The following is a 72,089-nucleotide window of genomic DNA, read 5'->3' as shown; positions in this document are numbered from 1 at the left end:
ACTTTGAAAATAACTCCATCAAGTTTTTTTGTGTGGATCTCATGGAGCGTTTCATGAAGGACCACAACCCCTTCAAGGATGTTCCTGTCCGGCATGAAAGCAGTTTGAGTAGGCTGCACCACAGCATGCGCAATCTGTGTGAGCCTAATCGTCCCGACCTTGGTAAAATTTTTGAAACTAACATTGAGCAGACAGATGGGCCTGAATTGCTCGATTCTCACAGCCTCTGTTTTCTTAGGAAGCAGGGTTATGGTGCCAAAATTTAGCTGAAATAGCTGAAGCTGTCCCGAGAACAAATCATGGAACATCGGCAACAGGTCCCCTTTAATAATATGCCAGCACTTCTTATAAAACTCAGCCGGGAATCCATCCGGGCCGGGAGCCTTATTATTTTTCATCTGCCAAATGGCCTCGAACACCTCCTTTTCAGTAAAAGGAGCGGCTAAAATATCATTCTCGACAGCAGTAAGTTGAGGCACATCCTCAACACTAGACTCATCCAAGGACACACAGTTATCCTCTGGGGGTCCAAACAACTGCTTGTAATACTCAGTAATGTATAATTTTAGGTTCTCCTGACCCGTAATCGTTCCTTCATCTTGTTCAAGCTGAAAGATCCTCTTCTTCCTGTGTTTGCCATTTGCGATCATGTGGAAGAATTGAGTGTTCGCGTCCCCCTGGACAACTCTTCGGACCTTGGCCCGTAGAGCCCACTTTAATTCTTCTTCACGAAGAAGTTCTTTCAGCCTCATCTCTGCGTCAAGCTTGGCATGAAGCTCTACGGCTGGCAGAACCGTGGTTTCTGCTTTTACATCTAAGGACTGAATAAGGGTAAGGAGCCGTTCCTTTTCAACCTTATAAATCCCGCTAAGATGCTTAGCCCACCCACGTAGGAAACTTCTCAAGTGCCTAATTTTATTCTGCCAGCACTCAAGCGCAGTCCTACCTCCTGCATCCTTAGCCCACTCTCTGGCTACGAGATCATGGAAGCCTTCTCTTTCAAACCAAGCAAGCTCGAACAAGAAAACATTTTTGTTACCCAGGTGGGAGGCCTCACCAGAGTCAAGAAATAAAGGCGTGTGGTCAGAAATACCGCGAGAAAGTGCCTGATTGGTCGGGGCTGTTAACGGGTTATCGGATCCAAAACCCGACCCGATAGCTTAATGGCGTTCCGTTACAGTGGATGCCACGTGTCGGTCACCCTTGACGAAAGCACTTCTGTGACGCGCGATTTATAGTCATGGAAGTGGACACTTCCGTGATGATAATTTTGGTAATGTCATGGAACACTTCTATGACAGCACATGTATGACTATCTTGATTATGTCATAAAATCGTCATGGATGTACATGCATGACAAAAAACGCGACCTACTGTGACAAACAGGTATCATCACAGAAGTGTATTTTTTTGTAGTGATGGTGGACTCATCTGGAATAACTTTGGGTTCAAGATTTTTGATGTACAAGCAGAATTCCCACTTAGTACAGGAGAAGGCTAGCAAATAGATTGAGAAGCGACCAGCTAGAGAGCAATAATGATCATGAACATGCATTATGCATAAGTAACATTGGACACTAGCATGATTAGGATATGAGCACCATGAACATAAATATCATACAGGCTATGTTGGTTTTGATTCAACTACATGCATGAACATGTGCCAAGTCAAGCCACTCGAACATTCAAAGGAGGATACCATATAATCATACTACATCACAATCATTTTAACGCAATGTTGATATCCAAGATAAATCATTATCCACTCCTAGCTACTTATGCATGGCATGAGAAACTATAATATCTAATTGCCATTGAAAATATGTTTAATCATAATGGGCTGAATCATGGATATACTAGGTTAAACATATTTACAGAAACAGAACAAGTCGAGTTCATACCAGTTTCTCTCTGCCATGGCCAATTCATCGAATATCGTCATTATTGCCTTTCACTTGCACGACCGAACGATATGAAAATAATAATTATGCAAGAGTGCCATGGACTAAGCTGTAATCTGCAAACATTTTATTCAACAGGAGAAGACAAGGTAAAATGTGCTCTTTATTAGATCAACAGTTATTCATATGAGAGCCACTCAACATTTTCATCGTGGTCTTCTCCTCGGTAAGACTCGAATAAAAAGAAAAAGAAATTCAGAGAAACACACTGAAATATTTTTGGAGTTTTTGGTTTTCTCGAACAAGCAAATAAAAGGGAAAAGCAAAAACGAGAAAAACTCTTTACACGGGAAAGCTCCCAACAAGCAAAAGAAGAACACAGAAATCTTTTTGGGTTTTCTTTTTAGTATTACAACTAAGCATGCATAGAAAGTAAACTAACTACAACTTTTTTTTGGGTTTTTCTCAAGTTTTTCAAACACACAAGAAGAAAGCGAGAAAATAAATCTAAGCATGGATGATACAAAGAAAAAGTGTGAACACCGACAACTGGAATGAAATGTGTGAATCATGAATGTAATGTTGGTGAGAAACACATACTCCCCCAAGCTTAGGCTTTTGGCCTAACTTGGTAAACAGGTAGTAGCCTGGATGGTAGTTGGGGTACTGAGGAGCGGGCATCCACTCATCCCACTGCTGAGGCTCCTCCACTGCTGCAGCTTGGTTGTTCCGGTAGGCGATGATATCTGCACGCATAATCCTATATCCGCCTCTGGCAACATGATCAAGCAAAGCAGGAGCAGACAATGGAATAATATCATGAGTTTCAATGCTAAAGACCAGGTTATAAGGAATAGGGATGCCAGGAGAATTGTTATTAGTGAAATGGTGGTGATCCATGGCTGTGCGGTCTAGGTAAACCTTGGTCAGGGGGTAGTCATGAGGGTATATCTCAACATTAAAGTGAGCCGCCAAACGAGTAGCGAAAATCCCACCATGTATTTTACCCTTGGACTTATCAATGTGGAGGCGACGAGCCACAATAGCTCCCAAGCTATAAGTGTTGTCGCCCTCTAGTGCACGACGCAAAACAACAAGGTCTGGTGAACTGAGTGCACCCACCTTCTCTCTAGCAAGCAAGCATTTTGCAATGAAAAGAGCAAAGTAATGAACAATAGGAAAATGCAAGCCAGAGGCAGTGATAGCTGACACCCCTCTCTCATCTCCAACTGTCAAGGTGCTATAAAAGGCCTCAAACTCAGCCGGCCTAGGCTCAGCTAGGCTCCCGTCAGAAGGGATCATGCATATGTTGCAAAATTCAGTAAGTGGTATCTGATGGGTTTCAGCATATAAATCAAACCGCATTTCAGGAGGATTATTCCTAGAAAGGAAAGTAAAACTTTGAACAAAGATGTTTGTGAGGATTTGATGCTGTTCACACTCATCTGTGATGAAGTCGATGAGGCCAGCATTAGCGGCATATTGTGTGAACTCCTGAAGGATTCCAGCCTCTTCCATGAACAGGGTATGCGGCCATTCGCACGGCCGCACCTCTGCCAACCTCAGAGGATGGAGATCACTGTCAGACGACTCCCTAATAACACCCTTGGAGTTCTTCTCAGAAGCAAACTTCCTAAAGATATTCATCCTTTTCCTATGAACAAAAAATCTGAAATTTTTAGTCCACAATTTTTTCTCAACAAAACTTCACAAAATTGATAGCAACTCCTCATAGGGATACATAGAGGCCGTAGCAAGCATTAAAACTACTTAGAACTCTAAGAATTCAACATGCAAGCTCATCTACAACATCACCAAGAGTAGCTAATTATTCAAAATATAAACCACTAAAACAAAAACTAATTGGACAAACGGTGGAGTCACATACCAAGCAACAATCCCCCAAAATAGTTTCGGAAACGGAGCTTTGAGCAAAGAGATCGAAATCCGTGTGTTTGAGAGCAAGAACATGGGAGAGAGAGCAATGGAATTTTTTTCTGGAGGTAAGTGATGATGTGGTGTGAAGGGATAAGTGAGGGGCCCACGTGGGGACCCCAACCCACCAGGGCGCGCCTGGGGGTCCTGGCGCGCCCAGGTGGGTTGTGCCCACCTGGTGCACCTCTCTCTGATATTATTTGCACCCAAAATTCTTAAATATTCAGAAAAAAAATCGTATTAAACTTTCAGAGCATTCTGAGAACTTTTATTTTTGGGTCATTTTTTATTGCACGGGAAATTCAGAAAACAGACAAAACATGGCATTTTATTTTATTTAACTAATAAAAACAGAAAACAAAAGGTAGGGACAAAAGGTAGTGCTTACTAAATTCATCAACTTCATACCTCTAAAAAATGATTCATTAATAAGGTTGATCAAGTCTTATTAACAACCACTTTCGATTAGCATGAAACTGAAGAACTATCGTAAATCACTAAGTTACCTCAATGGGGATATGAATGTCCCCAACAATAAGCATTTCATATTCCTTTTTTATAGTAGGTAGAGGTATTTGAAAACTTCCAATAGTGATTGTCAGAGATTTTTCAATAACATTAATACCATTCACTTGGAATTGTTTCTTCGGAAACTGCACTATATGCTCATCACCATTGATATGAAAAGTGACATTGCTTTTATTACAATCAGTAACAGCCCCTGCAGTATTCAAGAAGGGTCTACCAAGGATAATCGACAAGTTTTCGTCCTCAGGCATCTCAAGTATAACAAAGTCAGTCAAAATAGTAACATTAGCAACAACAACGGACACATCCTCATAGATTCCAATAGGTATGGCAGTTGATTTATCAGCCATTTTCAAAGATATTTCAGTAGGTGTGATTTTATTCAAATCAAGTCATTTATATGAAGAGAAAGGCATAACACTAACACCAGCTCCTAAATCACACAAAGTAGTTTTCACATAATTCTTTTTGATAGAGCAAGGTATAGTTGGTATTCCCAGATCTCCAAGCTTTTTAGGTACTCCCTCCTTAAAAGTATAATTAGCAAGCATGGTGGAGATTTCAACTTTCAGTATTTTTGCCTTATTAGTGATGATGTCTTTCATATACTTTGCATAAGGAGGCATTTTCAAGATATCAGTCAAGCGAGTACGCAAAAAGGCTGGCCTCAGCATTTCAGCAAAGCGTTCAAATTCTTCATCATCTTTCTTTTTAGTTGACTTGGGTGGAAAAGACATAGGTTTTTGAACCCACGGTTCTCTTTCTTTACCCTGTTTTCTAGCAATGAAGTCTCTTTTATCATATCCTTTATTCTTAGGTTGTGGGTTATCAAGATCAGCTGGTGGTTCAATCTTTTTCATTATTTGGTTGAGTATCTTCATGAACCTCATCATTATCTTTTTCATTATTAGAAGGTGAGTGTTCATTACCGGATTGAATTTCAGCATCAGAGATAGAAGTTTCATTATCATTATCAGGAGGTTTTTCTATTTCAGGTTCACTAGGAGCATGCAAAGTCCTATCATTTTTATTCTTCTTTTTCTTTCTAGAAGGACTACGTGCATTGGCATTAACTCTTTGTGAATCTTGTTCTATTCTTTCTGGGTGTCCCTCAGGATAAAGTGTTTCCTGAGTCATTTTATCTCCTCTAGTTGCAACTCTAACAACAAAGTCATGTATATTATTATTCATTTCATCAAGCAATTCTCTTTGTGATTTAGCAAATTGTTCTAACTGGGTTTGTACCATAGAAGCCTGCTTTCCAACACCTCTAACATCATTTAAGATTCTAAATAACAAGTCAGTCAAGCGAGAAATCATATGAGAATTATATTTCAATTGTTTCATAACATTTGCATTGAAGTGATCTTGTTTTCTAATATAGTTTTGAAAATCATAAAGACATTGGCTAGGGTGCATATTGTGAGGATTCTCATTATCATTGAAATTCATTAAAGAAATTACCTCTACCACCTTAGGAAGTGGTGGTGTATTAAGCCCATGTATTTCTTCAATAGGAGGTAATTTTTAACATCCTCAGCTTTAATACCTTTTTCCTTCATAGATTTGTTTGCCTCTTGCATATCTTCAGGACTGAGATATAATATACCCCTCTTCTTTGGAGTGGGTTTAGGCGGTTGTTCAGGAAGAGTCCAATCATCAAAAAAATTCAATATGTTTTTCAATAATTCTTTAGCTTGTCCAACAGTTCGTTCCCTGAAACACAACTAGCACAACTACCTAGGAAGTCCATAGAAGCATCGGTTAGTCCATTATGGAAAATATCAAGTATTTCATTTTTCTTAAGAGGATGATCAGGCAAAGCATTAAGTAACTGGTAAAGCCTCCCCCAAGCTTGTGGGAGACTCTCTTCTTTAGTTTGCACAAACTTAAATATTTCCTGTAAAGCAGCTTGTTTCTTATGAGCAGGGAAATATCTTTCAAAGAAGTAGTAAATCATATCCTGGGGACTACGCCCACAACCAGGAGTAAGAGTACTGTACCAAGCTTTAGCATCACCCTTTAATGAGAATGGAAATAATTTGAGAATAAAATAATAGCAAGTCTTCTCATCATGAGTAAAAAGGGTGGCTATTTCATTCAACTTAGTAAGATGTGCCACAACAGTTTCAGTTTCATAACCATGGAAAGGATCAGATTCAACCAAAGTAATTAACTCTGGGTCAACAGAGAATTCATAATCCTTATCATGAATAAAGATCGGTGAAGTACCAAACTTAGGATCATATTTCATTATAGAATTCAGAGATTTTTCTTTATACTTGCATAATAATTTCTCTAGATCATCTCTATCCTTACAAGCAAGAATATCTCTAGTTGTCTCCTCATTCATAACATAACCTTCTGGTACCTTAGACAATTCATATCTAGGAAGGCTAGTTCTAGCAGGTGTTTCAGGAGTTTCAGTTTCAAGCTCATCATCAGATTCAACAACATCATGTTGTATTACTCTAGCAATTTGTTCATCAACAAAGTCACCAAGTGGCACATCATCATTATCAAGCAAGGTACTAGCATCATCATAAGAATTATCCATAGCATAAGTAGCATCGTCAATAACTTGCGGCATATCAGAATTGATAGCATGTGGTGGTGTTGTAAGTTTACTTATAACAGAAGGTGAATCTAAAGCAGAACTGGATGGCAGTTCCTTACCTCCCCTCATTTTAGAGGGAAAAATCTTAGTCTTAGCATCCTTCAGATTCTTCATAGTGATAAATTGATAATAATCCCAAGTGAATCAACAAATATAGCTATGCTCCCCGGCAACGGCACCAGAAAAAGGTCTTGATAACCCACAAGTATAGGGGATCGCAACCGTTTTCGAGGGTAGAGTATTCAACCCAAATTTATAGATTCGACACAAGGGGAGCCAAAGAATATTTGAAGGTGTTAGCAGCTGAGTTGTCAATTCAACCACACCTGGAGATTAATTATTTGCAGCAACGTGATAAGTTGCAAAATAATATGATAGTTTTGATAGTAGTGACAGCAGCAATAGTAACGGTAACAGTGATAGTAGTAATTATGTAGCAAGTGCAACGGTGTCAACAGCAGTAGTAACTTAGCAAGAACAATATAAGATAAATTCGAAGGCATTGGATCGGTGACTTGTTGGATGATATTCATCATGAGACAGTTATAATCTAGGGCGATATGGCACTAGCTCCAGTTCATCAATATAATGTAGGCATGTATTCGTAAATAGTCATATGTGCTTATGGAAAGAACTTGCATGACATCTTTTGTCCTACTCTCCCGTGGCAGCAGGGTCCATATTGGAAACTAACACTACTGGAATCTGCTACTTTGCCATCTGCCAGCTCTTTGCCGTCTGCTAGCTGATGGCAAAGAGGCTCTTTGCCGTCTGCCTTGGGATAGCGGACGGCAAAGAGCTGGCAGATGGCAAAGAGACTGTTTGCCATCAGCTGGCTCTTTGCCGTCTGCTGGCTGACGACAAAGAGGGAAAAGGCAGACGGCAAAGAGCCTAGTGGGCCCCATGGGGCACGGTGTGGCTAGGTCAACTTCTTTGCCGTCTGCCAGTAGACGGCAAAGAGGTTAACTTTTTTAACGTCTGCTAGCGGACGGCAATGTCCAACCTTTGTCGTCTGCTAGCGGACGGCAAAGATCAAATAGCAGACGGCAAAGCCGGGGCGGACGGCAAAGAAGAAGCACAACACCTGGATCGATCATGCGGATCGATGACATGGCATCCCCACCCACACCCCATCGGACGCACACCCACGCACGCACCCATGACGCACACCCACGCACGCACCCACCACGTCCCACCTCACCCCACCACGTCTCTCTCTCTCTCTGTCCCTTATCCCCACCTCACCCCACCACATCTCTCTCTCCTTTCTCTCCCTCTCGATCCAAATCGGCACACCGGCCGGCCGGCGCCCGCCACCGCCTTGACCCCCGGCCTTGCCGGCCAACACCTCGCCCGCCGGATCCAGCCTCGCCGGCCACCACCTCTTCCGCCGGCCGCGTCCACTTCCCCCTTCACCGCCGGCCCCGGGCACTTCACCCGTCGCCCCCGCCGGCCTCCATCGGCCCGCCGGCGCCCTCCACCACCTCGTTGGCCGCCATCTCGCCTGCCGGCCCCGACCTCACTGGCCGCCTTCTCGTCCGCCGGCCCCGGCCCCGTCGCCAGTCGCCCCCGCGTGCCTCCGCGTCTCGTCGCTCGTCGACCGCGGCGGCCTCCGCGCCCCGTCTCCCCTGCCGGCCTCCATTGGCCCCGGCTCCGTCGGCCCTGGCTCCGTCAGCCCCGCCGGCCTCCGCCGGCCTCGAGGAGAAGTGAGAGGGCGCGGCTGCTATTTTCTCCGGCGACCACGGGCACAGAGGAGTCCGTTCGTTCTTGGAACAAAGTGTGGATGGATAATGTCGTGTTCGTATTGTGAAATTTGTCCGTTCGTGGATGATGTATTCTTGGAACAAAGTGTGGATGATGTATTCTATGTAAATATTGTAATTTTGTATTGTGAAATTTGTCCGTTCGTCTTCGATTCCTGGAACAAAGTGCGGATGGATAATGTTGTGTTTATTTATAGCCTCTGCACTTGGACTTTTTATTTATTTTAATAAACAGACAAACTTCTTTGCCGTCTATGATTGTAGGAGGCTGACGGCAAAGCCTCCCGTTAGCGGCTAACGGAGCTAACCCTATCCAGTTGCTTTGCCGTCTGCTGCTGATGGCAAAGGTCCCTTTGCCGCCAGCCGCCGAAAGCAGACGGCAAAGTAGCTCTTTACCGTAGCCTACTTTGCCGGAGCCTTTTGCCGTCCGCGGCTGACGGCAAAGGCCTTTGCCGTCCACTGTTCATGCCTTTGCCGTCCGCCGTGGCAGACGGCAAAATAGCTGATTCCTGTAGTGTAAGGGATATTAAGGCCTCCTTTTAATAGAGAACCGGAACAAAGCATTAACACATAGTGAATACATGAATTCCTCAAACTACGGTCATCACCGAGAGTGGTCCCGTCTATTGTCACTCCGGGGTTGCCGGATCATAACACGTAGTAGGTGGTTATAACTTGCAAGATCGGATCTAAAACATGGATATAATGATGATAACATAAACGGTAAAGATCTGAGTTCATGGCACTCGGGCCCAAAGTGACAAGCATTAAGCATAGCAAAGTCATAGCAACATCAATCTTAGAACATAGTGGATGCTAGGGATCAAGCCCTAACAAAACTAACTCAATTACATGGTGAATCTCATCCAACTCCTCACCGACCAGCGAGCCTACGAAGGAATTACTCACTCCTGGTGGGGAGCATCATGGAATTGACGATGGAGAAGGGTTGCTGATGATGAAGAACGAAGATCCCCCTCTCCGGAGCCCCAAACGGACTCCAGATCTGGCCTCCCGATGAAGAACAGGAGGTGACGGCGGCTCCGTCTCGTGGATCGTGATAATTCTTTCTCCCTGATTTTTTTCTGGAAAAAATAGGATTTTATAGCGTAGGTTTCAGGATCTGCGGGGCCACCAGGTGGGGGCAACCCACCTGGGCGCGCCAGGAGGGGGAGGGCGCCGTGGTGGGTTGTGCCCACCCAGGTGCCCCCCTCTGGTGGGTCTTGGCTCTAGACATTCTTGTTTATTGTATATAAATTCCTCGCAAAGTTTCGTTCCATTCCGAGAACTTTTATTTCTGCACAAAAACAACACTATGGTAGTTCTGCTGAAAACAGCGTCATTCCGGGGTTAGTTTCATTCAAATCATGGAAATTAGAGTCCAAAACAAGAGGAAAAGCGTTAGGAAAAGTAGATACGTTGGAGACGTATCATAGCTCATGGAGGCTCTCGGTGCGGATCCCTCAACCTGCCATGCGGCCACAACCGCCACGTTATGAGCTCGGGCCTCGCTCTCGAGAACAAAATATCTTCCCCTACATATAATCGTTGCATGGCCATAAGCATGTTTTGGTGGTGGCATCTCGTATGGAACTTTCACTTGGTTTAACATAAGACCGACGAGCGGAGCTGCTGCTAGAAGATGCCTTCGAGAATCTCCTCCTCGAAGAACTCCTTCCAAAGAGGTCCATCATATCCACGTACAATTTCCTACAAAAAATTGGGTCACAAAAATTTATCAACAAAACTTTACAATATTGATAGCGACTACTCATAGGTATGCATAGAGGCCATAGCAAGCATTCAAACTACTTAAAAATCTAAGAATTCAACATGCAAGCTCATCTACAGTAGCCCCAAGAGCAACTAATTGTGCGAAATATAAACCACTAAAGCAAAAACTAATTGGACAAATAGAGGAGTCACATACCAATCAACAATCCCCTGAAACAGTTTTGGAAACGGAGCTTCGAGCAAAGAGATCGAAATCCGCAGGTTTGAGAGCAAGAACACGAGAGAGAGAGAGAGAGAGCAATGGTGATTTTTTCTGGAGGTAGGTGGTGATGTGGGGTGAAGAGATAAGTGAGGGGGGCCACGTGGAAACGACAACCCACCAGGGCACGCCTAGGGATCCTGGCGCGTCCACGTGGGTTGTGCCCACCTGGTGCACCCCATTCGATGTTAGTTGCACCAAAAATTCTTAAACATTCCGAAAAAAACCGTGTTAAACTTTTAGAGCATTCGTAGAACTTTTATTTTTGGGTCATTTTCTTATTCCACGGGAAATTCAGAAAACAGACAAAACATGGCATTTTATTTTATAGCTAATAAAAACAGAAAACAAAAGGTAGGGACAGAAGGTAGTGCCCACTAAATTCATCAACTTCATACCTCTAAAAAATGATCCATTAATAAGGTTGATCAAGTCTTATTAACAACCACTTTCGATTAGCATGAAATCAAAGAACTTTCGTAAATCACTACGTTAACTCAACGGGGATATGAATGTCCCCAACAATAAGCATTTCATATTTCTTTTTGACAGTAGGTAGAGGTAGTTGAAAACTTCCAATAGTGATTGCGGAGATTTTTCAATAACATTAATACCATTCACTTGGAATTGTTTCTTCGGAAAGTGCACCATATGCTCATTAGCATTGATATGAAAAGTGGCCTTGCTTTTATTGCAATCAATAACAGCCCATGCAGTATTCAAGAAGGGTCTACCAAGGATAATCGACATGTTGTCGTCCTCGGGCATCTCAAGTATAAGAAAGTCAGTCAAAAATAGTAACATTAGCAACAACAACGGGCACATCCTCACAAATACCGATAGGTATGGCAGTTGATTTGTTAGCCATTTGCAAAGATATTTCAGTAGGTGTGAGTTTATTCAAATCAAGTCTTTTATATAAAGATAAAGGCATAACACTAACACCAGCTCCCAAATCACATAAAGCAGTTTGCACATAGTTTATTTTGATGGAGCAAGGTATAGTTGGTATTCCCGGATCTTCAAGTTTTTAGGTACTCCATCTTTAAAAGTATAATTAGCAAGCATAGTGGAGATTTCAGCTTCCGGTATTTTTCTATTATTGGTGATGATGTCTTTCATGTACTTTGCATAAGGAGGCATTTTCAAGATGTCAGTCAAGCGAGTACGCAAAAAGGCTGGCCTCAGTATTTCAGCAAAGCGTTCAAATTCTTCATCATCTTTATTTTTAGTTGACTTAGGTGGAAAGGGCATAGGTTTTTTAACCCACGGTTCTCTTTCTTTACCATGTTTTCCACCAATGAAGTCTCTTTTATCATATCTTTTATTCTTAGGTTGTGGGTTATCAAGATCAACTGCAGGTTCTATCTCAACATCATTGTCTGGTTCTTTATTATTTGTTTGAGTACCTTCATGAACCTCATCATTATCTTTTTCATTATCAGAAGTTGAGTGTTCATTACCAGATTAAGTTTCAGCATCAGAGATAGAAACTTCATTATCATTATCAGGAGGTTTTTCTACTTCAGATTCACTAGAGGCATGCAAAGTCCTATCATTTCTCTTATTCTTTTTCTTTTTAGAAGGAAAACGTGCATCAGGGTTAACTCAGGATAAAGTGGTTCCTCGCCCTACCTCCTCTAGTCATTACTCTAACAGCATGATCATTGATATTATTATTCATTTCATCTAACAACTCTCTTTGAGATTTAGCAACTTGTTCTAACTGAGTTTGAACCATATAAGCATGCTTCCCCACACCTCTAACATCATTTGAGATTCTAAATAACAAGTCACTCAAGTGAGTCATCATATCATAATTGTATTTCAATTGTTTCATAATATTTGCATTGAAGTGATCTTGCTTTCTAATATAATTCCCAAACTCATAAAGGCATTGGCTAGGGTGCATATTGTGAGGATTATCATTATCATTGAATTTCATTAGAGAATTTACCTCTACCACCTTAGGTGGTGGTGGTGTATTAAGCCCATGTATTCTTCAATAGGAGGTAAATTTTTAACATCCTCACGTTTAATACCTTTTTCCTTCATAGATTTCTTTGCCTCTTGCATATCTTCAGGACTGAGAAATAAGATACCCTTCTTCTTCGAAGTGGGTTTAAACGGTGGTTCAGGAAGAGTCTAATCATCATAATTTTTCAATATGTGATTCAACAATTCTTCAGCTTGCCCAATAGTTCGTTCCCTGAAAACACAACCAGCACAACTATCTAGGAAATCCCTAGAAGCATCGGTTAGTCCATTATAGAAGATATCAAGTATATCATTTTTCTTAAGAGGATGATCAGGCAAAGCATTAAGCAATTGGAGAAGCCTCCCCAAAGCTTGTGGGAGACTCTCTTCTTCAATTTTCACAAAGTTAAATATTTTCTGTGAAGCAGCTTGTTTCTTATGAGCAGGAAAATATTTTTCAGAGAAGTAATAAATCATATCCTGGGGACTACTCACACAACCAGGAGCAAGAGTATTTTACCAAGCTTTAGCATCACCCTTTAATGAGAACGAAAATAATTTGTGAATATAGTAATAGCAAATCTTCTCATCTTGAGCAAAAAGGGTCGCTATGTCATTCAACTTAGTAAGATGTGCCACAACAGTTTCTGTATCATAACCATGGAAAGGATGAGATTCAACCAAAGTAATTAACTCTGGGTCGACAGAGAATTCATAATCCTTATCATCAACAAAGATTGGCGAAGTAGAAAACTTAGGATCACACTTCATTCTAGCATTCAAAAAAATTTCTTTATACTTGCATAATAATTTCTCTAGATCATCTCTATCCTTACAAGCAAGAATGTCTTTAGTTGCCTCCTCACCCATAACCTAACCTTCCGGTACCTTTGGAAATTAATATCTAGGAGGGCTAGTTCTAATAGGTGTTTCAAGATTTTGAGTTTCAAGCTCATCATCAGTTTCAACAATATCATGTTGTCTTACTCTAGCAATTTGTTCATCAAGAAATTCACCCTAGTGGCACATTATCATCAAGCAAGGTACTAGCACCATCATAAGCATTATTCATACTAGAAGTAGCATCATCAATAACTTGCGACATATTAGGATTAATAGCATGTGGTGGTGTTGCAATTTTACTTATAACAGAAGGTGAATCTAAAGCGGAGCTGGATGGCAGTTTCCTTACCTCCCCTCGTCTTAGAGGGAAAAATCTTGGTCTTAGCATCCTTCAGATTCTTCATTGTGATAAATTGATAATAATCCCAAGTGACTCAACAAATATAGCTATTCTCCCCAGCAACAACGCCAGAAAAAGGTCTTGATAACCCACAAGTATAGGGGATCGCAATAATTTTTGAGGGTAGAGTATTCAACCCAAATTTATAGATTCGACATAACGGGAGCCAAAGAATATTTGTAAGTATTAACAGCTGAGTTGTCAATTCAACCACACATGGAGATTAATTATCTGCAGCAAAGTGATCAGTAGCAAAGTAGTATGATAGTTTTGATAATAGTAGTAGCAGCAATAGCAACGGTAACAGTGATAGTAGTGATTTTGTAGCAAGTGCAACATCATCAATAGAAGTAGTAACTTAGCAGAAACAATATAAGATAAATTCATTGCCATTGGATCGGTGATTTCTTGGATGATATTCATCATGTGACAGTCATAACCTAGGGCGATACGACACTAGCTCCAGTTCATAAAGATAACGTAGGCATGTATTCCGTAACAGTCGTACGTGCTTATGAAAAGAACTTGCATGACATCTCGGTGAATACATGAACACCTCAAACTACGGTCATCACCAGGACTGGTCCCGACTATTGTTAGTCCGGGGTTGCCGGATCATAACACGTAGTAGGTGACTATAACTTGCAAGATCGGATCTAGAACATGGATATAATGGTGATAATATAAACAGTTCAGATCTGAAATCATGGCACCCGGGCCCAAAGTGACAAGCATTAAGCATGTCAAAGTCATAGCAACATCAATCTCAGAACATAGTGGATACTAGGGATCAAGCCCTAAAAAAACTAACTAGATTATGTGATGAATCTCATCCAACTCCTCACCGACCAGCGAGCCTACGAAGGAATTACTCACTCCCGGTGGGGTGCATCATGGAATTGGCGATGGAGACGGGTTGGTGATGACGAAGATCGAAGATCCCCCTATCCGAAGCCCCAAACAGACTCCAGATCTAGCCTCCCGATGAAGAACAGGAGGTGACGGCAGCTCCGTCTCGTGGATTCTTTCGCCCTGATTTTTTCTGTAACTATATGATTTTATAGTGTCGGTTTCAGGGTCTGCGGGGCCACTTGGTGGGGACAACCCACCTGGGCGCGCCCTGGTGGGTTGTGCCCACGTAGGTGCCCCCTCTGGTGGTTCTTGGCTCCAGAACATCTCTTTTACTGTATAAAAAATCCTCGCAAAGTTTCATTCCGTTCCGAGAACTTTTATTTCTGCACAAAAACAACACCATGGTAGTTCTGCTAAAAACAGCGTCGGTCCAAGGTTAGTTTCGTTCAAATCATGCAAATTAGAGTCCAAAACAAGAGGAAAAGTAGATACGTTGGAGACGTATCATACGTCCACATTGATGGAGACTTTCACACACGAAGGGTAACGGTCGCGCGAGTCCACGGAGGGTTCCACCCACGAAGGGTCCACAAAGATGCAACCTTGTCTATCCCACCATGGCCATCGCCCACGAAGGACTTTCCTCACTCGGGTATATCTTCACGAAGTAGGAGATCTCCTTGCCCTTACAAACTTCTTGGTTCAGCTCCACATCACGATGGAGGCTCCCAAGCGACACCTTACCAATCTAGGAGACATCACTCTCCAAACGGTAATAGACGGTGTGGTGATGATGAGCTCCTTGCTCTTGTACTTCAAATGATAGTCTCCCCAACACTCAACTCTCTCACAGATTTGGCTATGGTGGAAGAAGGATTTGAGTGGAAAGAAACTTAGGAAAGGCTAGAAATAAAGGTTCAAATGATAGGAATGGAATCTCTTGATCTCAACACATGAGTAGGTGGTTCTCTCCTAGAAAATGAATGGTGGAAGTGTAAGCACATTCTGATGGCTCACTCACATGAGAAAAAGGGGGTGAAGGGGTATACATAGCCTCCACACAAAATCCAACCGTTACACACTTTTGACTCATCTCGGTGGCATCGATTAGTTAAACTCAGTGGAACCGATCTGTTCAAAAATATGAACGTTAGGAATCTCGATGGGACCGACTAGAACAACTCGGTGGGGCCGATGTGCTAGGGCTTAGGGAAAACCTCATCTCAGTGGCACCGATTGTGTCAATTCGGTGAGACCGAAATGAAGAAATAAGGCAACAGAGAGTCGGCAGGCCATCTTAGTGACACCGATTACAATTCTCTATGAGACCGAATAATTGCAACAAGTAACAGAAAGTTGGCAAGGCCATCTCGGTGAGACCGAGATACATATCGGTGTAACCGAACTATTAGTCTTTTGGGTATGGCTATTGTTGGGGATATAGCTTCGAGGTATGACCCGCCCAGGAGGGGCCAGGTTATACCATTGGCGGCTTAACCTGAAGGAGGCCCGGGGAGAGATAAGACGGCGACTCACGGAGGCAGGCCTGCTAAAGGCCCAGGACCAGGGCTATGAACCGTCGTATTAGGACTTGCTCTGTAAGGACTATTTAGAAACTAAGCCGGTCACGTTGTGTGAGCTGGCCGGGACTCTGTAAGCCTCCGGGTCTCTACCTGTGTATGTAAAGGTGAGACCGGCGGCGCGTTAACTCAAGAAATAGACAATCGAGAACTAGGTCAAGCATATTCACTCCCTTGTAATCAAAACTCAAGCAATACAACTAGAAGCAGGACGTAGGCTTTTACCTCATGGAGAGGGGCCGAACCTGGGTAAACTCCTTGTGTCCTTTGTCCCGTTCAACCCCTTTAAGCTAACCTAGTGCGATGGCTCCACACCTAAGTCCTTTCACTAGGGCATCTGCCGTGACAAATCCACAACAGTTGGCGCCACCGTGGGGCCAGAGCATGGCGGTTTCGAGTTCTTGAAGGGCATCTTCTCAGGGATCAAGGGATACGCCGTGGGACGGATGACCAAGAGTCCATGCGGCAAGCTCTACATCGATGACGCCGCTTGGGGTGCCGACGCCGACTGAATCGAGTACGGGTACCGGGTCCCCTTCGGTGGAATCCACGTCTTCATCGGCAAAATTGGAGAGTCGGAGCCTGAGCCGGACATCTGCACTGGCACGATCGAGATGGCTCAGTGCACATGACCCGCCAAGTCCCAACCCGCCAGGAAGTCTGCTTTCGTTGGTTTTATTCATGGGGCAGATTTTGAGGAAGGTTCTAGGTCAGGTGGAGAGACAGCCATCTACTCAGGTGATGAGTCCTCAACCGGCGAAACTGAATCGACCTATCAAATGCAAGATGGCGGGCTTGGGGGTTTTTCTGATGGCGACAGTATTCCGGACTCCTATGAGCCGCCGAGCACTACTAGAGAAAATCCTAGCAGTAGCGCGCGTTTTAGGTGTATCAGTAGCGCGGGGTGCCGCGCTACTAATACGGCGCTATAGCTAACGTGTATCAGTAGCGTGTGGTGACCCACACTATTGCTATACATGGCTAGCAGCAGCGGGCTTTTGGGCAACTCGCTACTGCTAATATCTGCAGCACTTTAGTTCAGGACGCGCTACTAGTAAGGGCGCCCTGCTGCTAACTCTACTCCCCTCGCTACTGTTAGTTTTATTAGTTTTTTTTTTGCATATTTGTTTTGTATATGAACATGCTTTATACAATAATCTTTAGCATCATACACATACAAATGTAATCATAGCATCAAATCATGTCATCATCGTAATCATCATCCAACACAAAGTGGTCTCTCGTCATCATCTTGAAAATAGCGATACAAGTTCTTGCAACTACATCATCATCCATCCAAACAATGATATACGATATACGCGAGAAGAGCTATCACTATGGGTGAGAGCAGAACTATGAGGTACATGAGTTCGTACCCCTCTCTCGCACTAGCGTGAACCTAAACTAACTACTGGCCGTCGCTCGGAAACCAGAAACCGGTACACCTGGGCCTGACACTCCGGCCACTCGTCGTATACTCCTGGCGTAGCACTTCTTCGTCATTGATGATCTATGCACCTGCATTGTCACATGAGTCGATGATATGCAACATATATAGTTCAGCAACAGAAAGAGACAGCCAAAAAAGCAGAAAGAGACAGCCTTGGCAAAAATAGAAGCAACATATCATAAGCATAAATAACAAAGTTCATCGTACCCAGAATGCCCTAACTAGAGTGATCTTCGCTAGTCGAGGAGGACGGTTTAATTACATCACAAATAAAGTCTCGTCATGCATAACTCAAAGTTTCGTCATACATAAAGTATGGACTAAACGAACACATTGTCATATATCGGCAATCACTCAAGCATGTCGTGCCATCCATCCAAGTCAGGGAAATAGTCCCCGAGCTTAGTGAAAGGCTTCAGGTCGAGACGCTGAGCCGCTACGCGTGTTCGGACGTCTTGCCGCGACAGTTCCATTTCCTCATAGAACAACCCTGTTTTTTCGAGGACCTCCTTCATGATTATTTGGTCAAGTTCATACTGGATGCAATAGAACTCAGCTCAAAGTCGATGATCATCGATATCTCCTACGGTCCTTGCCCATTGGAGAATATTGGCATCCCCGGCTGTAGGTGACATGCTAAGGTTCTGCCGATCCCGTCTGTACTCCAGCATCTGCTGTATGACATAGAATCCTTCATTAAGACTATCACTCAGTTGCTGGATGCAGTAGAAGTCGGTCTTATGGCCGAAGGCGGCCCTGCCGTTCCTAGTCTTCTTGATCTTGACCTCTCCACCCCGTACGCCGTAGAAAAAGATATCACTGTCGAGAATAGACTTGATGTGGGTGTAATCCTTTTTGTTAATGTTCTTCGACGAGTCCAAGTAAAGAGCGTGGGAGTATCGGGGGTAAAGGATGATGAGGACGGCGCGCCCGTTGCTGCACAAAATAAGTACACCTCAAATTAATTAGCCTCCATCGTGCAAATGAATGATTGAAATCGAAGGAAGGATATCCGCACGGATGACTTACAGGGGATGATAAGGCACGAGAATCGTCTCCTTGTCCTTATTGGCGAGCATGAAATTGATGAGGTAGTCCCTCGCGTACTCACGGTGCTTTGCGCAGACTTCCAAGAAGCTCGCGTGCATGAAGTACGGGTCAGCGACACAGATATAAGGTATCTGCTCAATCCCGATGATGTAGTTCATGTACAAGGCATAAAGGCGGACAAACGTAATATCTAGCTTCTTCAAGTGAAACACGTCGAAGATGTAATCGAATCGAAGGAAGAACTTTTCCGTGGGGATTGTGTTGACGTACAACCTTTGCCGCGGCACGTTAACCACGTAGAGTGGGTATCCTGGATTTTCCGAGGCGATTAGGCTTTTCTCTCTCCGCAACACATCGTCATGAAGTCTCCTTAGATCACCGTGTATGGCCTTTACCGATGCCTTAGGTAGGATTGGTTCACCGGCGATATGGTATTTCACCGCACCGGGGACAGCTATATGGTCTTTAACCCGAGGCTGCAGAGGCGACTGGATCATAGCAGCAGCTTTATTGCTGCCTTTCCTCGCTCTCTTCCGATGCTTCTTTGGTGGAAGTCGTCTATAGTACGTTCAGGCTCCAGAGGCGGCAATTCAGGCACCGAGTCATGACGCTCAAACCCTGAGTACTCATACTGCTGAGCCATCGATTCTCTGTCATCAGTGGCGCTAGTATTGAGATAATGTTGAGTGTCATCGTCATCCACATCCTGATCTATGGCGACATCATCAGCGACTAATGGAGCCTTTATCTCACCCAGTCCGGTATCACCCAGCACGACAGGTGACTCTAATTGGGTAGGTGGGGTGTTGATGTTCATACCTTGCGGAGGCTGCGTGGTCGTGGGTGTGCTCCCAACCGCCTCCAGACGAAGCAGAATCTTTGGCCACAACATGACCCATGTCTTGCAATCGCCAAGCCGCCGCGGGGTCTCGCCGTTATCTCCTCCTAGTACCGGAGGCACCAAATTCTCGTGGCCCGGTTTGACACTGGCCATGGAAACCCTGAAGACATCTGGGGCAATCGACCGGCTGTGGAACAATTGTTCCTTCGGATTCGTTATCGTCGCCTTCCCCGCGTCCACCTTCTGGACGTTGATGTTGTACAATATGGTGCATGGGGCGTCGGCTTGCAAAGACATGTCTGCGATGTGAGACATCCAAAAGGCAACGAAAATGAGAGATTATACATTTATTTGAAGAGGGCCGGTGTGACAGGTACCGTGAGGGCATCGAGCTCAGCCAAAGACGAAGCAGGTGCGGGAGCCAGTGCAGGAGCAGGTGCTGGTGCAGGTGCTGGTGCTGGTGCAACGCTAGTCGAGCTGCTCCCGAAGAAGTCGGCAAGGGGAAAGTCCACTACATCTTTTTCTGGATTTCGCCTGCTCCAACCGACGATAGCCGGAACCAAGACTGTCAGCTCCCATTTTACGGCAGCTTCCGCTGTTGCAACTGTCGTAGCTGAATTCTTCTCAACCGCAATCTCAACCTTCTTGTCGATGCTTTCTTCAATTAACCTCTGTCTTTCCTTTCTCTCCTCTGTGGTCTCAGTGTAGTACTTCTTCCATGTGGCACTGTCTCCAACACCGTGCACGCATCCATACGACAGCCGAGTGTCCACCGGGAGTTGTTTCAATATGTTCAACGCCCGGTTGAATGGGGTGTCCCACTTGGGCCTCGCCAACGCCTCAGACGGCGAGTCGCTTTATGCCGCAATCCTGTGCTGCTCTCTCTGCAAAAAGAACAAGGATCGTTTACAAATATGACTAAACGTGCAGTCTAATTGATCAAAAACTAAAATTACCAGCAGTCTCATGAACTCTGTCGTGACCGGGTCCGTCTCGAAAACCTTCTTGACTAGGTCCCAACGGTACCGGGCCTAAGGACGTCATACTCCTGCGGGACGGTGAACTCCGTCAAGGGGTCTGGGATGCCCAGACTTTCACGTTCCGCGTCCCCCTTGGCCCATATGGACCTCTTCCCCGCGTAACCACGACTTCCGAGGTGGTGGTGCCCCATGTTCCTCTGTTGAAGCCCCTTCATGTACTTTGACTTTTTTTGGCATCTTCGGCAGCGCAAGCCGCCTTGAATAGTTCAAACTGCTCTAGCGTGATTGTCGGATTTTCCTGCACAATCTCGGAGTAGGGTTCCTTTTTGTCGATGGCGCATTTCACCCTTCCTTTCTAGGCAGCCAACGCGTCGCTACACTTGGTCATGGCGCGTTTGTTTATCCGCGTCATTGCTGGGTCTTTCTATAGATCTTTATATTGGATTTCATCTTGGCCCAGGAACAAGAATATCTGGTGCATCAGGGTTAGGATGGATTTCTTCATATTTGGCCTCTTCTTCAGTTTCTCATCATTGATGGTGGTGCACGCCCGTACGATGCATCCTATCTAATTGCCGTAGTAGGAGCGCGCTTCCACAGGCAGTTTTGGCTCAAAACTGCCGTCATCCACCTCCATGACCACTAGTCTAGTAGTGAGGAGCTGGTTTAGGCGTCGACATCTCCTCTTTGCTTTCGGTTCTATGGCTTTGCCAGTCTCGGTGCGGGTGTTAGCGCCGGTCTCGCTGCCGGGCTCGGTGCCGGTCTGGGTCTCAACGCCAGTCTTGGTGCCGGTCTGGGTCTCAACACCAGTCTCGGCGCCGGTCTTAATGTCAGTCTCGGATGAGACAGGTGGGCCCAGCAGCAACAACCGTTGGTCGTTGGCAAGGCTCAAATATTTGTTTGCCGCCAGTTAGACGTCGTCGCAATCACCAGAATCCTGTCCTTCATCGTTGCTAGCCATGTTTCCTACGATTAAATCTAGTCAATTAGTTCTAGACCTAATAAAATGAATAATGACATAAAGGCCTATGTTTTGCATTAACGTTGATTCCTTCCCGGTTCGGCAAATCCCGGGCACTCGATATGTCCTAGTTTGTATCACAAGTCATCCCGAAATTCAGGAAAATTTCGGCATGACCTTTGCTAAAAAGTGGAAAAATCGAGCACCTGAAATTTGCCGGAACGGAAATGAATCAACATTCCGGCAAAACATAGGCCACTCGGCTTCATTCCCTGGAAACAACAAAAGACCACTTGGGCACAATTGAACCACTTCAATGAAAAGATATAACATGACCACTTCAATGAAAAGATATAATCAACAATAAAAGTCTAGGAAGGGATCATATTTAAAATAAAACTTGCCTAAATTCTTTTCCTTGAAAAATAGTGGTCTTTTCAAAAATCAAAAACCTTTGCAAAATGACCTCACTAAACACTTCTCTGCCTAGGACGGAACCCAAATTATGTTGATCTAGCTATTCCTCCCACACACACACATTATTTTCTCTAACCATTCTCTGCCTAGGACAGAACCCAATTAAATTGCAAAGGAACTCCATTTCTCTAACCCTTCTAACCTAATGCTCTAAAATAATTTTTTGCTCTAACCTAGCCAACCTACTTAACCTAGCTTGTTAACCTAACAAACCTAATTAACCTAGTTTACCTAGATAATTAACCTAATTAAACTAGTTAACCTAGCTAGTTCTCTATCAAAGCCCTAAATAAATTTTTGCATTAACCTAGCTAATTAAACTAGTTAACCTAACTAGTTCTCTGTCAAAGCCCTAACTAAATTTTTGCACTAACCTAGATAATTAACCTAATTAAACTAGTTAACCTAACTAGTTCTCTATCAAAGCCCTCACTAAATTTTTGCACTAACCTAGATAATTAACCTAATTAAACTAGTTAACCTAGCTAGCTAGTTCTCTATCCAGTGTTTGTGCTATGCATGAGAGAGAGAGGAGGGGTGGGGGCTTACAAAGGATGGCTCCGGTGGTGGCGAGGGAGGCAGTGGTGGCGAGGGAGGCAGGGGCATCTCTGGTGACGGCGACGGAGGCAGTTGTGGCGAGGGAGGATCCGGTGGCGTCGACGACGGCTCCGTTGGTGTTGATGAGGCCGCGCGGCTCCGGTGGCGTTGGGGCGGCTCCGATGACATAGACGGCGCGCGGCTCTGGTGGCTCCGGGGGCGTCGACGTCGGCAGGAGATGGCGATGAAGTGGGGCGACGGCGAATTGGGGAGACGGCGGCGAAGTGGGGCGAGGGATTTGGGGGAGAAGTGGTGGCCGGGGGGGGGAAACGTTTTTTGGGTGAAGTCAAACTTAGCGGTAGCGCGTCTTGCAAAACGCGCTATAGCTAAGATAGCTATAGCGATTTTTACAAAGCGCGCTACTGCTATAGCTATGTAATTTCCTTTTATTTTCTTATTTCCTTTTCTGTTTCTATAGTGGGGGTCTAGGAAACGCGCTGCTGCTATATTAGCTATAGCGCCTCTTATGAACATACGCTACTGCTACGCCTTTCTCCTCTTTTTTCGCTTTTTCATTTATTTTGCTTTACATTTTAGTTTTTTCCTTTTTCCTTTTTCTATTTCTTTCATTTTCATTTAATTTTCTATTTGTTTTTCATTTTATATTATTTCCATTAGCAGTAGCGCTTTTCATAGAAAACGCGCTACTACATAGATCCTAGCGGTAGCGCGCTTTTTGCAAGCCCGCTACTACTATGTGTAGCCTATCGGCTTAGTAATGGGAATATTAGTAGTAGCGCTTTTACATGTACACGCGCTACTGCTACATTTTTATCTGTAGCGCCCTTTTCCCTCACGCCGCTACTGCTATCTAGCACTAGCCCTTTTTTAACCCGCGCTACTGCTAAAGTTCTGGGTATAAGGTTTTCCCTAGTAGTGGAGCAGGGCTGCTATTTTCATGGCTAGCACGCAACAGATATCGAACTCATCAACCGCTGCGGCTATGACCTCTAGTTCAATGGCTTCTACGATGGCTGGGGCAAGCGGCTCCGCACGCCCGCCAGCTTAGGTCTTCTCCGAGCTCCTCGCACTACTAGGAAAATGGCTATAGCTAATATGGACATTAATGGCGCACCACATATGTGGTGCTGTTGGGGATCGTAGCAGAAATTTCAAATTTTCTACGTATCACCAAGATCAATCTATGGATTCATCTAGCAACGAGAGAGAGGGGAGTGCATCTACATACCCTTGTAGATCGCGCGCGGAAGCGTTCAAGAGAACGGGGTTGATGGAGTCGTACTCGTCGTGATCCAAATCACCGATGATCCTAGCGCCGAACGGACGGCACCTCCGCGTTCAACACATGTACGGAGCGGGGACATCTCCTCCTTCTTGATCCAGCAAGGGGGGAGGAGAAGTTGATGGAGATCCAGCAGCACGACGGCGTGGTGGTGGAAGTAGCGGGATCCCGGCAGGGCTTCGCCAAGCGCAAGCGGGGAGGAAGAGGTGTCACGGGAGGGAGGGAGGCGCCAGGGCTTGGGGTGCTGCTCCCATGCGCCTCCCCACTATATATAGGGGTGGAGGGGGCTGGTTTCTTAACCTCCAAGTCCATTGGGGCGTTGGCAAAGGTGGGGGAAAGAAATCCCATCATTTCCCTTCCCCACCGATTGTTATCCCCCTTTTTTAGGGATCTTGATCTTATCCCTTCGGGATATGATCTTATTCCTTCTAAGGTGGGATCTTGGTGCGCCTTGACCAGGGGTGTGGGGCCTTGCCCCCACTACCCACGTTCATGTGGGTCCCCCCATGCAGGTGGGCCCCACTTTGGAACCTTCTAGAACCTTCCCGGTACAATACCGAAAAATCCCGAACATTTTCTGGTGGCCAAAATAGGACTTCCCATATATAAATCTTTACCTCCGGACCATTCCGGAACTCCTCGTGACGTCCGGGATCTCATCCGGGACTCCGAACAACTTTCGGTTAACCGCATACTAATATCTCTATAACTCTAGCGTCACCGAACCTTAAGTGTGTAGACCCTACGGGTTCGGGAGACATGCAGACATGACCGAGACGACTCTCCGGTCAATAACCAACAGCGGGATCTGGATACCCATGTTGGCTCCCTCATGTTCCATGAGGATCTCATCAGATGAACCACGATGTCGAGGATTCAATCAATCCCGTATACAATTCCCTTTGTCAATCGGTACGTTACTTGCCCAAGATTCGATCGTCGGTATCCCAATACCTTGTTCAATCTCGTTACCGGCAAGTCACTTTACTCGTACCGTAATGCATGATCCCGTGACCAAACACTTGGTCACATTGAGCTCATTAGGGTGATGCATTACCGAGTGGGCCCAGAGATACCTCTCCGTCATACGGAGTGACAAAGCCCAGTCTCGATTCGTGCCAACCCAACAGACACTTTCGGAGATACCCGTAGTGCACCTTTATAGCCACCCAGTTACGTTGTGACGTTTGGCACACCCAAAGCACTCCTATGGTATCCGGGAGTTGCACAATCTCATGGTCTATGGAAATGATACTTGACATTTGGAAAAGCTCTAGCAAATGAACTACACGATCTTGTGCTATGCTTAGGATTGGGTCTTGTCCATCACATCATTCTCCTAATGATGTGATCCCGTTATCAATGACATCCAATGTCCATAGTCAGGAAACCATGACTATCTGTTGATCAACGAGCTAGTCAACTAGAGGCTCACTAGGGACATGTTGTGGTCTATGTATTCACACATGTATTATGATTTCCGGATAACATAATTATAGCATGAACAATAGACAATTATCATGAACAAGGAAATATAATAATAACCATTTTATTATTGCCTCTAGGGCATATTTCCAACAGTCTCCCACTTGCACTAGAGTCAAAAATCTAGTTACATTGTGATGAATCGAACACCCATAGAGTTCTGGTGTTGATCATGTTTTGCTCTAGGGAGAGGTTTAGTCAACGGATCTGCTACATTCAGGTCCGTATGTACTTTACAAATATCTATGTCTCCATTTTGAACATTTTCACGAATGGAGTTGAAGCGATGTTTGATATGCCTGGTCTTCCTGTGAAACCTGGGCTCCTTGGCAAGGGCAATAGCTCCAGTGTTGTCACAGAAGAGAGTCATCGGGCCCGACGCATTGGGAATAACTCCTAGGTCGCTAATGAACTCCTTCACCCAGATTGCTTCTTGTGCTACCTCTGAGGCCGCCATGTATTCCGCTTCACATGTAGATCCCGCCACAACGCTTTGCTTGCAACTGCACCAGCTTACTGCCCCACCATTCAAAATATACACGTATCCGGTTTGTGACTTAGAGTCATCCAGATCTGTGTCGAAGCTAGCATCGACGTAACCCTTTATGACGAGCTCTTCGTCACCTCCATAAACAAGAAACATATCCTTAGTCCTCTTCAGGTACTTCAGGATATTCTTGACCGCTGTCCAGTGTTCCATGACGGGATTACTTTGGTACCTTCCTACCAAACTTACGGCAAGGTTTGCATCCGGTCTGGTACACAACATGGCATACATAATAGACCCTATGGCCGAGGCATAGGGGACGAGACTCATCTTTTCTCTATCTTCTGCCGTGGTCGGGCATTGAGCCGTGCTCAATTGCACACCTTGCAATACAGGCAAGAACCCCTTCTTGGACTGATCCATATTGAACTTCTTCAATATCTTGTCAAGGTACGTACTTTGTGAAAGACCAATGAGGCGTCTTGATCTATCTCTATAGATCTTGATGCCTAATATATAAGCAGCTTCTCCAAGGTCCTTCATTGAAAAACACTTGTTCAAGTAGGCCTTTATGCTTCCCAAGAATTCTATATCATTTCCCATCAACAGTATGTCATCCACATATAATATGAGAAATGCTACAGAGCTCCCACTCACTTTCTTGTAAACACAGGCTTCTCCATAAGTCTGTGTAAACCCAAACGCTTTGATCATCTCATCAAATCGAATGTTCCAACTCCAAGATGCTTGCACCAGCCCATAGATGGAGCGATGGAGCTTGCATACCTTGTTAGTATTCTTAGGATCGACAAAACCTTCCGGCTGCATCATATACAATTCTTCCTTAAGAAAGCCGTTAAGGAATGTCGTTTTAACGTCCATTTGCCATATCTCATAATCATAGTATGCGGCAATTGCTAACATGATTCGGACGGACTTCAGCTTCGCTACGGGTGAGAAAGTCTCATCGTAGTCAACCGCTTGAACTTGTCGATAACCCTTAGTGACAAGTCGAGCTTTATAGATGGTAACATTACCATCCGCGTCCGTCTTCTTCTTAAAGATCCATTTGTTTTCTATCGCTCGCCGACCATCGGGCAAGTCTGTCAAAGTCCACACTTTGTTTTCATACATGGATCCTATCTCGGATTGCATGGCTTCAAGCCATTTGTCAGAATCTGGGCCCGCCATTGCTTCTTCATAGTTCGAAGGTTCACCGTTGTCTAACAACATGATTTCCAGGACAGGGTTGCCATACCACTCTGGTGTGGAACGTGTCCTCGTGGACCTACGAAGTTCAGTAGTAACTTGATCTGAAGTACCTTGATCATCATCATTAGCTTCCTCTCTAGTCAGTGCACGCACCACAGGAACATCTTCCTGAGCTGCGCTACTTTCCGGTTCAAGAGGTAGTACTTCATCAAGTTCCACTTTCCTCCCACTTACTTCTTTCGAGAGAAACTCTTTCTCCAGAAAGGACCCGTTCTTGGCAACAAAGATCTTGCCTTCAGATCTGAGGTAGAAGGTATACCCAATGGTTTCCTTAGGGTATCCTATGAAGACGCATTTTTCTGACTTGGGTTCGAGCTTTTCAGGTTGAAGTTTCTTGACATAAGCATCGCATCCCCAAACTTTTAGAAACGACAGCTTAGGTTTCTTCCCAAACCATAATTCATACGGTGTCGTCTCAACGGATTTCGACGGAGCCCTATTTAAAGTGAATGCGGCAGTCTCTAAAGCATAGCCCCAAAATGAGAGCGGTAGATCGGTAAGAGGCATCATAGATCGCACCATATCCAATAGAGTGCGATTACGACGTTCGGACACACCATTTCCCTGAGGTGTTCCAGGCGGCGTGAGCTGTGAAACTATTCCACATTTCCTTAAGTGTGTGCCAAATTCGTGACTCAAATATTCCCCTCCACGATCTGATCGTAAGAACTTTATTTTGTTGTCACGTTGATTCTCAACCTCACTCTGAAATTCCTAGAACTTTTCAAAGGTCTCAGACTTGTGTTTCATTAGGTAGACATACCCATATCTACTCAAGTCATCAGTGAGAGTGAGAACATAACGATAGCCACCGCGAGCCTCAACACTCATTGGACCGCACACATCAGTATGTATGATTTCCAATAAGTTGGTTGCTTGCTCCATTGTTCCGGAGAACGGAGTCTTGGTCATCTTACCCATGAGGCATGGTTCGCACATGTCAAATGATTCGTAATCAAGAGACTCCAAAAGTCCATCTGCATGGAGCTTCTTCATGCGTTTGACACCAATGTGACCAAGACGGCAGTGCCACAAGTATGTGGGACTATCATTATCAACCTTACATCTTTTGGTATTCACACTATGAATATGTGTAACACTACGTTTGAGATTCATTAAGAATAAACCATTAACCAGCGGGGCATAACCATGAAACATATCTCTCATATAAATAGAACAACCATTATTCTCGGATTTAAATGAGTAGCATCTCGAATTAAACGAGATCCTGATACAATGTTCATGCTCAAAGCTGGCACTAAATAACAATTATTGAGGTTTAAAACTAATCCCATAGGTAAATGTAGAGGTAGCGTGCCGACGGCGATCACATCGACCTTGGAACCATTCCCGACGCGCATCGTCACCTCGTCCTTTGCCAATCTCCGTTTATTCCGCAGCTCCTTTGGTGTTGCCGGCCTTCTTGTCCGCTAAGTACTTGGGGCAGTTCCGCTTCCAGTGACCACTTCCCTTGCAATAAAAGCACTCAGTCTCAGGCTTGGGTCCATTCTTTGGCTTCTTCCCGGCAACTGGCTTACCGGGCGCGGCAACTCCCTTGCCGTCCTTCTTGAAGTTCTTCTTACCCTTGCCTTTCTTGAACTTAGTGGTTTTATTCACCATCAACACTTGATGTTCCTTTTTGATCTCCACCTCCGCTGATTTCAGCATTGAATATACCTCAGGAATGGTCTTTTCCATCCCCTGCATATTGAAGTTCATCACAAAGCTCTTGTAGCTCGGTGGAAGCGACTGAAGGATTCTGTCAATGACCGCGTCATCCGGGAGATTATCTCCCAGCTGAGTCAAGCGGTTGTGTAACCCAGACATTTTGAGTATGTGCTCACTGACAGAACTATTTTCCTCCATCTTACAACTGAAGAACTTGTCCGAGACTTCATATCTCTCGACCCGGGCATGAGCTTGGAAAACCATTTTCAGCTCTTCGAACATCTCATATGCTTCGTGTTGCTCAAAATGCTTTTGGAGCCCCGGTTCTAAGCTATAAAGCATGCCGCACTGAACGAGGGAGTAATCATCAGCACGCTGCTGCCAAGTGTTAATAACGTCTTGGTTCTCTGGGATGGGTGCGTCACCTAGCGGTGCTTCTAGGACATAATCTTTCTTGGCAGCTATGAGGATGATCCTCAGGTTCCGGACCCAGTCCGTATAGTTGCTGCCATCATCTTTCAGCTTGGTTTTCTCTAGGAACGCGTTGAAGTTGAGGGCAACATTAGCGTGGGCCATTTGATCTACAAGACATATTGTAAAGATTTTAGACTAAGTTCATGATAATTAAGTTCATCATTTAAAATTATTCAATGAACTCCCACTCAGATAGACATCCCTCTAGTCATCTAAGTGAAACATGATCCGAGTCAACTAGGCCGTGTCCGATCATCACGTGAGACGGACTAGTCAACATCGGTGAACATCTTCATGTTGATCGTATCTTCTATATGACTCATGCTCGACCTTTCGGTCTTCCGTGTTCCGAGGCCATGTCTGTACATGCTAGGCTCGTCAAGTCAACCTAAGTGTATTGCGTGCGTAAATCTGGCTTACACCCGTTGTATTCGAACATTAGAATCTATCACACCCGATCATCACGTGGTGATTCGAAACAACGAACCTTCGCAACGGTGCACAGTTAGGGGGGACACTTTCTTGAAATTATTGCGAGGGATCATCTTATTTAAGCTACCGTCGTTCTAAGCAAATAAGATGTAAAACATGATAAACATCACATGCAATCAAATAGTGACATGATATGGCCAGTATCATATTGCTCCTTTGATCTCCATCTTCGGGGCGCCATGATCATCTTCGTCACCGGCATGACACCATGATCTCCATCATCAGGATCTCCATCATCATGTCTTCATGAAGTTGTCACGCCAACGATTACTTCTACTTCTATGGCTAACGTGTTTAGCAATAAAGTAAAGTAATTTACATGGCGTTATTCAATGACACACAGGTCATACAAAAAATAAAGACAACTCCTATGGCTCCTGCCGGTTGTCATACTCATCGACATGCAAGTCGTGATTCCTATTACAAGAACATGATCAATCTCATACATCACATATATTTCATTCATCACATCCTTTTGGCCATATCACATCACAAGGCATATGCTGCAAAAACAAGTTAGACGTCCTCTAATTGTTGTTGCATGTTTTTACGTGGCTTGTATAGCTTTCTAGCAAGAACGTTTCTTACCTACGTAAAGCCACAACATGATATGCCAACTTCTATTTACCCTTCATAAGGACCCTTTTCATCGAATCCAATTCGACTTTAGTGGGAGAGACAGACACCCGCTAGCCACCTTATGCAACTAGTGCATGTCAGTCGGTGGAACCTGTCTCACGTAAGCGTACGTGTAAGGTCGGTCCGGGCCGCTTCATCCTATGATGCCGCCGAAACAAGATAAGACTAGTAGTGGCATGAAAATTGGCAACATCTACGCCCACAACAAGTTTGTGTTCTACTCGTGCATAGAAACTACGCATAAACCTGGCTCTGATACCACTGTTGGGGATCGTAGCAGAAATTTAAAATTTTCTACGTATCACCAAGATCAATCTATGGAGTCATCTAGCAACGAGAGAGAGGGGAGTGCATCTACATACCCTTGTAGATCGCGCGCGGAAGCGTTCAAGAGAACGGGGTTGATGGAGTCGTACTCGTCGTGATCCAAATCACCGATGATCCTAGCGCCGAACGGACGGCACCTCCGCGTTCAACACACGTACGGAGCGGGGAAGTCTCCTCCTTCTTCATCCAGCAAGGGGGGAGGAGAAGTTGATGGAGATCCAGCAGCATGACGGCGTGGTGGTGGAAGTAGCGGGATCCCGGCAGGGCTTCGCCAAGCGCAAGCGGGGAGGAAGAGGTGTCACGGGAGGGAGGGAGGCGCCAGGGCTTGGGGTGCTGCTCCCATGCGCATCCCCACTATATATAGGGGTGGAGGGGGCTGGTTTCTTGCCCTCCAAGTCCATTGGGGCGTTGGCAAAGGTGGGGGAAAGAAATCCCATCATTTCCCTTCCCCACCGATTGTTATCCCCCCTTCTTAAGGGATCTTGATCGTATCCCTTCGGGATATGATCTTATTCCTTCTAAGGTGGGATCTTGGTGCGCCTTGACCAGGGGTGTGGGGCCTTGCCCCCACTACCCACGTTCATGTGGGTCCCCCCATGCAGGTGGGCCCCACTTTGGAACCTTCTAGAACCTTCCCGGTACAATACCGAAAAATCCCGAACATTTTCTGGTGGCCAAAATAGGACTTCCCATATATAAATCTTTACCTCCGGACCATTCCGGAACTCCTCGTGACGTCCGGGATCTCATCCGGGACTCCGAACAACTTTCGGTTAACCGCATACTAATATCTCTACAACTCTAGCGTCACCGAACCTTAAGTGTGTAGACCCTACGGGTTCGGGAGACATGCAGACATGACCGAGACGACTCTCCGGTCAATAACCAACAGCGGGATCTGGATACCCATGTTGGCTCCCACATGTTCCACGATGATCTCATCGGATGAACCACGATGTCGAGGATTCAATCAATCCCGTATACAATTCCCTTTGTCAATCGGTACGTTACTTGCCCAAGATTCGATCGTCGGTATCCCAATACCTTGTTCAATCTCGTTACCGGCAAGTAACTTTACTCATACCGTAATGCATGATCCTATGACCAAACACTTGGTCACATTGAGCTCATTATGATGATGCATTACCGAGTGGGCCCAGAGATACCTCTCCGTCATACGGACTGACAAATCCCAGTCTCGATTCGTGCCAACCCAACAGACACTTTCGGAGATACCCGTAGTGCACCTTTATAGCCACCCAGTTACGTTGTGACGTTTGGCACACCCAAAGCACTCCTATGGTATCCGGGAGTTGCACAATCTCATGGTCTAAGGAAATGATACTTGACATTTGGAAAAGCTCTAGCAAACGAAGTACACGATCTTGTGCTATGCTTAGGATTGGGTCTTGTCCATCACATCATTCTCCTAATGATGTGATCCCGTTATCAATGACATCCAATGTCCATAGTCAGGAAACCATGACTATCTGTTGATCGACGAGCTAGTCAACTAGAGGCTCACTAGGGACATGTTGTGGTCTATGTATTCACACATGTATTACGATTTCCGGATAACATAATTATAGCATGAACAATAGACAATTATCATGAACAAGGAAATATAATAATAACCATTTTATTATTGCCTCTAGGGCATATTTCCAACAGGTGCGCCACTACTAACAATTTTTTTTATTTTTCCAAAACTTGTAATGGCGCACCACAAACTCTGTGCACCACTACTAACAAAAAAAATTTAATTTTTTTTTTCAAAACTAGTAATGGCGCACCGTGGTTGTGGTGCGCCATTACTAGTTCAAACTAGTAATGGCGCACCATAACCATGGTGCGCCACTACTAACAATTATTTTTTTATTTTTTTGCAAAACTAGTAATGGCGCACCACGTAATAGGTGCGTCATTAGTAACCAGGGTTACTAATGGCGCATTATTAGGTGGTGCACCATTGGTAACCTAGGAGCAGCTAGATATTTTGGACAGCAACCTACCACACTCACTTTCCCCAGTTCATTCTCTCGACCTCCTGCTCCAAGCTTGTCTCGGCTGCCTCCTCCTCCTCACCTCATTTGCACCATAGATTCACCCAAATTAAGTTGTTAAATTTCCTTTTTTGATAGGTAAGTAAGGGGAAAGCTTCTTTATGTTGTAGATCTACTTTTTTCTCCCTCCAACAACGTGCACATGCACTTTTTATGGCCTAGATCTACGTATGTTTGTGGTGTTGCATATGTTTGTGTTTGCAGGTACCGGTATTTGAAATGCGATAGTTGCCAATATTTTGCCGGATTGTTGATTCATTTCCGTTTCGGCGAGAATTTGGCACTATGCATTCTTTTTGGTCCTATTTTCAGGCAAAGTCATGCCAAAAAAAATCTTGGTTCTAAAATATCGTTTTGCTCTACCCCGCAGGTGACCATGGTCCGCACGATGACCGAAGGCATCGTGAATAGGTTTTTGAGCTCCGCGAAGGCCGAGATGCTTCAAAAGAACAAGACGGAGATAAGATGTCCGTGTCGAAGATGCAAGCTGAAGAGCCTTATGGACCCGGATTCCATACAGGTGCGGGACCACCTGCTCTTGCGTGGTTTCATGGATGGCTATCGGTGGCAAGGTGATGAAGATGATTATGAAGTCGTCCTTGGCGGCCGGGTAAGAAATGAGGAAGGGCAGCAAGACAACCGCGGCGAGGGCGGGCGAGAAGACGAAGAATCTCCAGGACATGATCACGAAGTAGATACAGTACACAGTCATCATGTAGAAGATGCCGGACATGATGATGAGGAAGATGCCGGAGGAGACGAAGGGCATGATCATGAAGATGAAGATGTCGAAGCAGACGACGATGGACCATCGATGGGCTGGGTGCAGGACCCTCATATTCAAGAGCTGCTTCTCAAGCAGACGTATAACGCAAGAGCTGCTGCCCAAGAGAAATCCAAGCTGGATCAACTGGAGATAGACGCGGTTACTCCATTGTATGAAGGATGCAGGCCCGAGGATACCCGCCTGAAAGTAACGCTCATGGCTCTGGAGATGAAGGTAAAACACAAAATGACTGACGCATGCTTCGACGAGAACATGTCATTCTGGCACGAACGTCTTCCCAAGGGGAACAAGTGCCCGACCAGTTTTGAGGAGGCGAAGAAAATCGTGTGTCCTCTGGATTTACCGCACATTAAATACCATGTGTTCATGAACGATTGCACCATTTATCGGGACGAGCACGAGGAGTGTACCATATGTCTGGTGTGCGGCGTCACTCGATACAAGAAGAGGAAGAAAGCTCCTCGAAAAGTGGTGTGGTACTTTCCGATCACTCCTCGTCTGCAGCGGTATTTCGCGGACCCTAAGGTAGCAAAGCTCCTACGTTGGCACGCGGATAGGGAGGAGAAGAAGCGAGAAGATGACGGAAATGATCCGGAGATAAATAAAAAAGACAAGATGCCGAGTCACCCTAAGGATGCGAGCCAGTGGCAAGCGTTGAACTTCGAACACCCAGAATTTGGGGACGATCCAAGGAACATCATGCTGGGCGCGAGCACCGATGGAGTCAATCCGTTTGGCAGCTAGAGAAGCACACATAGCACCTGGCCTGTGTTTGTGTGGATGTACAACCTTCCCCCCTGGTTGTGCATGAAGAGGAAGTACATTCACATGAGTATGCTAATTGAAGGGCCGAAACAACCAGGGAACGACATCAATCTGTATCTAGGGCTGCTGAAAGAGGAGCTAGACACGCTGTGGAAAACGCCAGCCAATACGTGGGACGTCGTAGAGAAAGAATATTTCCCTATGAGAGCCGCACTGGTCACGACGGTGCACGACTATCTCGGTTACGGATATGTCGCGGGGCATATGGTCCACGGATTTTCTGGATGCGTCGGGTGCATGGATGACACAACGTATCGCCAGCTAGATAGAGACCTCGGGTCTTCGAAAACCATGTTCATGGGGCATCGAAGGTGGCTTCGCGACGATGACTCATGGAGAAAATGCAAGGATCTGTTCGATGGTGAAACCGAACCCCGAAGACGCCCACGTACGAGGAGCGGCGAGGAAATAGACGAGCTGTTGAAAAATTGGAAAGAGTGCCCGGAGCCGGGAAAGAAGCGAAAGGCGCCAGAGCCGCTGCTGAAGGTATGGAAAACGAGGTCTGTTTTCTGGGACTTGCCGTACTGGCAGATCCTCCGTGTGCCTCACAACCTTGATGTCATGCATATCACGAAGAACATGTGCGAGAGTCTACTTGGTACCCTGCTCAACATGCTAGAGAGGACCAAAGATGGGCCGAAAGCAAGGGCAGACTTGAAATCAATGGGCATCAGGGAGGAGCTTTACGCTAATAATGATGATGATGATGATGAGGCGAAGGACGCGGAAAGTCGTCGCAAAGGCAAAAAGGCCAAGAAGATCGGAAATGACTTCCCTCCCACGTGCTTCACTCTAAGTCAGGAGGAGATCGAGGCAGTTTTTCACCTGCCTCATAGGAGTAAAACTTCCTTACGGTTACGCGGGGAAGATAAGCAGATACCTAGACTCAGCGAAGCAGAAGTTCAGCGGGATGAAGTCTCACGACTGTCACATGCTGATGACACAGATACTTCCAGTTGCAATCCGTGGGATCATGGACGCGCACATCCGTGAAACGCTTTTTGGCCTATGCAACTGGACGTCATCTCTCGGAAGTCGGCTGGCGTGAGGCAACTCAAAAGGCTACAGGAAGAGATCATGGTGATACTATGTGAGCTTGAGATGTACTTCCCGCCCGCATTCTTCGAGGTTATGGTGCATCTGCTGGTCCATATCATGGAGGATATCATCCAACTCGGGCCGATGTTCCTACACAGCATGATGCCGTTCGAAAGGATGAGTGGTGTCATCAAAGGATACGTTCGCAACATGTCACGTCTAGAGGGAAGTATAGCCAGGGGCTTTCTGACCGAAGAGTGCATCTCCTACTGCACGAATTATCTAGGCATCGAGAACCCCGTTGGTCTGCCCGTCAATAGGCACCTCGGCAGGCTCGCTGGATGGGGTCACCGCGAGGGTCACCGAGAAATGCATGTCAACTTCGAGGGTCGACTCGCCGACTTTGAAAGAGCAAACCTAGTCGCGCTACAACACATAGACGTGGTCGATCCTTGGGTGGTAGAGCACAAAACCTTTATTGAGAAGACGTACAATGACCGAGGCCAACAGAGGACGGACGGAGATATAATCAAAGAGCACAACTCATGTTTCACGCGTTGGTTCAAGGAGAAGCTTATGTCATACCCTTTACATGAGGATTCTTCCGCAGAAGAACAACTCATATTCGCCTTGTCACAGGGCGCCGAGCACAACCTGATGACGTATGAGGCGTACGATATCAACGGCTACACATTCTACACCGAGGGACAAGGACATGAAGAGTGATGGTTATCAGAACTCTGGGGTAACGATGGAATCCTACACCGGTAACGACAAGGACAGATACTACGGAAGGATCGAGGAGATCTGGGAGCTGAGCTACGCTGGAGAGAAGGTCCTGATTTTCCATGTCAGATGGGCCAAGAGAGTCCTAAAAGAAGACCGGTATTTCACCACCATGGTTATACCCGAAGCCGAATCCAAGACTGCGGGCGCAAACGTCACCGCAAAAAATGAGCCATGGGTACTGGCTTCCCAAGTGGACCAATGCTTCTTCATTACCGACCCGTCAAAGCCCAGTCGTGTTGTCGTGAGGAGAGGCAAAACGAAGATCATAGGAATGGATGGAGTCGCCAATGAGCAAGACTTCGACAAGTACGGCGACCCGAAGATGGAACATGACGACGACGATGAAGTGCCATACACCACAAGAAGAAGCAGGACCACCCTACCTAAAGGACGTCCGTTCAACAGAAGAACTCCATTTGCGAAAAAGAAGGGCAAGAAGATTGTGAAAAGATAGCTAGCTAAGATTGATTGTATTTAAATTGTAGTCTTCATTTCTCGATTGTATTTCGACATATCGAAATGATATTTCTTCTGTTTTAGTCCTCATGAATATTTATTTATGTTTATTATGGTATTGAATTTCTAACTCACAAAAACTATTGAATTTGTTAATATTTTTTGAACTCATGAATATTTTTAAATTTCATGGGCACTTTTTGAATTCATGAATATTTTTTCAAATTTCATGATATTTTTTCATATTCGTAAATGTTTTACCAATTCACAAATGAATGCAACTAAAGAAATTGAAGATATTTTCAAATAACAAATTTGATGATATTTTTTCATATTCATAAATATTTTCAAATAACAAATTTGTTGATATTTTTTCACATTTATAAATATTTTCAAATCACAAATTTGTTGATATTTTCAAATAAAAAAATATTAGATGCAACTAAAAATCCAAAAAAAAAGTAATGGCGCACCAGGGGAAGGTGCGCCATTGCTATCAAAGTACTGATGGCGCACCCCTAGGAGGTGCGCCATTGGTATACAGATTTTTATGATATTTTTTCAAATATTTTCAAATAACAAATTTGATGATATTTTCAAATAACAAATTTGATGATATTTTTTCATATTCATAAATATTTTCAAATAACAAATTTGTTGATATTTTTTCACATTCATAAATATTTTCAAATAACAAATTTGTTGATATTTTCAAATAAAAAATATTAGATGCAACTAAAAATCCAAAAAAAAATTAGTAATGGCGCACTAGGGGAAGGTGCGCCATTGCTATCGAAGTACTTATGGCGCACCCCTAGGAGGTGCGCCACTGCTAACCTTCCCCCCTCGCTAACCCTCCCTCGCCAGATCGATCCCCCTCCCTCGTCAGATCCCCCTCGCCCGCCCTCGCTCTCCACCGCCGCCGCCGACCACCCGCACCCGACGACCCCCGCGCCCGCTCCGCCGCCGGAGTCGCCACCGGAGCACTAGGAGGAGGAGTCCTTCTTCTTCCTCCAGCCGTCGCCATCTCGCAGTCGCCACCGTCTCTCCGGTCCACCCCGGCCTTCACCGAGCCTGCCACGATCTCCGTGGTGAGTCCCTCACCCGTTCCCCCCTTCGATCCGCCTCGATAGGCCGCCATAAGCCGCCGTCGTCGACCTCGCGCTCACCCCACAGCCGGCCCGTGCCCCGGGGCTCCTCTGTCGCGCCCCGGCGCACGCCCTCCCCGCTTCTCAAACCCTTGGGCACGCATCCGCCTGCGCGCCCCTGGCCATCCCTCGCCCGTGCTCGTCCGCCTGTGCTGATTGTTGTCGCGCCGCCCCTGCTGCTGCTGTTGCTCTGCTGACTGCACTACTGCTGCTGTTGATGTTCGCTGCTTGTCCGCTGCTTGCTGCTACCTTGGCGTTGCTCTTTCCCATTGCTTGTCGTGCTTGACTGAATTTTTTCAGGGTTTGAGTGTGATTTCTGAAATTTCATGCTTGTGGTGATGCAGTGTGCTTGGACGGGAGCGCGCCGGGGTACCATCTGGAGAGAGGGTGCCACTTGGAGGTATGCAGATTATCATTACCAAATTTTTTATACAGAACCATGAGTTTTCTTTGAAGCTTGGCGTTGATCAGTTCTCAGCTTAGCTGTCTGTGTAGTAGTACTTAATCCTGGGAAGAACTATGTAGTGACTTGGTAGCTGTTGTCACTCACCCCTGGGCTACTGTCAGGTGTTAGTTAAGCCTGCTACTTGTTGGTAGAACCTGCAAAATGTGCCTAAAGGTTACACCTTCTAGTAACCGTGATGTCGAATCCCATCAGTAATGTTTTATTGTATACCATGTGCTTGACATTCAGAAGTTTGCAATGAATCATTGTGGTGGTTCCTTGCTGCATGTAAATAAATCTGTAAAGTTAGCATACAGCTATGTCACCAAGGATGATATGTTAAGTCTCTTGTGTATGTTGTTGATGTAGTGAATAGTGGCTGATAATACAGGTTGTGTTCTGATATCAATTTTCTCCACTGTATTTTTTGCTCTTTTCTTTTGGAATAAAGTAAAACATAAGATTACATCTGAGCCATACAAACTACATACTAATGAATAAACAGAAGAAAACCAGGCTTTGTTGTGAATTTTTCAAACAAAAAACTAAGACTACACAATAATATTACGAATTGCTTGCTTGCTACTGTTTTTAGCTACTGTTTTTATTCAAAAATTATTGGGGTTTATATCATATATATTGCTGGCATGTATTTCATATGTTCTGTAGCATTAAGGCTACATAGCGTGCCATTTTTGGTTTTGTCGCCAACCAGCGTGTCGTGATGATATTGTGGGGTGTTGTGGGGTTGCAGCGGGGCAGGGTGGGATAATGATTTTGCAGGTACCTCGAGAGGCCCTTGAGTTTGCCGGAATGTTGATTAACTTCCGTTCCAGCAAATTCGGGTACTCCATATGTCCTATTTTCATCAAAGGTCATGCTAAAATTTTCCGTGAATTTTAGCATGACTTTGCTAAAAATAGGACATATGGGGTACTAACGGTTTGTGGTACCATCAGTCTACCCATGCCAGTGTTTTCAGTGTTGTCTTGTGGAGCTCCCACCGATGTCCTTTTAAGCTTACCTCTTTTGTTGCCTCTGCATGATGTGCTGCCCAACAACATCCTCTGAGCTAGTGATGCCCTGAATGTGTTGTGTTGTAATCTTATACCTTTTTTGTGTTTTATGTGTTCTTGCCTCAACAAGATGTATTGCCCCTGGACTGTTATCGTTTTCGATCCGGATTTGAGGTTTCCACATAAACTGGATCAACAGTTTTTTTACTTGGTTTCCCACATAAACCTCTGAATTGAGGTAAGACCTACATCATGTTTGTTTCGTGCAAAATTCCTAGTTTTATAGGGATCTTGATGAGCCATTCCTTTATTTATTTCAAACTGCACCGTAGGATTTTTCCTCCATACGAATTTAATCATACAATTGTTTGTTACAATTTTCCTTTGTTCCAAAGGGGTTAGAGGGAGTAAGAAAAAAAGCATGGTTGGGCATGATGTATGGTTGAAATATCCATTTCAAATGTTGGGCTTTCCCGGAGTGGACTGGACCCATGTGTTGTGTAGGTAGAGAACTCTAAGCTACTGCAAGATATGCAGCATCATGCATGTTAACATGTCATCATCAGTACCAACTGACACACAAGAATTGCAGTGGTAGCTCGCAAGTACACATACAAATGATAGAATTAGCTAGCAATAGATAGCATGCATGCAGCCCCACGTAGGAAAGTGATAGTTGAAAATCAGTTCCTAGCTACTAATTCAGGATGGCGTGGCCTGTAGCGTAGCTAGCTGTCTCAACAGAATTTTGCAGATGTAGAAAGAAGAAAATAGTAGTACTTTGTGCACTTTCAACGTAGCTAGCTGTGTTAACCGTCAGTAGCCTTATCAACCATGAGTCGTTTATAGTACAGGAAAAGAATGTTATCATTATTGTTTGGGGGGTTGAAATAATCTGTTTGTTGCACTTTGTGCACTTTCTAGTTGAAAACTGTTGAATGGAGATACTAGATTAGCTTTTTGAGGTATCCCATTAGATATTATTCATTACTGCCCGCTCTTAAATTCTTTTGCACAACTAATATGCAACTGCCATAGGTGGCAATAGAGCCAAGTGATTAGGCCCAACTTAGAATTCTCCTTCCCTTTTCTGTCAGCACTTGCATGTCACTGTTGGCTATTTTTTTAACTATTGCGCCATACTTGATAGGGTATATTATTAGAAGATACCCATATATATCAGTCAACCTAGGGTGCCTCGACATCGATAAACCCTAAATGATGAAAACTTAACTTAGCATTTAGGGTGCCTCAGCGTCGACAAACCCTAAATGATAAAACCTTGGCTTTTAGGGTGCCTCAGTGTCGATAAAAACCTAAATGATGAAAGCGTAGGCTTTTAGGGTGCCTCAGCGTCGACAAACCCTAAATGATAAAAGCTTAGCTTTTAGGATGCCTCGGTGTCGACAAACCCTAAATGATGAGACCATGATAATTCCTCACAAACCAACCCTTAAATAACACTGAGCCATTATGCCGTCACCCTTGAAGCCTTGCGGGCATTTGCAGCCCTTAGCTTGTTCATTCTGTAGATTTCCAAAATTCCGTTTTGTACCGCACACCGAAGCCCCAAGAAAGAAAACTGCAATTTGAAACAGTTGATCAATTTTCAGCCCTTGGATTAGTTTAGTATTTTTTCACACACTTAGACACCCTTGCTTGCCTTGACAATAACTACTTTTTGACCTAACTTTTTTCCTATTTAGAGCGAAACATGGCCCACAACGATGAGGCCGGCGGTTCGGGCAAGAAATTCTGGGAGCTGTCCCAGGAGATGGAGGAAGAACCTCACCACTATGAGGACGCCGCGGAAGAAACTGATCTCGACTACACAACCCCTAGTGGCGTCGGGGATGACACCACTGATGGTGCCGCCGAGGATGCCACCACTGATGATGGCAGCGCACGCACAGATGGTAGCCAAGCGAAGAGGCAACGGAAGGACCGGCGCCCGAACGTGCTCGGCACCGTCAAGCAGGAATTTACCGAAGTGTCCTCCAGTGGGCATCCAACAGAGCCCAAAGAATTAGTCAGTGGTACTCGGGACAACTCGGGTGCATTCTCCGAAGCACCGTCTCGATCAACACCGAGAACCTAAGGCATCGTGACCGAGGGAATTTGCGCAACCTCCTCTTCACGAAGCTGCACGAATGATACAAGTTCCCCGGTGACATCGCAAACACATGCCTCTCAGGGAATAAAGTGAACAGTGCCGCCCTCACGAAGATGAGCACGGCCCTGGCTACTTGGAGAGCCGCGATGAGGAGAAGGATTCTAAGAGGTGATAGTTATGAGAAGATCAAGGAGACAAATCCTTCGATCAGCGAAGATGACTACAAGGAGTTCAAGATCAAGTGCGAGAGCAACGCAACCACGGAATCAAGTCAGTAGGGGAAAGATATGCGGGACTTGAACTTAGGGGTCCACAAACTCGGTCCCGGCGGTTACAGAGTGGCGGAACCTATATGGGACAAGGAGGACGCGGAGCGTGCCGAGCAAGGCCTACCGCCCCTCTTCGATAAAAACCGTGACAAGCAGACCAGGAACTATGTCAAGGCCCGGTACAAGGTGGACCCGGTAACAAAGGAGCTTACCAAGGATCCGAAGACCAAAGCGCTTGAGCTTGTTCTGGTAAGGAATACACCCCCGCGTAATTAGCTCCATATGGTTGCATTCTAATTAATGAAGCCAAATTTCTAAATGGTTCACGTTCCTTCCGCATGACACTGAAAGCAGTAGCGGGGTCGTCTCAGAGCTCCCTTTGGGACAACACTTTAAATAGGGCGTTGAACGTAATGAAAAACAAGGATAAGTTCAGTAAGCCGTCGTCAGCTGGTCGTGTGGTCGGCAAAGGCTTGTCCACAAAATGGTCGGAATACTATACCGCTAGGCGAAAGGAGAGAAAGACCAGCTCGGAAAGCCAGCAGCGCGAGTTTCAAGAACTCAAGGCACAAGTGGCGCGGATTCCGGAGATGGTCCAAGAGCAAGTGCGAGACCAACTGGGAGCGACGATGACCGCCATTGTGCCTACCTTGATTGATGGGCTGAAGGCGTGGATTGCGGGCGGCCAATAGGGGCCGCCCCCGATTCCCAGCTTCACGGGCAGCAACTCGCACAACGCGCCGGCGGCGCAATTGGTGTCTCCGGCGGAGGCGGTATTGGTGTCTCCGGCGCCGGCGCGGGCATTGGAGCTTAATGCACCTGGGTGTGGGAAGAATACGCTGGCCGGCACCTCGGCAGCAAGCGGCCCCTCCGTCACTTGCACGCCCGCCGTTGGCGGTGCCTCGACATTAGCCGAGCTCGACGCCATCACGGTAACTAAGCCTCTCGGCCGATGAATTCATCTCCTTGCCTTTGACATGGCATCCCTGACGCCCTACATGTTTTCGCAGGGCGCCGCCGACGTTCCATGCACTCTCCTGCACTTCATGGGCGGCGATTTGATCGATGTCGCCAAGGGAAGAATCGTTCAACCGGGCAACCCCGTGTTCCACGGTAATCCGATGCCACCCACCGTGTATAGGGTTCAACTGGTTTGGGTGCTGCCAGGCTGCGACGACTTGTTACCTCCGTTTCGACCCGTTGGGGCCGACGAAGATGATGTGATGACCCTCAGCGCCTGCTGAAGCTGGCCCCTGCTTTGTCCGAAGAGCCAGATTCGTTTGGGGGTGGGGGACACCACCCCACAGACAACACCACCAGTCGTGCCGACACCAAGCCATGGCAAGACCGCCGCAACGCTACCGGACATGCTGGACATGCATATGGCACAGGATCCAGACATGCATATGGCACAGGATCCGGATGACGACGATGACGAGTACTTCAACGAACATGGGTACGGTGACGAATTCTTCGGGCCTCCTTCTCAAGAACCCAACCCTGCAAAAGACGACCGCGATCTAGCTGGTACCGCGGAGAAACCCAATTGCAACAGGCATCGTCTGGCGTTCAGTTCTTAGGAGACGCCTCCAGCTGCCGCCTTCACCGAACCTCAGATAGCTGAGGTGCGAAATATTATCAGCCCCAACACACTCAAGAAGGCGGTCTCTGAGCAGAACTTGATCCCATTACAGCAGAAGAAGAAGGGACGGAAAAGAAAGAGTAACAAGGGTGCGAGCCAGCCGGCACCGAGTACGATCCGTGCTCAAGACGGGCCACCTTCACCTAAGGATATCTCGAGGAGGGTGCATGTGGCGGGTAGGCCGATGCTACCGACTAATCTGCTCAATGCTGCAACCAGTGTTATGCGGAGTCTGCATGACAGTGTTCTTTCTTTGGAGAAGCTGCGTCTCTCCGAGAATGATGTGGCATACCCGGTTTTCGTGGCCAAGGTGCCAGAGGGCAAGGGCTTTGTCGATAGTACCATCGGGGGTATGATCGTCCTGCGGTTTGATGACATCTTCGCTATGTTTGACCTTCACCCACTGCACTACACCTTCATTCGGCTATTTTCGCTCAGTATGGAGATGCGGATCATTAGAGACAAGACCCCGGACATCATGATAGTCGACCCCTTCTACATGTGTGCCAAGATCTTGGGCAGCGCTGGGGACTGGCAAGTCGCGAGTTCATACCTCGAAGGCGTCATTCTGGCAAACCCAGAAAAGGATAACTTCCTCGTGCCTTACTTTCCCGAGTAAGTCACCCCCTCACCGCCCCGTAACATATGATTTCTTAGATTTCGATCGTTCTTTTTTTTCTAACATTCTGTGTTTTGTGCAGTGACACACATTGCACACTCATCCTCTTAAGCCTAAAATATTCCATGGCCACGTATTTCGACTCGGACCGTCAGTCGAAGAAAGACTACACAAATATCAAGAAAGTTCTTGATGAATCTCTCCCCGGCTACGCCAGATCTGGAGGCACCTTCAGCAGGCCAATACGTAGGTACGGCAAGCACGTGTTCACCCATAATACGACGTTCCCCTGCGTCAAGCAGCCGCCTGGCGGTCAGAAGGATGCCTACTACGCCCTCCATCACATGCGGGCGATTGTACGGGACCATAATCACCTTCTGCTACCAAATAATCTCAAAGATTGGGCCGCACGCTTGTCGGCAATCCAGGACACGGACATCAGACAAGAATTCTTTCGCATCCAGTCGGAGTTTGCGGAAATCATTCATCAAGATGTCCTTCGTACCTCGGGGCAGTTCTACCTCAGATATCAACTGTCCAACAATGAGATAGAAACAACGCTACAAATGCAGGCTGACAACGACCGCGATTTCATGACCATCACGATAGACGGCGGCTTCATCCACGCTCCGGTCCCTGAGTCGAGTCAAAAGTAGTGATGCTATGTAGTTCTGAAACATCGATTAGCTCATGTTGTAATTAAACTTTAATGAACTTGTATGTCTTTTTAGTTTGGATAGTCGTTCAACTTATATGTAATCGATGTTATTTATTAGTAGGACCATGAATCGTGCTATTAATGTGTTGCTTTTCTCTTCCGATCCTTTTGTTGCATACTTATATATTGCTTATGTATTGTCTGTGAATTGCTACTAACGTTTTGTTTGTCTAGTGCATAGAGATGCCGTCGTATGTCGTGTACAAGGGTAAGGTTCCCGGAGTCTACGACGACTGGGAGGAGTGTCGGAGACAGGTTCACCGTTTCAGCGGTAACAGTTACAAAGGGTACACCACTAGGGCGGAGGCGGAAGCTAGATACGCGCGCTATCTAGCGGGAGAGAGGAGGGAGCATTGGAGGAACCGGATGAAGACTAGTTTCATCGCGATGATGCTCATCGTGATGACCGCAGCTCTCTTCTATGTGATGGTAGTTTAGATGATCGATATCGACTTGTAATGTGAAGACAAACTTGCTACTCGCGGTCTCGAGACTTGTAATGTTCTAACTTTGTTCGGTATTTTGAATTCGGAGACTAATATGATGAATTGTATTCGGAGACTAATCTTCTATTGTATTCGATAAATCTGCTGTTTATATGTTGTGCTGTCTATATTCTGTGCAGTAATATATTTTGTAACCTGTGCCAATATCAGAAAAGAAAAAAAAATCCTAATTTTCATACTAGTGGCGCATCATACTGCACTTTAGTGGCGCACTGCAATAAACACACTAGTGGCGCATTAACTAGAAGTGCGCCATTAGTAACCCAGAGCACAAGGTAAATATGGCCCCCTGGGAGGCATAGTAATGGCGCACCGTTTGACATACTAATGGCGCACTTCCAGGTGCGCCACTATTGTCTGGTATACTAATGGCGCACCAGGGGTGCGCCATTAGTACTAGTTACTAGTGGCGTGATGATAGTGGCGCACCTGTAGTGCGCCATTAATGGCCAAAACAGGTGCGCCACTAATTAGCCTTTTCCTAGTAGTGTGGAGGCTCTAGCGAATCTGTTAGCTGTGGAGGTAACTCCGGTGATATGTCCATTTTGCATCATGCTTTTATATTGATATTTATTGCATTATGGGCTGTTATTACACATTATATCACAATACTTATGCCTTTTCTCTCTTACTTTATAAGGTTTACATGAAGAAGGAGAATGCCGACAGTTGGAATTATGGACTGGAAAAGGAGCAAATATTAGAGACCTATTCTACACAACTCCAAAAGTCCTGAAACTTCACGGAGCATGTTTTTGGAATATATAAAAAATATTAGGTGAAGAAAATACCATAGGGGGGCCACCAGCCAGCCACAAGGGTGGAGGCGCGCCCTACCCTCGGGGCACGCGCCCCGTCCTTGTGGGCCCCCTGGTAGGCCTCTGATGCCCATCTTCTGCTATATGGTGTGTTTTGACCTGGAAAATATCAGAAGGAAGCTTTCGGGACGAAGCGTCGCTGCCTCGAGGCGGAACCTGGGCAGGACCAATCTAGGGCTCCGGCGGAGCTGTTCTGTCGGGGAAACATCCCTCCGGGAGGGGGAAATCGAAGCCATCATCATCACCAACGATCCTCTCATCAAGAGGGGGTCAATCTCCGTCAACATTTTCACCAGCACCATCTCCTCTCAAACCCTAGTTCATCTCTTGTATTCGATCTTGGTCCCAAAACCTCAGATTGGTACCTGTTGGTTGCTAGTAGTGTTGATTACTCCTTGTAGTTGATGCTAGTTGGTTTATCCGGTGGAAGATTATATTTTCAGATCCTTAACGATAATTAACACTCCTTTGATCTTGATCATTAATATGCTTTGTGAGTAGTTACGTTTGTTCTTGAGGACACGGGAGAAGTCTTGTTATAAGTAATCATGTGAATTTGGTATTCGTTCGATATTTTGATGAGATGTATGTTGTCTTTCCTCTAGTGGTGTTATGTGAATGTCGACTACATGACATGTCACCATTGTTTGGGCCTAGGGGGAAGGCATTGGGAAGTAATAAGTAGATGATGGGTTGCTTGAGTGACAGAAGCTTAAACCCTAGTTTATGTGTTCTTCGTAAGGGGATGATTTTGATCCATATGTTTCATGCTATGGTTAGATTTATCTTAATTCTTCTTTCGTAGCTGCGGATAATTGTGAGAGGGGTTAATCACAAGTGGGAGGCTTGTCCAAGGAAGGGCAGCACCCAAGCACTGGTCCAACCACATATCAAATTATCAAAGTAACGAACGCGAATCATATGAGCATGATGAAAACTAACTTGATGACAATTCCCATGTGTCCTTGGGAGCGCTTTGCATTATATAAGAGTTCGTCCAGGATTGTCCTTTGATACAAAAAGGACCGGGAAACCTTGTTGCACCGTGTTTACTTTTGTTACTTGTTACCTGTTATGGATTATCTTATCACACAACTATCTGTTGCTGATAATTTCAATGCTTGCAGAGAATACCTTACTGAAAACCGTTTGTCATTTCCTTCTGCTCCTTGTTGGGTTCGACATTTTTAGTTATCAAAAGGACTACAATAGATCCCCTATACTTATGGGTCATCAAGACTCTTTTCTGGTGCCGTTGCCGGGGAGTGAAGCGCCTTTGGTAAGTGGAATTTGGTGTGGAAACATTTATATAGTGTGCTGAAATTTACTGTCACTTGTTACTATGGAAAATAATCCCTTGAGGGGCCTGTTCGGGGTATCTTCACCTCAACCGGAAGAGCAAAGAGTTGCTCCTCAACCTACTACACCTACTAAAAATATTTATTATGAAATTCCTTCGGGTATTATAGAGAAACCGCTAGCTAATCCTTATGCAGGAGATGGAACATTACATCCTGATATGTACCTAATCTATGTGGATGAAGTCTGTGGATTATTTAAGCTTGCAAGTATGCCCGAGGATGTTGTCAAGAAGAAGGTCTTCCCTTTATCTTTGAAGGTAAATGCATTAACATGGTATAGGCTATTGGATGATATTGGATCATGGAACTACAACCGATTGAAATTGGAAATTCATCAGAAGTTTTATCCTATGCATCTGGTTCATCCTGATCGGAATTATATATATAATTTTTGGCCTCATGAAGGAGAAAGTATTGCTCAAGCATGGGGGAGGCTTAAGTCAATGTTATATTCATGCCCCAATCATGAGCTCTCAAGAGAAATTATTGTTAAAAAAATTATGCTCGGCTTTATCATAATGATCGATCCATGCTCGATACTTCCTGCGCTGGTTCCTATATGAAAAAGGATATTGAATTCAAATGGGATTTATTGAAAAAAATTAAATGCAACTCTGAAGATTGGGAACTCGATGAAGGTAAAGAGTCAGGTATAAACCTTAATTTTGATTGTGTTAAATCTTTTGTGGATACCGATGCTTTTCGTGATTTTAGCACTAAATATGGACTTGACTCTGAGATGTTAGCTTCTTTCTGTGAATATTTTGCTACTCATGTTGATCTCCCTAAGGAGAAGTTGTTTAAATATCATCCTCCCATTGAAGTTAAAGTAATTGAACCTATTGAAGTTGCATAAGAAACTATTACTTACAATGTTGATCCTATTGTTCCTGCTGCTTATATTGAGAAACCACTTTTTCCTGTTATAATAAAGGATCACGCTAAAGCTTCAACTGTGGTTTCACTACAGGAATCAGCTATTTTTCCGTCTGCCACGGCGGACGGAAAAGGCACGAACGGCGGACGGCAAAGACCTTTGCCGTCAGCCGCGGACGGCAAAAGGCTCCGGCAAAGTAGGCTACGGTAAACAGCTACTTTGCCGTCTGCTTTCTGGCGGCTGACAGCAAAGAGGGCGGACGGCAATAATTGTGCTCTCAGTCCGTTAAGTGCCTAACGGCAGCCCTTTGCCGTCCGCCGCGGACGGCAAACTTTCTAGTGCCTTTGCCGTCTGCCATATGATGTCATCTACACGTCACTACATGGCAGGCCTTTGCCGTCCGCCGCTGACGGCAAACTCTTTGTCGTCTACCACTGTAGGCAAACTGACCAAATGGGTCAGCTCCTAGGAAGCACAGCTGGATGCCACGTGGCTTCTTTGCCGTCCGCGGCAGACGGCAAAGGGCCCGTTGCCGTCGGTGGCAGACGGCAAAGAGCCTGCATATTGGGTCTTTTTCTGTTTTTTATTAAATCCAACAATTTTCACAGAAAATATATATGGCATATATAGATATATTTCACAAGGCAGAGTTCCATCACATAAGATATATATGACAACAATTTTCACAGCAAACATATAAGATATCCAACATGCATAGTTCCATCATACATAGTTCCATCACATAACTTCATCACATATGTTCCATCCAACTACCAAGTTCCATCATACATAGCATAGTTCATCCAACTACCAAGATACATGCATAGTTCAACGATACAAAAGAAACAGAGAAAGGGATAAGGAGCACTCCATCTATGCAAGCTTTCGTCAAGTGAATGAAATCTGCAAAATGAAAAATAAGAAAGTTAGAAATAAGTGACTAGAATAAGAAGACTAGAACAAGAAGAGTAGAACAAGAAGAAGACTAGAACAAGAAGAAGACTAGAACAAGAAGAAGACTAGAACAATAAGAGTATGTCATTTATGAGCTAACTTACGTGAAATGGATCATATATGAGCTAGCTAAGTTGAAATGGGTCGTTTATGAGCTAGCTAAGGTGAAATGGATCATTTATGAGCTAACTTAGTTGAAATGGGTCGTTTATGAGCTAACTAAGGTCAAATGGATCGTTTTTGAGGTAACTAAGGTGAAATGGATCGTTTTTTAGCTAACTAAGGTGAAATGGATCGTTTTTTAGCTAACTTAGGTGAAATGGATCATTTATGAGCTAATTTAGTTGAAATGGATCTTTTTGAGCTAACTTAGGTGAAATGGATCATTTAAGAGCTAATTTAGGTGAAATGGATCGTTTTTTAGCTAACTTGGTGAAATGGATCGTTTATGAGCTAATAGTTGAATGATCGTTTGAGCTAATTAGTTGAAATGGATCGTTTATGAGATAACCTAGGTAAGATGGGTCATTTTGGAGTTAACCTAGTTGAAATGGGTCATTTTAAAGCTAACGTAGGTAAAATGGATCATTTAGGAGCTAATCTAGGTAAAATGGGTCATTTTTGAGCTAACTTGGATGAACTGGATCATTTATAAGCTAACCTAGGTAAAATGGGTCATTTTAGAGCTAACTTAAGTAAAATGGATCGTCTATGAGCTAACTAAGCTAATTAAAGCTAAGTCTAGGTCTTTATGCATGTGTTAAGCAAAACACTAGATAAACTTACCAAGATCCAGGAGGTGTAGGAGCGGGGTGGCTCGTGTCGGTAGCTGGAGAAGGATCGTGCGATGCTTGTCTGGAGTTACGCTGCACCAAAGATCATTTCCAATGTCTTGTTAGCATGATGACACTCAAATGTTAAGACTAGCAAGTAATGTCCATTCAAATAAAACTCACCGTGGTCCCAGGAGCAATCACTGGCATCGGCGGAGCGGTCTGACCTGTCTTCTCGCACACAGACTGCACATTTGGTTTCGACGACTCAGTCATACTAGTTAGTAATGAGACAAACACTACATGAATGTTTTGGCTAATCTGCAGAAGAAACTTACCACAAGGAGCTCGTACATGGCCCTTGCCTGCATGTCATTCCGTGCCCTCTCCTCCTCCATCATCTTTGTCGTCCTCTCCTCCAACTCCCGCTGCCTCTCCGCCGCCTCCGCCAGAAGTTTCTCCGTTCGATCTCTCTCACTCTGTATAGCAGCCTGCAACACCACTCACATGACCATTTGTAATCATTGATGGAAGCGCACACAATGTAATGGAGAAAGATAACTGAGTACGTATCACTAACCTTGATGGCGAGTTGCACTGGCCGTTCACGAGGCCTTATCTCAGGAGCGGAGCTCGACTGGCGCGCCTTGATCTCCGGGAGAGTGCTAGGACAACGGATAAGTCCATCTCCAATGGCTATGGAGCCATGGGACCTCCCGCCACCAGATATCATCACCAGCTCTGGATCAATGGGACCCTGGCTCGGGTTAAAGTCCTCCCCTTTCCTCGCCTTCCCCTCATCTCTATATCTCACGAGCTTGTTGTGGGAGGAGATGTTGGTGAAGTTGTTTGCATCATCGAGGTCAGACTGAGAGAAAGCCTTGACTTTCTTGAAAGAGGCAGTGTGGGCCATGGCATACAGGTCGTACACCTCTGGCACCTTATCCACCTTATTGTGGCGTGCCTGAAAGAGAGAAACAATGTAAATTAGTAATTAAAGGGCTCAAGCTAGCATGATGAATGAATTGCATGAATCATGAAGCAAACCACATACCCAGTTGCGCCCGAACTGATATAAGTTGGAGCTGCCTTGATGGTGTGGCACACCTTCCATTTGGGCACGTTTGTCCTTGGCCTCGTTGTGGAGGGCTAGCCATTCTTTTGAGCACCACTCATCGACCAACACCTCCCAACAATCCATCCGATCCGCACACCATCTCGGAGGCGCCTAAGTTAGCAAATAGAAACTTGAGCGCTACGGCTAAGAATTACTAAATGAAGGAACTTAAGTAGAAGGCCTTAAGAATTACCTTCATGTACTGCTCCTTACTCAGGAACTTATCGCGGCACGCCGGCTTGGTCTTCTTGATACCACGCAAGGCGTAGTAGTCTCGAACAGCCTGCACCCGAGCCTCGTGCCGTAAGTTCTGGAGTAGGCGCTTGCAGACGTTCTCGATAACATGTGCCGCGTCCTCCTCGTATCCCTCCTCACACCTGTAGAATGTCTGCAATCAAATGAGACAATATTGATTAGTACAATTAATAACTAGCTAGTTGAAGATTTTTAAATGTGTAAAGGAGAAATTACCCAGAACGTCCTGATCACCATGTCTGCCCTCGTGTCGCACACGACACCGTCGATAATGACATCCGGCGGGGCCGGGGCAGCCACGTAGTGCTCCCAGCTCAATCCAAGCTCTGGAAGCCGACCCTCACCAGGCAACGTGACAAACCCCGGGAAGTTTTGCCGGCAAAGAACTCCAAGGACGGAGTTGGGCCGGCGGACACTATGATGGTGGTCCCAACCCCTGCAGCATGACAAGGCCAACGCATTAGTTATTTGAAGAAACGTGAATGCACAAGGTACAAAAATATTAAATGCACTTACGTACCTCTCCCCATCAGGGAAAATCAACCACCTCTGCTCGCGGGTCGCCGGCACGGACGGGAGCCGTGTAGCACCACGCTGGTAGACGGTGCCCCCCTCCTCCTCAAGATCAGTCGGCTCCCCGCCATCATCAGCATGGCCACTCGGCTCCTCGGGCTGATCCGGCCAGGTACCCCATCCGGACGTGTGCTCCTCCGGGGTCTCGTGGGCCGAAGGCCAGTCGACCCGAGGCTCGTGGGCCCAAGACCCGTGGACCGGAGGCTCGTGGACCGGAGTCCGTGTAGCCTCCTCCTCGGACGAGTCCACCCTAGCAGTCACGTGCTCGGGTGAAACAGCTGGGGGTGGCGGCGAGGAAGGCGCCGTAGCAGTCACCCTACCTCCTCTCCCGCGACCACGTGCCCCACCTCCTCTCTTCCTACCTCGTCCCCTGCTGGGCACCGCGGTCAACGAAGAAGGGCCCGACGGTGTGGCCATACTGTCCAGCAACGCTCGGCGGAGAGGTGCGTCTGGAATGGAAGACCTCAGACCACGCGCCGACGAAGAAGGGGCCTTGGCGCGCTCCCGACCAGCGCCCACCATCTTTCAACACCTGCCATGACAAACAGTAAACGAAATTAGTACAACATAAAAAAAGACCGACATGAATAATAATATGTGTATCACTTAAGTGTATCATCATCAAGTACAACATTAAAAAATTTAATACCTGACACTACTAATAATCTCGATCAGTATCATCAATAAATGCATAATCATCATCATCACTATAATCAATGACGGGCTCATAGGGTTCAGTGGCATCAACATGTGCAAGGCCACCTTGACGTAATCGGTCAAGCAATGACAGGTCATCCGCAGCAGTAACCTCTTCTTGTTCCGGCTCTTCTTGTTCCTCCTCTGGGGTGATGTCGGATTCACTGTCGCTGTCTACTTCAATGTTTTGGGGTGAAGTATAGCGGTTCTTGAAACGCTTTTTGGAAAGACGTGTCTCTTGGAAGAATTCTCCTTCATATGTGTCTGGGTTAATGTGAGGTTCATAATCCTCTTCCTTTGGGGGAGATAGTCTAGCACGTGGCGGCACTTCATAAACGACATCCCAACCTTTCAGATTTGGATTAGTTTGGCAGGCCCACGGTAGATAGAATACTTGGGTCGCCTGTTGAGCCGTAATATAGACATCAGGAACATCTAAATGGGTGCTTTGGTTGATTTCAACTAGCCCTATATGTTCATGAGTCCTTCTAGTCTCCTTCGGCTGAAACCAATAACATTTGAAGACTACGACATTCGGTGGGTTTTCACCATAGAATAGAAGTTCATAAATTGCTTCAACTCTCCCATAATACTCGGTACCTCCTTCGCCGATAGCAGATACACAACAATTTGTAGACTTTCGGTCGGCCATAGATAGCTCTTTGCCATAGGTACGAAAGCGATACCCGTTGATGTCGTATTTGTCAAATGAACGGACCTTATAGTCAAAACCATTAGCGACTTGTCTCAATTCGGCGTCCATAGACTCTGAATTAGCCTACAAGTTTAATATGAGAGGATTGTTGCATTACGCACAAATTAGCGAATGAAACCGGGATAGCCGCCTACAAATTAGCCTACAAGTCTAATAGAAATTACCGTTTGTTTGAACCAAGAGATGAAACCGGGATAGCCGCCTCCTTGCTTTGCGAGAAGCTCATACTCTTCGACAGAATCCTTTTGGATCACCGCTCCATACGAGAATAAGGCGACGTATCGACTGTATGAAATATCCAGGAATAAGAGCAGTTCAAAGGAAATAGAAGTTGCGAAACTATGTACCGAGAACTTACTCGATGTACGGCCGCACTTCTATCAGGTTGTTGAAGATATACAACGAAATGGTCCGCCATTGTTCGTTATCCAAAGATACTGGATTTGAAACACTGGCTGGTGCGAGATTCCCTTTGAATAGGCTGAGGTTTGATCCACCCTTTTTAGGGTCGTCAGCATTGTACCGAGGCTTCGGATTATGCAAATGACGATTTTTGGCTTCGTAGTGTGCTGTCACGAAGTTTGCCGCCTCCTCAGTGATGAATGCCTCAGCCATCGATGCTTCAATTCTACGTTTATTTTTACATTTTTGTCGAAGCGTCTTCTGCATCCTCTCAGTTGGGTAGCACCAACGATTTTGCACGGGCCCCCCCAATCTTGCCTCGGTCGGGAGATGCAAAATCAAATGTTGCATTGGATTAAAGAAGCCCGGTGGAAAGATCTTCTCTAACTTGCAGATCAACTCCGGCGCCAACTCTTCCATTTCTTCTAGCACGCCAGGCGATAGTTCTTTCGCACAAAGAACACGGAAGAAATAGCTGAGTTCTGCCAGTACTAGCCATTCATCCTCAGGGATGAAGCCACGCAACATCACCGGCATTACCCGCTCAATCCATATGTGCCAATCATGACTCTTGAGACCAAATATCTTCAATTTATCAAGACTGGCTCCCCTCTGTAGATTCGCTGCATACCCATCGGGGAACATCAACTGCATTTTCACCCACAAGATAATTTCCCTCATAGCTGGCCTTCCAAGATTGAACCATGCCTTTGGCTTCGTCCAGTTCTGCTTTCCTTTCGGTTCTTTCATGTTTTGTAACGGCCTATCACATAGCGCCTCCAGATCGACTCTAGCCTTAGTATTATCCTTTGACTTCCCATCTATGCCGAACAATGTACCAAAAAGTGCCTCGGCGATATTCTTCTCAGTGTGCATCACGTCGATGTTGTGTGGGCAAAGGAGGTCTTTGAAGTAAGGCAGATCCCATAAGCATGTTTTGTGAGTCCAGGCGTGCTTAGAATTATACCCCTTGAAGTACCCTGGACGCTCTGGATCTGGCTCGAGAGCGTTTAACTGATCCAGGGTCTGTTGGCCTGTCAATGCAGGTGGTGCAGAGTTTTTGACAACTCTACCTCTGATGAAGTTCTTCTTGTCTTTCCTGAACTTATGGCGAGGATTCAGGAACTGTCTATGCATGTCGAAGCAAGAAAACTTGCGACCGGCCTGAAGCCAACGAAACTCAAGAGCTCCCTTGCATGTGGGGCACGGGAACCTTCCATGCACACACCAGCCAACGAATAGCGCATACGCCGGCAAGTCATGCGTCGAGTACATGTACCAGACACGCATTATGAAGTTCCGTTTGCTATAGGCGTCGTATGTCTTGAACCCATTATCCCAGGCTTCTTGCAATTCGTCCTTAAGCGGTTGCATGTACACATTCATATTTTTCCCCGGATAGTTGGGCCCTGGAATTATCAACGTCAGGAAAATGTTCTTTCTTTGCAGAATCTGTCCGGGGGGGAGATTGAGTGGAAAGACAAATACGGGCCAACAACTGTATTGGGCTGCTGTCATACCAAACACACTGAACCCATCCGTGCTGATGCCGACTCGAGGATGCCTCGGATCTGCCGCTTTGTCACCATGTAATTCATCAAACTTTTTCCACGCAACACCATCCGATGTGTGTACAATCATCAGATTCCCATCTGCATCTAGTTCGGTTCTTTTGCCCGTTTTGTGCCATGTCATCTGTCTGGCCGTCTCTTCGACCATGAAAAGACGTTGAAGTCTTGGTACGATTGGCATATACCGAAGAACACTAACGGGGATTTTGGTCTGTGTCTTCTCACCCATACCGTTGTCTACCACAACATACCTGGAAGACTTGCAAATGGGACAATAGTTCAAGTCCGCATAGTCAAGCCTAAACAAGACACATCCTTTCTCACAGGCATGTATCTTATCATAGGGCATCTTCAGTGCACGGAGGATTTTGTCCGACTGGTACAGGTTTGCAGGCATTACATGGCCTTTGGGTAGAAAGCGTCCAAATACTGTCATCATTGCATCGTAGCATTCTCTGCCCAAGTTGAACTGAGCCTTCAGAGCCATTACTTGTGAGATGGCATCCAACTGACAAAGCTCAGTGTGCTCATGGAGCGGACGTTTTGAAGACTCCAACATTTCATTGAAGGCCTTTGCAGATTCCTCCATCTCCTCGTCCGAATCCCGAGCATCATCGAAGTCTTGCACCATGTTTTCCATCCCGGTACCATGCTCGTCGGTGCGACGACGATCCACCTCAGCTCGGTCACGTTGGGCAGACTCACCATGAAATGTCCACACCGTATAATCGGGCGTAAAACCACTCTTCTGCAGGTGTTTGCCCATTTCAGCCTCTGTCCTCTTTTCCCAATTGCCGCACCGTAAACAGGGGCACCAGGTTTTCCTCTGGCCATTTGCAAATGCGGCTCGCACAAACCCCTTGGTTTTTGTGAACCATTCAGTGCTCCATTTGTTCTGACCAGTGTGACCGGTGTACATCCACGCACGATCACTCATCTTGACTTTCAGAGCTACTAGACACACAACAAATATATATATATATAATTCACCATGTATATATTCATCAGTTGATCTACTTTGTCAATTTTATTACGTCCATGCAACCTACACTCTAATAGGTAATGATAGGTCCTAATCCCACCCGAGTATGTTTAGATTGGGTTCATTTTCCCATGCTATGCTCCGGATCCTACGCAAAATTTCGGCAGCACCTCCCCGCTGTTCTCCTGATACACGTCTCTGCAATAAACAGAGAGGATGTGTACCCGGAGAACAACAGGGGAGGCACTGACGAAATTTATGCGTCGGATCCGGAGCAAAGCATATGGGAAAACGAACCCAATCTAAACATACTCGGGCTGTCCATGGATAGCGTTGGACAATTCGAAAGAATCAAGGTTATAAATATGCAAATGCATGCATATTTATAACTATGACGCTTTCGAACGGGAGACACATATTGGTTACGCATACTGATGATTCAAGACACATATATAGCTAGCTATCAAGTTTCATCGGAATAGATCAAATAATTAATGGGGGAGGAGGACATGTCATTTGTGCTCACCCACGAACGAAGGGGCAGAGCTCGTCAAACGCACGGCGAGGTCGTCGAACACCAAACCTCGCAGCGATGAAACAACTGCACATTTAAAACTACCCGATCAACACAATTATATATGATGTTTTTCATAACAAAATCGAAAGATATATGACCTAACTAATAATTCACAAATATATGACCCCGTCGGCTTCTGGAAGGCCAAAGAACACCTTTTCGGGAGGTGTCGGGGGTCGGGGTGTCGTGTCGGTCTCGGGGTGCCGTGTCGGGGTCGGGGTCTCGGGGTCGGGGTGTCGGGTCGGGGTGCCGGGTCGGGGTCGGGGTGCCGTGTCGGTGTCGGGGTCGGGGTGTCGGGTCAGGCTCGGGGTCGGGGTGTCGGGGTCGGGGTTGGGGTCTCGGGGTCGGGGTCTAGGGGTCGGGGTGTCGTGTCGGGGTGCCGGGTCGGGGTCGGGGTGCTGTGTCGGTGTCGGGGTCGGGGTCTCGGGGTCGGGGTCGGGGTGTCGGGTCGGGGTGCCGTCTCGGGGTCGGGGTGTCGGGTCGGGGTGCCGGGTCGGGGTCGGGGTGCCGTGTCGGTGTCGGGGTAAGGGTGGGTGTGGTGTCAGGGTGTCGGTGTCGGGGTGTCGTGTCGGTGTCGGGGTCGGGGTCTCGGGGTCGGGGTGTCGGGTCGGGGTGCCGGGTCGGGGTCGGGGTGCCGTGTTGGTGTCGGGGTCGGGTGTCGGGTCAGGCTCGGGGTCGGGGTGTCGGGGTCGGGGTCGGGGTCGGGGTGCCGGGTCGGGGTCGGGGTGCCGTGTCGGTGTCGGGGTCGGGGTGTCGGGTCAGGCTCGGGGTCGGGGTGTCGGGGTCGGGGTCGGGGTGTCGGGGTCGGGGTCGGAGTGTCGTGTCGGGGTGCCGGGTCGGGGTCGGGTTGCCGTGTCGGGTCGGGGTGCCGTGTCGGGTCGGGGTTTTTTCCTCTTTTTTCCTTTTCTTCTTCTTCCTATTCTTCCTTTTCTTCCTTTTTTCCTTCTTCTTCTTCTTCTTCTTCTTCTTCTTCTTCCTCCTTTCCTTTTTCCTCTTCTTCTTCTCCTCCTCTCCTCTTTTTTCTTCTTCTTCTTCCTCTTCTTCTTTTTCTTCTCCTCCTCCTCTTCTTCTTCTTCCTTTCCTTTTTCCTCTTCTTCTTCTCCTCCTCTCCTCTTTTTCTTCTTCTTCCTCTTCTTCTTTTTTCTTCTCCTCCTCCTCCTCTTCTTCTTCCTTTCCTTTTTCCTCTTCTTCTTCTCCTCCTCTCCTCTTTTTCTCTTCTTCTTCTTCTTTCCTCAAACTAAACTAAACCTAAAACTAAAACTAAACTAAAACTAAACCTAAAACTAAAACTAAAACTAAATCTAAACTAAAACTAAAACTAAAAAGGAAAAAATAGAAAAAAAACAGAAAAAAGGAGGGGGGCTCACCTGGGGCAGGGCCGGTGGAGGAGGAGGCCGGTGGAGGAGGGGGCGGGCCGGTGGAGGAGGTGGCCGGGGCGTGGGGCGGCCTGGGGCGGCGGGGGGCCGGGCCCGGGGCGGAGGGGGGCCGGGGCGCGGGGGCCGGGGTGCGGGGGCGGCGGGGGCCGGGGCGGGGGGGCGACGGGACGGTGGGGCGGCGGGGGGCCGGGGCGGTGGGGCGAGGGGCGGCGGGGCGACGGGGCGGCGGGGCGATGGCGCCGAGCGGCAGTGGCGACGGGGCGGGGGCCGGTGGGCGGCGGGGTGGTGGGGCCACCGGGCGGCGGCGAGTGGTGGGGGCGGCGGCGCGCGGCGGCGGCGGCGGCGGTGGGGTGGGAAGTGGTGGCGGGGCTCGGCGAGGAGAAAACAGAGTAACGGGCGGGGGGTACGGGCCGTTAGGTAGTGTCCTCTTTGCCGTCCGCCACTCTTTGCCGTCCGCCCTTTTGCCTCTTTGCCGTCTGCTGGCGGACGGCAAAGAGGTGGGCCGTTAAGTATTTTCCAAACGGGCGGGGGGTGGGGGCCACCTCTCTCTTTAACGTCTGCCAGCGGACGGCAAAGATTCTTTGCCGTCCGCTGGCGGACGGCAAAGAGCTCGCAGATGGCAAAGAGCTTCTTTGCCGTCTGCCATTTCTTTGCCGTCTGCTTTTGGGTAGCTGATGGCAAAGAGCTTCTTTGCCGTCAGCTAGCAGACGGCAAAGAGCTGGCAGATGGCAAATTAGCTGATTCCAGTAGTGTTTGTAAGAGTTATACTAGAACACCTACACCCCCTGAGCAAATTAAAGTTGAACCTAGTATTGCTATTGTTAAAGATCTCTTGGTTGATAATATTGATGGGCATGCTATTTATTTTTGTGATGAAGGTGCTAGAATTGCTAAACCCGATATGAAAGACAAACATAGACCTGTTGTTGGCATGTTTGTTGTTTCTGTTAAAATAGGATATCATTGTTATCATGGCTAGTGTGAGTGCAATTCCTTATACCTTGTATGAAGAAATTATGAATGATATTGCACATGCTGAGATAGAAGATATTGATGTTACTATTAACCTTGCCAATAGAGATACTATATCACCAATTGGGATTGTTAGAGATATTGAAGTCTTGTGTGGAAAAAATAAATACCCTACCAATTTTCTTGTTCTTGGTTCCCCACAAGATAACTTTTGTCCCATTATATTTGGTAGACCCTTCTTGAATATAGTTAATGCTAAGATAGACTGCGAGAAAGATATTGTTACTGTTAGTTTAGGAGATATGTCTCATGATTTTAATTTTCTAAATTTCATAGACAACCTCATGATAAAGAATTGCCTAGTAAGGATGAAATTATTGGTCTTGCTTCTGTTGCCTGCCTCCTACTGATCCTTTAGAACAATATTTGCTAGACCATGAAAATGATATGTTTATGACTGAAAGAAGGGAAATAGATGAAGTATTCTTTAATCAAGGGCCTATTTTGAAACAGAATTTGCCTGTTGAAATCCTCGGAGATCCTCCTCCACCCAAGGGTGATCCCGTGTTTGATCTTAAACAATTACCTGATACACCGAAATATGCTTATCTTGATGAAGAGAAGATATATCCTATTATTATTAGTGCTAACCTTTTAGGGCATGAAGAAAAGAAATTATTGAAAACTCTGAAGAAGCACTGCTCCGCTATTGGATATACTCTTGATGATCTTAAGGGCATTAGTCCCACTCTATGCCAGCACAAAATAAAATTGGAGAAAGATGCTAAACCAATTGTTGATCATCAACGACGGTTAAATCCTAAGATGAAAGAAGTGGTAAGAAATGAAATACTAAAGCTTCTGGAGGAAGGTATAATTTATCCTATTGTCAATAGTCAATGGGTAAGCCCTATTCATTGTGTCCCTAAGAAGGGAGGTATTACTGTTGATCCTAATGATAAGAATAAATAGATTCCACAAAGAATTGTTACAGGTTATAGAATGGTAATTGATTTTCGCAAATTGAATAAAGCTACTAGAAAAGATCATTACCCTCTAACTTTTATCGATCAAATGCTAGAAAGACTATCCAAACATACTCATTTTTGCTTTCTAGATGGTTATTCTAGTTTCTCTCAAATACCTGTGTCAAAAGATGATCAAGAGAAAACCACTTTTACTTGGCATTTCGGTACCTTTGCTTATAGATGTATGCCTTTTGGTTTATGTAATGCACATGCCACCTTTCAAAGATGTATGACTGCTATATTCTCTGATTTTTGTGAAACGATTGTTGAGGTTTTCATGGATGATTTCTCCGTTTTCGGAACTTATTTTGATGATTGCTTAAGCAACCTTGATCGAGTTTTGCAGAGATGTGAAGAAACTAATCTTGTCTTGAATTGGGAGAAGTGCCACTTTATGGTTAATGAAGGTATTGTCCTGGGGCATACATTTTTTGAAAGAGGTATTGAAGTTGATAAAACTAAAGTAGATGCTATTGAAAAGATGTCATGTCCTAAAGATATCAAGGTATAAGAAGCTTCCTTGGTCATGCTGGTTTCTATAGGAGGTTTATTAAAGACTTCTCTGAAATTTCTAGGCCTCTCACCAATCTCTTACAAAAAGATGTTCCTTTTGTTTTTGATGATGATTGTGTAGAAGCATTTGAAATACTTAAGAAAGCCTTGATTTTTGCTCCTATTGTTCAGCCACCTGATTGGAACTTACCCTTTGAAATTATGTGTGATGCTAGTGATTATGTTGTTGGTGCTGTTCTAGGACAAAGAGTTGAGAATAGACTGAATGTTATCTATTATGCTAGTAAAACTCTAGACAGTGCCTGATACATCTCCATCGTATCTACTTTTCCAAACCCTTTTACCCTTGTTTTGGACTCTAACTCGCATGATTTGAATGGAACTAACCCGGACTGACATTGTTTTAAGCAGAATTGCCATGGTGTTATTTTTGTGCAGAATAAAAAGTTCTCGAAATGACCTGAAACTTCACGGAGACAAGTTTTGGAATTAATAAAAAATATTGGCGAAAGAATCAAGTGAAGGGGGCCCACACCCTGGCCACAAGGGTGGGGGCGCGCCCACCCCCGGGGCGCGTCTCCCGACCTTGTGGGCCCCCTGGACCTCCACCGACCTCAACTCCAACTCCATATGTTCACGTTCGGGGAGAAAAAAATCAGAGAGAAGGATTCATCGCGTTTTACAATACAAAGCCGCCGCCAAGCCCTGTTCTTCCTCGGGAGGGCAGATCTGGAGTCCGTTCAGGGCTCCAGAGAGGGGAATCTGTCGCCATCGTCATCATCAACCATCCTCCATCACTAATTTCATGATGATCACCATCGTGCGTGAGTAATTCCATCTTAGACTTGTTGGACCATGATGGGTTGGATGATATTTACCATGTAATCGAGTTAGTTTTGTATGGGTTTGATCCCTAGTATCCACTATGTTCTAAGATTGATGTTGCTATGACTTTGCTATGCTTAATGCTTGTCACTAGGGCCCGAGTGTCATAATTTCAGATCTGAACCTATTATGTTTTCATGAATATATTTGTGTTCTTGATCCTATCTTGCAAGTCAATAGTCACCTACTACGTGTTATGATCCGGCAACCCTGGAGTGACAATAGTCGGGACCACTCCCGCTGATGACCGTAGTTTGAGGAGTTCATGGATTCACTAAGTGCTAATGCTTTGGTCTGGTACTCTATTAAAAGGAGGCCTTAATATCCCTTAGTTTCCAATAGGACCCCGCTGCCACGGGAGGGTAGGACAAAAGATGTAATGCAAGTTCTTTTCCATAAGCATTTATGACTATATTTGGAATATATGCCTACATTATATTGATGAATTGGAGGTAGTTCTGTGTCACCCTATGTTATAACTGTTGCATGATGAATGCCATCCAACATAATATCCATCATTGATCCATTGCCTACGAGTTTGTTTCATATTGATCTTTGCTTTGTTACTTTTCCGTTGCCACTGCTACGATTGCTACAAAACTACTATTGTTACTTTTGGCACTATTACCGTTACTTCCATACTACTTTGCTACTAAATACTTTTGCTGCAGATATTAAGTCTTTGAATTGACAACTCAGCTGCTAATACTTGAGAATATTCTTTGGCTCCCCTTGTGTCGAATCAATAAATTTGGGTTGAATACTCTACCCTCGAAAACTGTTGCGATCCCCTATACTTGTGGGTTATCAAGACGTTTTTCTGGCACCGTTGCCCGGGAGCATATCTCTATTCTCTTAGTCACTTGGGATTTATATCTGTTGATCACTATGAGGATTTTGAAAGATGACAAAACTAAGATCTATCCCTCAACTACGAGGGGAGGTAAGGAACTGCCATCTAGCTCTGCACTTGATTCTCCTTCTGTTTTGAGTAAACTCGCGACACCAACACCTGCTATTGATTCCGATATGTCGCATGTTATTGATGATGCCACTTCTACTATGCATGATGCTTATGATGAAACTACTTCTCCGCTTGATAATACTGTGCCACTAGGTGAATTTCTTGATGAACAACTTGCTAGGGCTAGAGAGAATGAAATCATTGAAACTGAAGATAGGATTCTCCCCCTAGATATGAATTGCCTGTTGTACCTGAGGGTTATGTTATGGATGAAGAAACTGCTAGAGACTTTCTTGCTTGCAATGATAGAGATGATCTTAAGAAATTGTTAGCTAAGTTGAAAGAAAAATCCTTGAATGCTAGAATGAAATATGATCCCACTTTTGCTACTTCAGCTATCTTTGTTACTGATAAGGATTATGAATTCTCTGTCGATCCCGAGTTAATTAATTTGGTTGAATCAGATCCTTTTCATGGATATGAATCTGAAACTGTTGTGGCACATCTTACTAAATTGAATGATATAGCCACCCTATTTGCTCATGAGGAAATTTTTTGCTATTACTATATTCTTAAATTGTTTCCTTTCTCATTAAAGGGTGATGCTAAGTTATGGTTTAATTCTCTTGCTCCTGGTTGTGTGCGTAGTCCCCAGGATATGATTACTACTTCTCTGCAAAATATTTCCCCACTCATAAGAAACAAGCTGCTTGAAAGGAAATATTTAATTTTGTGCAAATTGAAGAAGAGAGTCTCCCACAAGCTTGGGGGAGGCTTCTCCAATTACTTAATGCTTTGACTGATCATCCTCTTAAGAAAAATGAAATACTTGATATCTTTTATAATGGACTAACCGATGCTTCCAGAGACCACGCAGATAGTTGTGCTAGTTGTGTTTTCAGGCAAAGAACTGTTGAGCAAGTTGAATTGCTATTGAATAATATATTGAGTAATGAAAATGATGTGATACTTCCTGAACCAACTCCTAAGACAACTCCGAAGAAAAGCGGTATTCTATTTCTAAGTCCTGAAGATATGAAAGAGGCAAATAACTCTATGAAAGAAAAAGGTATTAAAGCTGAAGATGTTAAAAATTTACCGCCTATTGAAGAAACACATGGTCTTGATAACCCGACACAGGTAGTAGAGGTAAACTCTCTCCATAGATTTGATGAAGGTGATATTACTCATAATAAGTCTGCTAGTCAATGCTTGGATGTGTTTGATAATTTTATTGTTAGACAAGAAAACTTCAATGCTTATGTTAGTAGATAATTGAAATGTAATGCTTACATGCTTGACCACTTGGGTGATTATATGAGTAGAACTGTTAATGATCTTAAGCTTATTAGTAAACAAGCTCCCATGGTTACCACTCACGTAGAACAAGTACTTAAGGCACAAGATGATTTGCTTAATGAGTTGAATAGTAAGAACAATGATAATGTTGTTAGGGTTATGACTAGAGGTGGTAAAATGACCCAGGAACCTTTGTATCTTGATGGCCATCCTAAGAGAGTTGAACATGATTCTCAGAGAATTAATACTGATGCACCAAGTCCTAGTAATAAAAGGAAAAAGAAAACTAATAGGACTTTGCATGCTAGTGAACCTGCTATAGATACATCTGATAACTCCAATAATATTTCTATTTATGATGCTGAGACACACTCTGGTGATGAACATGAACCTAGTGATAATGTTAGTAATGATGTTCATGTTGATGCTCAACCTAGTAATGATAATGATGTAGAGATTGAACCTGCTATTGATCTTGATAACCCACAATCAAGAATCAACGTTATGATAAGAAAGACTTCGTTGCTAGGAAACATGGTAAAGAAAGAGAACCATGGTATCAAAAACCCATTCTCTTTCCTCCTAAGCCATCCAAGAAAAAGGATGATGAGGACTTTGAGTGCTTTGCTGAAATGATTAGACCTATCTGTTTGCGTATGCGTTTGACTGATATGCTTAAAATGCCCCCTTATGCTAAGTATATGAAAGATATTGTTACAAATAAAAGAAAGATACCGGAAGCTGAAATTTCCACCATGCTTGCTAATTATACTTTTAAGGGTGGAATACCAAAGAAACTTGGAGACCCAGAAGTACCAACTATACCATGCTCCATTAAAAGAAACTATGTTAAAACTGCTTTATGTGATCTTGGAGCCGGTGTTAGTGTTATGTCTTTCTCTTTGTATCGTAGACTTGAATTGAATAAGTTGACACCTACTGAAATTTCTTTGCAAATAGCTGATAAATCAACTGCTATACCCATCGGTATTTGTGAGGATGTGCCTGTTGTGGTTGCAAATGTTACTATCTTAACGGACTTTGTTATTCTTGATATTGCCGAGGACGACATTATGTCGATTATTCTTGGTAGACCCTTTTTGAATACTACAGGGGCCATTATTTATTGCAACAAAGGAAATGTCACTTTTCATGTTAATAGTAATGAGCATCCGGTACACTTTCTGAAGAAACAACCTCAAGTTCATAGTATCAATTCTATTGGAAAAATTTCAACTATTACTATTGGAGGTTTTGAATTCCCTCTACCTGCTGTCAAAAAGAAATATGATATTCTTATTGTTGGGGACATGCATATCCCCGTTGAGGTAACCTAGTGTTATTCAAAAATTCTCCGGTTTCACACTGGTACGCGTCGGCGCTATACAAACAGTTTTTAACCCCTTTCCGCGACGGCATTTGGAACTGTCGCCAAGTGAGTGTGGGCGATAGGGGGGTCCTTCCCACATGACCGAGAAACCGTCGTGGATAGGCCCTCCTGGGACACAGGCTGGGGCAAAATGAGCTCGTGTGCGATTGGGCGAGGCATCGAAACCCAATCATTTCCGTTCGTATGTACATCCCACACGGTGAATCCCAGAAAAACATTTCCGTTCGTATGTATATCACACATAGTCAATCCAAGGAATACGTTTCCATTCTTATGTACATCCCACACAGTCAATCCAGGGAAAACATTTCCGTTCATATGTACAACCCACACAGTGAATCTAGGGAAAACGTTTCCGTTTGAATGTACTTCCCACACAGTCAATCCAGGGAAAACGTTTTCGTTCGTATGTACATCCCACACAATCAATCTAGGGAAAACGTTTCTGTTCGTATGTACATCCCACATAGGTTTATTTATAGGCTCATGTGTGATAGGTGTAACTATCACACACACTCTGCCTTGGTTAACCGTTTGCTTTTATCAACTACATCACACACGATTTGATGAAGAAAACTGTGTGGCATTTGGCTATCCATCACAAGCGCTTTTAGTGCTAGAACTGTTTGCAAAGTTCCATGACACAGTTAGTAGGTTTATTAGTTTACAATTAATAATTCCCGTATTACGCAAATTCACATTTCATATCGAACAGCTGTTTGCCAATTTCATATCAGGCACATAAATATATTTTAGCATCACAGTACGATAGCTACGTGAAAATAGCACAGTACAACATATAGCTAGTTCAACTGCATAAGAACAATATTAGAACAATATATTCATTTCCCTAATCGAGATCAGCCAGGCTCGTCTTATCCACCTCTGCTTTCAGTTCAGTAAGAACCTGTTTTGCATTGGCCAACTTAGAAAGTGCCTCCTCCTTCGCCAACACCATCTTAGCAAAGTCTGATTTAAAAAAATCTGAGCTCATTCTCTACCTTCCTCTTTTTGTCCCGCATCTTCAAATATTCTTCAGCGTTGACAACACTTTCTCTAAGCCTACCTCTGTTCTCTTCCTCATACATGCTCCAGAGCTTTGCTAGGAACATCCTCCAAGACTGTGGCCACTCTTGACCAACCCACTCCAAGTAAGAACACTTTCGTTCATCCTATAATATTTAAAACTAGATCAGTAACAATTGTAGGGGAAATGGGTTTATAGAAACATAGAAAATCACCAATGCTTCTTTTGAAAAACTGAAGAAACATGTTAATTATGACATATCTTCTCAAAAAGATCAATGTGCAAATGAATTAATTGCTACTGAGACAACAACCAAATTCTGAAACATCAGAAGCTATAATTAACTACAACAACACTATAAGTTCTTACTCATGTACAATAAATAACAAATTTAACATTTTATGAGGAAGGTAAATATAACTGCAACAGCATAGCGACAGTGTTTGGATGACAGCAAATTGATACTAACAGGTGTGTACATGCACAAATTTAATAACATAGGACTAATAGCACTAAGGCCGTCCACAATGTATGCCAAAACTGGGGTAAAGACAACTATTGCTACATTTCGCACCGGTGCCCTACACTGGCGAGCCGATGTAGCAGAATAGAAATCAGGGACCCCGACTCCGGAGCACCTAGTTGCTCCGATGCCCAGTTCCTTCGTGCCATAAAGATTTAGTATTTTACTGCTTGGCTGCTCGGATGTGTGGACCAAAGTTGGCTGCACAAACTGCTGAAGCGGTGCCAAATAATTTTCTAATGGCACCGCTGATGAGATGGCAACAATTTTAGATACTAGGTACAAACTGTGACACTGTCTTAGGATATGTTTGGTTGAAGGTGTGGTATGAATGGGTTGGGACCGTGAAAGTGTCTGAATCACATCTAACAAATGATTTGTAACAATGAAAGAGGGTCTAACCTTCTCTGCACATGCAAGAACCTTCCTCCCACTATCCGCAGATTCAAACACAACTAGATTCTGGCATGGAGATTGATGGTAACAACGAGCAGATAGATCTTCAGCCACCCCGCTCCATTCGTTGCCACTGATGGTCCTAGGGAGCTACAAGAGGAAGAAATGACTCAAATCGACCGCCGGGTAAAAATCCTTCATTCTAAGTCATAGCCCGAGAGAGAGAAGGGAGGCATACCCGGGTGGTGAAGGAGTCGGAGGAGGAGGACGAACCGCTGGAAAGGTCTTTGAAGAAGACCATGGTGACCCCGGCGGTAGGATGCGAGACGGCGAGAGCGAGGAAGCAAGCGAGGAAGCGGCTATAGCTTAGTAAGGAAGGAAGGAAGGAGGAAACAGGGGAAATGTGACTTGTGGTTGGGGAGAAAAGGGGGTGGGCAAGGGGGGAGGGGCAGATATTTTAGCGGTAGGCCAAAATTTGGGAAATGTGGAGGGAAACTTTGCGTGCGGTGCCACCGGACACCATTCACTTTGAACGATTGTGTGCATCACAAATGATTCTTCTGCTTTACGTGCATCGGATGAGTTTGATAATTCAAATTTTGGTGGGAATTTCCCCGGGTACGTCATTGCATAATTTAACATCACTTGCTAATTTGGGCACACAAAAGAGCGTACAGCAAACAAACCACACTTACTGAATCGAGCAATTTTAGTAATTAAACAGAGCCAGTTGACCTAAGCATTGCTCTAACAAAAGACCAGCATTAAAAACAAAGCCTAAGTACGCATAATTATAACAAATCCGCAGCTGCGCCGGCCTATGCATCGCCAGTGTGAGATGAAACGTCGATGACTTGTCCTGGCGACATGCCGCCATTGGTGGACTCCGCGTCCCCCCTGCTGAAGTCGACCGCGTCCTCAAACTCATCCTCGTCCTCGGTGCCGCCCTGAAGGTTGTAGTACTCGTAGTAGTGGTTGCGCCAGAGCTCGTGTTGGTACTACACCGCCAATTCCTCGACGGACAGACTCTTCTCTACCTCGACCTCGGCCACGTGCAATTCCTCCTCCCAGCGCTCCTTGATCTCCGCCGCCTCCTGCATCTCCAGCTCCCGCTCGGCGACCTCATGAGGAAGCAGGTGCTCCATGGCCACCGCCGCCTTTTCGTACATGGGTTGCATGCTGGATTCTGAGGTGGCCTGGAATATCTTGGCGTGGATGGCCTCGACCCGGGCTAGGGCGACATTGGCGGCACGGACGGCAGCTCGAGCGCTCTCGGCGTTTGCAGCCGCCGTCGCAGCAGCCGCAGTCTTCTCGGCTACTGCAGCTGCCCTGTCAGCTGCCGCAGATGCCCTCTCAGCGGAAGCGGCCGCGCTCAATGTGGATGCGGCGGCACTCTCAGCGTAGGCACCTGCGCTCTCGGCGCAGGCGGGGGCGCTCGGGGGGGATGCGGCCATCGTACAAGCCTTCACGAAGCGTTTCCACGGCGTCATATTTGCAAGAAGAGGGTGCGAGAATGGGGTTCGGGATTCGTGGATTCGGGGGTTGCCAGCACTGGAGCAGAGAGCCGGCGAAGCTTAAGGAGGAAGACTTAAATAGACCCAGAAATTTTCATCGCAAACGGTTCCTACAAAACAACTGTGTGATGTTGTAGATATTTTTTATTAGCTGTGAAAGACGAATTTGGAGTAAAGTGGCAATGGATGGTGTTTTAAATGTACGAGAAATTTTTTAGTACTAATACAACTGTCATGTCAAATTTTGGAAAATTTCAGGGGTCATTTGACGTTTTAAGACATTTAAGTGATTTTCTAGCCATTTAATGACCGTAATTGAAATTTGAACTACATGTACATGCAACAGCTAACCATAATGGTTTGAAAAGTCATATTTTATGTACTTGTATGCGATTTAATTCCATGTGCAGTAAATTGGAAGGAATTTTCAAACATATTGGTCTAACGGCTATGACACAATTAAGCATGGAGTGCCATGGCATTTAAATTCCAAAAAAAACAGAAACACATGAAACCTTGCTTGATGTAATATCATGCCACCAAGATGATGTGGTAAAAAATTTGGCATGTTTGATGAAAGTTTGGGCACACACCCCTCACAAACCGGAGCAACTCACTAGAAGGCTCGTGATTCCGAGAGGGAACAATGCATGTTTAATGACGAACGGGAGATAGCTTCCTCTTACGACCTTCAAATATTTTCTACGTGTAACGTGCACTAATATAACTGCCATGTCAAATTTTGGAAAAATTCAGGGGTCATTTGACCTTTTGAATACATTTAAGTGATTTTCTAGCCATTTAATGACCGTAATTCAAATTAGAACTAGATGTTCATGCAACGGCTAACCATAACGGTTTGAAAAATCATATTTGTGTACTTGTGTGCGATTTAATTCCATGTGCATTAAATTGGAAGGAATTTTCAAACATATTGGTCTAACGGCTATGACACAATTAAGCATGGAGTGCCATGGAATTTAAATTCCAAGAAAATAAAAAAAGATCAGAAACACATGAAACCTTGGTTGATATAATGTCATGCCACCAAGATGATGTGGTAAAAAATTTGGCATGTTTGACGAAAGTTTGGACACACACCCCTCACAAACCAGAGCAACTCACTAGAAGGCTCGTGGTTCCGAGAGGGAACAATGCATGTTTGATGACGAACGGGAGATAGCTTCCTCTTACGGCCTTCAAATTTTTTATACGTGTAACATGCACTAATACAACTTTCATGTCAAATTTTGGAAAATTTCAGGAGTCATTTGACCTTTTGAAGACTTTTAATGGACTTTCTAGCTATTTAATGATCGTAATTCAAACTAGAACTAGATGTACATGCAACGACTAACCATAACGGTTTGAAAAATCATATTTGTGTACTTGTGTGTGATTTAATTCCATGTGCAGTAAATTGCAAAATATATTTTCAAATATATTGGTCTAACGGCTATGACACAATTAAGCATGGAGTGCCATGGCATTTAAATTCAAAAAAATTAATAAAATATCAGAAACACATGAAACCTTGGTTGATGTAATGTTATGCCACCAAGATGATGTGGTAAAAAATTGGCCTATTTGACAAAAGTTTGGACACACACCCCTAACAAATCGGAGCAACTCACTAGAAGGCTCGTGGTTCTGAGAGGGAACAATGCATGTTTGATGACGAACGGGAGATAGCTTCCTCTTATGGCCTTCAAATTTTTTCTACATTTAACATGCACTAATACAACTGTCATGTGAAAATTTGGAAAATTCCAGGGGTCATTTGACCTTTTGAAGACATTTAAGTGATTTTCTAGCCATATAATGACCGTAATTCAAATTTGAACTACATCTACATGCAACGGCTAACCATAATGGTTTGGAAAATCCTATTTGTGTACTTGTGTGCGAGTTAATTCCATGTGCAATAAATTAGAAGGAATTTACAAACATATTGGTCTAACAACATGGACACATATGTATGCATGGAGTGCCATGGAATTTTAATTCCAAAAAATTAAAAAATGATCAGAAAAACATGAAACCTTGCTTGATGTAATGTCATGCCACCAAGATGATGTGGTAAAAAAATTGGCATGTTTGACGAAAGTTTGGACACACCCCTCACCAACCGGAGCAACTCACTAGAAGGCTAGTGGTTCCTAGAGGGAACAATGCATGTTTTTGATGACGAACGGGAGATAGCTTCCCCTTACGGCCTTCAAATGTTTTCTATGTTTAACATGCACTAATACAACTGTCATGTGAAAATTTGGTAAAATTCAGGGGCCATTTGACCTTTTAAAGATATTCAAGTGATTTTCTAGCCATTTATTGACCGTAATTCAAATTTGAACTACATCTACATGCAACGGCTAACCATAACGGTTTGAAAAATCATATTTGCGTACTTGTGTGCGAGTTAATTCCACGTGTAGTAAATTAGAAGGAATTTTCAAACATATTGGTCTCACGGCATGGACACATGTACATGCATGGAGAGCCATGGCATTTAAATTCCAAAAAAATTAAATATGATCAAAAAACATGAAACCTTGCTTGATGTAATGTAATGCCACCAAGATTATGTGTTAAAAAAATTGGCCTGTTTGACGGAAGTTTGGACACACACGCCTCAAAAACTGAAGCAACTCACTAGAAGGCTAGTGGTTTTGAGAGGGAACAATGCATGTTTGATGACGAACGGGAGATAGCTTCCCCTTACGGTCTTCAAATTTTTTCTACGTTTAACATGCACTAATACAACTGTCATGTGAAAATTTCGAAAATTTCAAGGGTCATTTGACCTTTTGAAGACATTTAAGTGATTTTCTAGCCACTTAATGATCGTAATTCAAATTTGAACTACATCTACATGCAACGGCTAACCATAACGGTTTGAAAAATAATATTTTTGTGTACTTGTGTGCGAGTTAAAAAATCTTCACACGATGTAAATATCTGGTGTTCAAAAAAGAAAATGTAAAGATCTGGCAAGACAACCGGGCCCCACATGATTGGCACTCTATTTCGCGCCTCGAGGTTTGGAAGGTGAATGGCGGGGGTTATTAATCAGACACGGTTCTATATTGGAAACCGTCAGCTATTATGTTCACACACGGATCCTAATGCGGGAATCGTGTGTACTTCAAACTACAATACTCGTAAATTCCGGCGACCGGCGTGTGTACTGTTCCCATCGATCTAGATTCCAGCCGCCAATAAATACTACCTTGCTCACGTCGTCCTGCCTGCATTGTCATCTACA

Source organism: Triticum aestivum, chromosome 6D (genome assembly GCF_018294505.1).
Source record: "Triticum aestivum cultivar Chinese Spring chromosome 6D, IWGSC CS RefSeq v2.1, whole genome shotgun sequence".
Lineage (NCBI taxonomy): Eukaryota > Viridiplantae > Streptophyta > Magnoliopsida > Poales > Poaceae > Triticum > Triticum aestivum.
The sequence above is the reverse complement of the archived record's forward strand: the minus strand, read 5'-3'. Positions refer to the sequence as shown.